Consider the following 72,089-nt stretch of genomic DNA (forward strand, 5'->3'; position numbering starts at 1 on the left):
CATATTAGAAATACAGTGTGTTTGGGTAGCCTCATGGCAAAAGAAAAAAGTGGGCAGAGAAACATCATGATTCAAAGGTACTTGCTATGTGGTATTGATGTATTTGTGCATGGGGAGTAGGATGGAGCCTATTGAGGCAAAGATAGAAAGAATAAGAGAATTTTTTAGCAGTTTCCATGTATAGGAATACTTGTGACAGAGGGAGAGATATACAAAGGGGGAATTTATGAAGCTGTCCAGGGGATTGGTTGTGAACCCACAGTGATGCCCCTTTAAAGAAACCAGCTGCAAAGAGCCAAATTATTTCTTAAGTTCTCTGCAGTTAAACTGTTATTTATTTCAAGGTGTAACTTGCAGATACTGGGCCCAAAGTGGGGCCTACTGTCTTGGACTTCCATGAATTTTGGAGGCTGGTTCTTTTCAGTTCCTTAACTGCCATTAAATTGTGAATGGCTAAAGAGTAAGAAAAAAAAAATAACCAAGTACAATTAGTGGGCAGTATGAAATAAAAATGACAAAATAAGTCTTATTATCACAGTAACCATACATCAGAAAATAAGTTTTCTAGGGACATCTGGGTGGCTTAGTTGGTTAAGCATCCAACTCTTGATTTTTGACTTAGGTCATGATCTCATGGTTGTCAGATTGAGCCCTGTGTCAACATGAAACCTGCTTAAGATTCTCTCCCTCTGCCTCTACTGCTCCCCTGTTCCTGCTAGTTCATATTGGCTCTCTCTCTCTCTGAAAATAGAGAAAAAAAGAAAAAAAAAATTAAATAAAATATACCCTAATTATGAGTATTTAAATGGCCAACAACTTATATAAGATATAAAATATGGAAAAAGCATTAGAAAAACTGAAAATAAAAGCAGGAAAAAAGAATTACCAAGAATATATGAACCAAAGTGTAAGCCAAAAGAAAGAGTTGAAATTAGAAAATTTCATATTATGCAAAGGCATTTGGAAAGAGCTAGTTTCCTGGTTTTGGTAAAGAAATAAATAAAGCAGCAGGAGGAGAATAAATCTCTACTTACAGCTAAAAGGATTAACATGTTAACAAGTAGCATAAAACAATATGTTGTATATACCCCTTTCTCAAAGTCTGGGTCCACAAGAATATGCTGTGACCATGATTTTTTAAAATCATGTATATATTGAAGATTTATCTCATTGTTATTTCATATTACACTTGGTGAAAACTGGTAAGATTTATTATTTTTCTGGAGGGAGCCAAGATGGCAGAACAGCATGGAAGTTTTTTGTGTGTCTCACGTCCATGAAATATAGCCAGACCAACACTAAACCATCCTGCACACCTAGAAAACTGATCTGAGGATTAACACAACAATCTGCACAACCTGAACCACATAATTCAGCAGGTACGTGACGCGGAGAGGTGAACTTGGGGAGAGAGAAGCTGCGGAGGGTAAGGAGGTGCTTTTGCATGCAGAGAGAGGATGGAGACGGTGGGGAGAATACAGGAAAAGCACCCCTCCCCAAAAGCAGCTGGAGAGAAAGTGGAAAATTGGAAACAGTCACAGGGACTGAACTAAAAAGGGAGAAAGGAGAAAGAAAGGAGAGGGTTTTAAATTCCATTAAGGCTATAAATAGGGGGAGCGCAGAGAGTCTGCAGGTCGATACCTGGTGGTGCTCTGGTGGGAAGGGTGAGTCCCCAGGAGCAGAATGGGGTCAGGGAGGTTCTCAGGTCACACAGGGAGAAGCCGTTCCACTGCTAGAAGGACATTTGGTAGAGGCTGTGAGGCAACCTGGGCCCAGCAGACTCCAGAAAATGGCCATATTCGCTGGTGCTGGAACAAGGTCTTTAAGGGTGAAGCCTGGTGCCAGAAATGTGTTGTGATTTTCCATAATCCCTGAAATGCTGCTGCTACACAATCTCCCGAACTTTTTCTGAGGCGGACTGGCACCTGGCAACCATTTCTGGGCTTCAGCAGCAGCACAGTCCCACAAACTTTCCTGGGTGCGACTGATATTTGACCATTGCTGGTGAGACCCTCTGCCAAGGGGTGGAATGGGTCAAAACCACAGTCCCTCAGAAGTAAGGGGCCAGTGTAAACAGCCACATCTGAGACAAAACTGGGGAGAGAGGTACTACCTGGGGCTTGGTCATGGACAGTGAAAAAGTGGGGAGTGGATGAAAACTAAAGACAAAGGATGGGTGTGTGATTGCTGATCAGGGACAACAGAGTTCCAATACTAGAGACTGGGTAGCTGGGTGACGCCATTTTCACCACTCCCACGCATGCGCATACACACCTACAAGCACTGCAACAATATACCCCAGTAGGCTAGCAGCACCATCTAGTGGAGAACGGAGCTGTTACACTAAGCTCTGCCCAACTGGGCCAACCTTGCTCTTCAAGAAAAGAAGTCTCACCACCTACTTAGTTTATGGACTATAAAGTGCTTCATAGTCTGACTTCTAGGGGAAAATGAAGTAATTTCATTTGTATTTCAGTCTATTAGCAAGTCCATCTATTTAATTTTCTTTCTTTCCTCTTTTTTTCTTTTTTTCTTTTTCATTTCTTTTCTCTTTCTTGAACACAGAAAGATAAAACATTCGATTTTTTTTCAATTTTTATTAAAAATAATTTTCTTTAATTTTTTTACTACGTTTTTTTACTTTTGTCTAATTTTTTCAAATTCTATTTTACTTCCATCATTTTATTTTAGGCTACTTCAGTGTATTCATTTTTTCAAATTTTCAAACGATTTCCTTTTTTTCTTTGTTTTTTTCTTTTTTTCTCTTTTTCGTGTCTTTTTTTCCTTGAATACATAAAGAGGAAAAAATCATCTTTGTTTTAAATTTTTATTAAAAATATATATTTTTTAATTTTTTCTACTATGTTTTTTACATTTGTGTAATTTTTTTTCAAATTCTAGTTTATTTCCATCATTTCATTTTAGTCTACTTCAGTGTATTCATTCTTTCAAATTTTTCAAATGATTTTTGTTTTATTCTTTCCCCTTTTTTCTCTAATCTATCAAGCCACTTTCAACACCCAGACCAAAACACACCTAGGATCTAGCATCATTTATTTGATTTTTTTTTGTGTGTGTGTGTTTTTAATTTTAATATTTTTAAATTTTTAATTATTTTTATTTTAATTTTTTCTTCCTCATTATTTTTCTCCCTTCAAAATGACAAAATGAAGGAATTCACACCAAAAGAAAGAGCAGGAAGAAACAACAGCCAGAACTTAACCAACATAGATACAAGCAAGATGTCTGAACCAGAATTTAGAATCACGATAATAAGAATACTAGCTGGAGTCGAAAATAGATTAGAATTCCTTTCTGTGTAGATAAAAGAAGTAAAAACTAGCCAGGATGAAATAAAAAATGCTATAACTGAGCTACAATCACGAATGGATGCCACAGTGGCAAGGATGGATGAGGCAGAACAGAGAATCAGTGACATAGAGGTCAAACTTATGGAGAATAATGAAGCAGAAAAAAAGAGGGAGATTAAAGCAAAAGAGCACGATTTAAGAATTAGAGAAATCAGTGACTCATTAAAAAGGAATGTCAGAATCATAGGGGTCCCAGAGGAGGAAGAGAGAGAAATAGGGGTAGAAGGGTTAAATCATACTGGAAAGCTTCTAACAGCGGGAAGAGCAAATCATACTGGAAAACTTCTAACCGCGGGAAAAACACAGACATCAAAATACAGGAAGCACAGAGGACCCCCATTAGATTCAACAAAAACCAACCATCAAGACATATCATAATCAAATTCACAAAATACTCAGACAAGGGGAGAGTCATGAAAGCAGCAAGGGAAAAAAAAGTCCCTAACCTACAAGAGAAGACAGATCAGGTTTGCAGCAGACCTATCCACAGAAACTTGGCAGGCCAGAAAGGAGTGGCAGGATATATTCAATGTGCTGAATCAGAAAAATATGCAGCCAAGAATTCTTTATCCACAAAGGCTGTCATTCAAAATAGAAAGAGAGATAAAAGTTTCCCAGGCAAACAAAAATTAAAATAGTTTGTGACACCTAACCAGCCCTGCAAGAAATTTTAAGGGGGACTCTCTGAGGGGAGAAAAGATGAATAAATAAATAAATAAGATGAAAACATAAATACATACATTCATACATACAAAAAGCAACAAAGATTAAAAAGGACCAGAGAACACCACCAGAAACTCCAACTCTACAAGCAACATGATGGCAATAAATTCATATCTTTCAGTACTCACTCTAAATGTCTGGACTGAAGGCTCCAATCAAAAGACATAGGGTAACACAATGGATAAGAAAACAAGATCCCTCTATATGCTGCTTACAAGAGACCCACTTGAGACCTAAAGACACCTTCAGATTGAAAGTAAGAGGATGGAGAACCATGTATCATGCTAATGGTCAACAAAAGAAAGCCAGAATAGCCATACTTATATCAATCTAGACTTTAAAATAAAGACTGTATCAAGAGATGCAGAAGGGCATTATATCATAATTAAGGAGTCTATCCACCAAGAAGACCTAACAATTCTAAACATTTATGTGCCAAATGTGGTAGCACCCAAATATATAAATCAATTAATCACAAACATAAAGAAATTCAGTGATAATAATACCATAATAGTAGGAGACTTCAACACCCCACCCACAGAAATGGACAGATCATCTAATAAAAAAATCAACAGGTAACAGTGGCTTTGAATGACACACTGGACTGGATGGACTTAACAGATATATTCAGAACATTTCATACTAAAGCAGTGTAATATACATTATTCTCCAGTGCACATGAAACTTTCTCCAGAATAGACCACATACTGGGACACAAATTAGCCCTCAGCAAGTACAAAATGATTGAGATCATACCGTGCATATTTTCAGACCACAATGCTATGAAACTCGAAATCAACCACAAGAAAAAATTTTGAAAGGTAACAAATACTTGGAGACTGAAGAACATCCTAGTAAAGAATGAATGGGCTAACCAAGAAGTTAAAGAGGAAATTAAAAAGTATGTTGAAGCCAATGAAAATGATAACTCCACAACCCCAAACCTCTGGGATGCAGCAAAGGCAGTCATAAAAGGAAAGTATATAGCAATCCAGGCCTTCCTAAAGAAGGAAGAAAGATCTCAGATATACAACCTAACCTTACACCTTAAGGAGCTGGAAAAAGAACAGCAAATAAAACCCAAAACCAGGAAACAATAAAGACAGGAAATAATAAGATTAGAGCAGAAATTAATGCTATCAAAACAAAACAACAACAACAACAAAAAACAGTAGAACAGATCAATGAAACCAGAAGCTGGTTCTTTGAAAGAATTAACAAAATTTGTAAACCACTAGCCAGTTTGATCAAAAAGAAAGGAGAAGGACCCAGATAAATAAAATCAAGAATGAAAGAGGAGAGATCACAACCAACACAGGAGAAATAAAAACAATAAATAAAAACATATAATAAGAGAATATTATGAACAATTATATGCCAATAAAAAGGGCAATCTGGAAGAAACGGACAAATTCCTAGAAACATGTGTACTACCAAAACTGAAACAAAGAAATAGAAAATTTGAACAGACCCTTAACCAGTAAGGAAATCAAATTAGTAATCAAAAATCTCCCCCAAAACAAGAGTCCAGGGTCAGATGGCTTTCCAGGGCAATTCTACCAAACATTTAAGGAAGAGTTAACACCTATTCTCTTGAAGCTTTTCCAAAAAATAGAAATGGAAGGAAGACTTCCAAACTCTTTCTATGAAGCCAGTATTACCTTGATTCCAAAACCAGAGACCCCACTAAAAAGGATAACTATAGACCAATTTCCCTGATGAACATGGGTCCAAAAATCCTCAACAAGATATTAGTCAACCAGCTCCAACAATACATTAAAAAAATTATTCACCACGACCAAGTGATATTTAATACCTGGGATGCAGGGCTGGTTCAATATCCACAAAACAATTAACGTGATTTATCACATCAATAAAAGAAAAGACAAGAACCATATGATCCTCTCAATTGATGTAGAGAAAGCATTTGACAAAATAGAGCATCCTTTCTTGATAAAAACCCTCAAGAAAGTAGGGATAGAAGGAGCATACCTTGAGATCATAAAAGCCATATATGAACGACCCAACACTAATATCATCCTCAATGGGGAAGAACTGAGAACTTTCCCCCTAAGGTCAGGAACAAGACAGGGATGTCCACTCTCACCACTGTTATTCAACATAGTATTGGTAGTCTTAGCCTCTGCATTCAGACAACACAAAGAAATAAAAGGCATCCAAATTGGCCAGGAGGAGGTCAAACTTTCACTCTTCACAGATGACATGATACTCTATATGGAAAACCCAAAGGATTCCACCAAAAAACTGCTAGAAAATGAATTCAGCAAAGTTGCAGGATATAAAATTAACACACAGAAATTGGTTGCATTCTTAGACACCAACAATGAAGCAACAGAAAGAGATCCCATTTAAAATTGCACCAAAACCATAAAATAACTAGGAATAAATCTAACCAAAGAGGTGAAAAATCTATACCCTGAAAAGTATAGGAAGCTTATGAAAGAATTTGAAGAAGAAAAAAGAATGGAAAAAAGATTCCATGTTCCTGGATAGGAAGAACAAATATTGTTAAAATGTCGATACTGCCCCAAGCAATCTACATATTCAATGCAATCCCTATCAAAATAACACCAGCATCCTTCGCAGAGCTAGAACAAATAATTCTAAAATTTATATGGAACCATAAAAGACCCTGAATAGCTAAAGCAATCTTGAAAAAGAAAACAAAAGCAGGAGGCATCACAATCCTGGACTTCAAACTATACTACAGAGCTATAATCAGCAAGACAGTATGGTACTAGCACAGGAACAGACACTCAGATGAATGGAACAGAATAGAGAACCCAGAAATGGACCCACAAACGTATTGCCAGCTAATCTTTGACAAAGCAGGAAAGAATATACAATGGAATAAAGACAGTCTCTTCAGCAAATGGTGCTGGGGAAACTGGACAGCGACATGCAGAAAAATGAACCTGGACCACTTTCTTACACCATACACAAAAATAAACTCAAAATGGATGAAAGACCTAAATGTAAGACAGGAAGCCATCAAAATCCTCGAGGAAAAAGCAGGCAAAAATCTCTTTGATCTTGTCTGCAGCAACTTCTTACTCAACATGCCTCCAGGGGCAAGGGAAACAAAAGCAAAAATGAACTACTGGGACCTCATCAAAATAAAAAGCTTCTGCACAGCGAAGGAAACAATCAGCAAAACTAAAATGCAACCAACAGAATGGGAGAATCTATTTGCAAACGACATATCAGATGAAGGGTTAGTATCCAAAATCTATAAAGAACTTATCAAACTCAGCACCCAAAAAATGAATAATCCAGTGAAGAAATGGGCCAAAGACATGAATAAACACTTCTCAGGAAGACATCCAGATGGCCAACTGACACATGAAAAAATGCTCCACATCACTCATCATCAGGGAAATACAAATAAAAGCCATAATGAGATACCACCTTACACCTGTCAGAATGGCTAACATTAACAACTCAGGCAATGACAGATGTTGGTGAGGATGTGGAGAAAGAAGATCTCTTTTGCACCATTGGTGGGAATGCAAGCTGGTGCAGCCACTCCAGAAAACAATATGGAGGTTCCTCAAAAAACTAAAAATAGAACTACCCTACAACCCAGCAATTGCACTAGTAGGTATTTACCCAAGAGATACAGGTGTGCTGTTTCGAAGGGACACATGCACCCCCATGTTTATAGCAGCACTATCAACAATAGCCAAAGTATGGAAAGAGCCCAAATGTCCATCGAGGGATGAGTGGATAAAGAAAATGTGGTGTATATATGTACAATGGAGTATTACTTGGCAATCAAAAAGAATGAAATCTTGCCATTTGCAACTACATGGATGGAACTGGAGGGTATTATGCTAAGTGAAATTGCTCAGTAAGAGAAAGACAAATATCATATGAATTCACTCATATGAGGACTTTAAGAGACAAAACAGATGAACATAGGGAAGGGAAACAATACTATAAAAACGGGGGGGGACAAAGCATAAGGGACTCTTAAATATGGAGAACAAACAGAGGGTTACTGGAGGGGTTGTGGAAGAGGGGAGGGGCTAAATGGGTAAGGGGCATTAAGGAATCTACTCCTGAAATCATTGTTGCATTATATGCTAATGAATTTGGATGTAAATAAAAAAAGAAAGAAAATTTTAAAAAAGAAAAAAAATAATTATTACAAATCTTGCTTAGTGTACAAAACACATGGACTTCTCAAAGCAGTCTGATATCCAAAATGGAGTTGTAATGATTATGAAAATAATAATAAAATTAGTAACAATAGCTAGTAAAAAATTTATTTTTTCAATCATACGTAAGAGTGGTGAAATGAAAAGACATAAATTTACATTAACTATTGAGGCTCATGCATGAAGCAACAGGGTCAATTTGAAAATTGAAATCAAAAGGAAGAGATAAATCGGAAGATGTAGAGGAAGAAATATTCTTCTATCTTTCAAGGTTTTCCAGCTGGACTAAGAATTAAATTTACATAAAACAGATTAACAGGAGGAAAATAAAATAGAATTTTATTATATGCCTATGGTGGTTCAATAATGAAATTAAGACCCCCAAAAATGAGTAAGGCAAGTAGTTTTTATGATACATTTTAAACAGAGACAATAAATTTGTAAGAAATTGACAGGATAATGAAAACAGGTGATTGGGAGATTTTTAACTATTAGGGAATTATAAGCAGAATTTAGGCTGAGGTAGTAAATTAGAAAAAAGTAAGAAGGTTTTTTTCTGTAACTTTTTTGGCTTTGAACTTCCTGTCCCTGGTGATAAGGATGTCTTATTTACTTCATACAGGTTGGATATTGTTTATATGGGAGATCTGTTTCTTGCTTTCACTGAGACAGAAGAGGGTCTGGTAATCCTTGCACTGGCTGTTTCTTAAGTAAATGTCATTTAAAATATGTCAAAGTGGCCATCAATATCCCCTTGGCCCCTATAGGGAGAATCCAGACCTGGGAGTTGAATCAAGAGGTAATAGTGATAGTCCTGACATATGGTGAAAAATGCTTGGATTAGATATGGATTATACTTGGAATATAAAAATTTAAATGTATTTTATCTTTTAAGTAGGCTCCAGTAAATCCAAGTGTTAACAATAACCTTTAATAGAAGGACTGCCCAGGCAATGGTTAGACATTCTCCACAGGTCCAGGCTTTGAGTACTTACTGGTAAGGAAAGATGGTGGTAACTAAATTATTCCATCTTTTTTTTCCATCAGATCCAATATAGATAAATTAATTCTGTTTTATTTAACCTATCTGGGAGATAGAGAAATTAAGGTGATAATAAGAAGCATAATGATAGTAACTGAAAGAAGAAGTGCATTTTCCACAACTGTATTTTTTTAACCTTCTTGCTAAAGTCTAGAGATTTATCTATGGGGAAGGTGACTAATAACAGAACATTGGGATATGGTATTCAACTTATCTAAATAGTGGTTTCTTCAAGGTGATTCCACATTATTTGTATTTAGGAGAATCATTGAAAATGAGTCAAAGCCTGGTTTTGGGATTTATTATTTTCTTAGAGGATGACATTCTGAAAAGAGTGTAATTGTTTTTGAAGTTTAAACTGTTCTGAATAACTATTTTTTTTGCGTCTTAAAAAATCACCTTACAACTTTCCTTTATCTAAAAAGGTTTTATTTTTATATAAAGATTGGTTTCTATTAAAGTCATTCAAACACAAAACAGAGACCTTGATGCTTCTCAATTACATTGATTTTAAAATAGACTTCTGAGAATTCTGTTGAACTCAACAAGGATGATCTGAAGTCTATGAAAAGAGTTTGCTTTTCATCGATGGCTCTGGGAGGGGTGGGGGTCTCATTATGACTGCTTGGTATTTATAAAAATACCAGTGAGTGGAATTCAGAACAAGAAATATCCTTGGCTTGCTCACAAGAGTCAATAAAATAAACAATTCACAGTGAGGCAGTCAAAGAAAAGATAATAGAGAGATGATAGACAAACTGTAGCCTTTTGTCCTTTCAGAGTCTTTTTATTCTGAACTGTAGATTTTCACACAACAGAGCTTAGTAAGTGTTCAAAAGAGATGTGTGTGAGTGTGTATGTGTAGATGAGAGAAACAAAGTGAATGGTTTAAAGCAGTAGGGCTGTCTTTAAAAAAAAAAAGTTGTAATGTGTGAAGTTAAGAAACTACTTTCAGTTTTTAATATTTATCAGTTTTTCCCCTCAGTATCTTCCTAAGTTGAGTGTCTTCACTTGTAGAAAGAGGGTAATAGAAGACCCTAACTAATGTTCTTTTAATGTTTAATGTTCTTTAAGGACTTGCTAAACTTGTCATATACTTAGAACAAAACAAAGCATTAATTAACATTAAGATTTTTAACATTTTACTTGGCAACTGTTTCAACCTTACAGGAAAGGTTCAAGAATAAGTAAAGTACAGAGAACACCTTCATCCCCTTTATATACACTCACCTACTGCTAACATTTTACCCTATTTAAATAAATTGAGTAACATATGACCTTTACTACCAGATTTTTTGGCACATTTCCTAAAAAAATAAGAATATTATTATAACCACAGAACAGTCACTAACTGTAATAACAGTGACCTGATAGTTCTATCTAATCTATGGTCTGTAATGTAATTTTTTCACTTAAACAAATAATAACTTCCTTGATAGAATTTTTGTACCACTGTAGGATATAGGTATTAAGTTGTCTTGTCTTTTTAGTCTTCTTAAAATTTTGGAGCATTACCATAGCCTTTGTGTTTTATGACCTTCACAGTTTAAAAGAATATAGTTGTATCCTACTTCTATTTAAAAAAACTTAGTCTGTGTGTGTGTGTGTGTGTGTGTGTGTGTGTGTGTGTTTTATGTTTCATCATCATTAGATACCCATTATACATTTCTGGCTAGAATAATATGTAAGTGATATTGTGTCCCTCTCAGAAAATTGTGAATACCCAGACAAAGAGATATCTGATTTCTTCACTACATAATTTGCTTTTTCTCTTGCAACTTGTGGGAAACAACTTTAAAGGCATGAAAATACATGTGCTCATTGAAATTTCCTCCAAAGTCTTAACATCCATTGATGATTCTTTAATAAAACTTCTACACGGTTGCAAAATGATAATTTCCAATTCTAGTACCTGCTCCACATTCACTATTAGCTGCCACTTGACATTCTATTGTAAGCAACAGTTCCCCTCCCATTTATAAATGTATATTTGTGTTTGTATGTGCATGCATTTTTAATCAATAACTGATATAGACCAATCAGTTTCTATTTTTTCAATTATTTTTTTAAATTTAATTTAATTTTATATTAGAGAGAGAGTGAGTGAGAGAGGGGCAGAGGGAGAGAGAATCTTAAGCAGGCTTCATTCTCAGCATGGAGCCAGATATGGGGCTCAATCCCAGGACTCTGGGATCATAACCTGAGCCAAAATTGAGAATTAGATGCTCAGGCGACTGATTCAACCAGGTGGCCTCTATTTTTTTCAATTCTTTCTAATTTTTTTTAATCTTTATTTTTGAGAGAGAGAGGAAGAGGCAGAGCATGAACGGGGTTGGGTGGGGGGGAGACAGAGAGAGAGGGACACACAGAATCTGAAGCAGGCTCCAGACTCTGAGCTGTCAACACAGAGCTGGATGCAGGGCTCGAACTCATGGACCACAAGATCATGACCTGAACTGAAGTCAGACGCTTAACTGACTGAGCCACATAGGCACCCTGATTTTTTCTTTTCTTTCTAATTCATTATTCTATCTAATTATCTTAGTGTTCAGACAGTTCCCTCCCCTTGTCAATTCATGCTACCCAAGGCTGAGGATATATAGACATATAATGTTTATAAGCTAGTTAGATGAGTTATTTCCTTTTCAGTTTGTTTATGATATTTCTTTGAAAATAGATTCATTATCATTCTCTCCCTTTTAGATCCCCCTCCTTTACCATTATTGTAGACCGCTTTTGTAGTGTACAATATTTTAATGCTTTCAAAAAGCTGCAAATATGCAAAACTTCAGAGAAATGTCTCTACTTCCTATATCCATTCCACTTGGTTCCCCCCCTACTCCTTAAAGTAATCAATCTCATTGGATTTGATGTGTCTTTCATATATTTTTTTTGAAAGAGAAGTACAGTGTGTATGCTTTATTATCCTCCCCCTACATTTATTAAAAACAAAACATGACCTAATAAATGTTTTACTTTTTTTTTATAATACCACCTAGAAATCCTTCTATAACTGTTCATAGGCCTCATTCTATTTTTAATTTTATAATTTTAAAAGTCATGTATGTAACATAGTTTATTCAGTGAATCTTCTATGTTTGAATAGTTTCCATATTTTCAAATGATAAATTATGCTGCAGGGATTAACTTCATGCATACATTTCTATTTTTGGAGACTCATCTTCAGGGTATGTTCTTAGAAGTGGGATTGCTGAGTTGAAGGGAGAATGCATATGTAGTTTGATTAAATATTGCCAAACTCCTCACCATAAGTGTCCTATCAATTTCTAGTCCCACTGGCTCTGTGTTAGACTGTTTCCCCTTGTTTTCACCAGCAGTGTACCGTTAAGCTTTTTGATGATTGCCTATTTGGTGAGTTAGGATACTATATTTACAGAAAACTTGTGAAGTAAGCATTATTACATTTATAATATGGATAAATAATGAGAGCTGAAAAGAGCTTATATAACTTCCTAAAATTCAGTGGTAATTGGTAGAACCTAGATTCAGACCCATATAATTCTCTTAAGCCCATATTTTATTGAAGAGAAACTGAAGATTCATCTTTTTCAAAATTTTTTCAGGAAACTAGGTGACATGAAATTGCTTGGTAGTAGTTCATGTTGCCATCTATAAAAAAAGACCCTAGTTTCTAATGAAATAATGGGAAGTCAGTCTCCATATGTCAAAGATCATAAAAAATTTTAATTTAAGAGGGATAAATCAGAAGCCTAGAAAGGATAACACAATCTTAAAAGTAGATTGGCCATATAATTATCTGTCCATGATCCTTTGGAGAATAAGACTAATATCAAAAATGATCTTCATAGTTCTAAGATTTTTAAATGTGTTGACAATGAATGTTTTATCAATGGATGTACATATAAATCTCTATTCAATTGTTTTCATGAATAAAATTATTACTGAAATATAAATCCATACACTTCATAATAAGTGAAAAGAACTTTTTATTAACTGAAAATTAAAAATAACATAAGCAATAAAATTTTTGGCTAAAAGTCACAAAAAGTATATTCACATACTTAATAAGTATCTTAATTTATAAAATGTCCCCAATATTATCTTAGTTATTTTTCTAAAGAATGTACTTTATTTTATTTTATTTTTTCAACGTTTTTTTAATTTATTTTTGGGACAGAGAGAGACAGAGCATGAACGGGGGAGGGGCAGAGAGAGAGGGAGACACAGAATCGGAAACAGGCTCCAGGCTCCGAGCCATCAGCCCAGAGCCTGACGCGGGGCTCGAACTCACGGACCGCTAGATCGTGACCTGAGCGAAGTCGGACGCTTAACCGACTGCGCCACCCAGGCGCCCCAAGAATGTATTTTAAATATATATTAATTCTATATTTTATGAAACCACAAACATTATTGTAAAAATGATAAATTTGAAATTGCTCATACTTTCAAATGACCACTCTCTATTCACATTTCTAATATAGAAAACAGTCTATACAGTAAGATCTGAACAAATCCTGTAACAAACACAAAATTATTCTTTATGATTCTTTGCATTGAAATATATGAATTTTTTGGTACACGTTTTTTCACAGATAGTTTCCTTTCATTCAAGGTAGCTTTCCTAATCTAATTTTGTAAGACCGAACTCAACAAGTGTTTTGTCTGTTTATGATTCTCTTAAATTTTTTACAAATCATAGATGCCCCAAAGTAATAGATTTCAGTTTCATTTTCTTGTACAGGGTATAAAGGAATCTTCCCACAGGTTGAAGTATTTCACAGCTTGCTTGAGAAATTAAGCTCTCATTGTTTAATTGGTGGTATTTATCTCTTACTTTTAACATTTTTTAAAAACATTAACTCATTTTTGAGAGACAGAGACAAAGTATGAGTGGGGAAGGGGCAGAGAGAGAGGGAGACACAGAATCTGAAGCAGGCTCCAGGCTCTGAGGTGCCAGCACAGAGCCTGACACGGGGCTTGAACCCATGAACTTTGAGATCATGATCTGAGCCAAAGTGGGATGCTTTAACCGACTGAGCCACCTAGGCCTTTCCTAGGGTGCCCCTCCCTTTCTTTTAAATGAACAAATTTTATTGCCTTTCTGTTTGTAAAACACTTTGTATAGTAATTCAAAGTGGCTAAAAGCTTTAAATACTGAAGTCTGTGACATTCTATTTGTTGAATATTTTAAAGATTTCTCATTGATTTTTAATGAAATTCATCTAATATATTGAAGAATTCATTAACTCCCCAAATGCAATAATAATGTAGGACACCTACACTGATTTACAAAGTGGTTATTTTTTTCCTTTCAAATTTTTATTTAATTCTAATTAGTTAACAAATAGTATAATATTGTTTTCACAAATAGAATTTTACAATTTATCAGTTACATATGACATCCATGCTCATCCCAACAAGTGCCCTTCATAATGGCCATCACCCATTTAGCCCATTCCCCCATCCAACACCCCCCCTAGCAACCTTCAGTTTGCTCTTTACAGTTAAGAGTCTCTTATGGTTTATTTTCTACTTTTTTCCACCCTCCAATATGTTTACCTGTTTTGTTTCTCAAATTCTACATATGAGTGAAACCCTATCATATTCGTCTTTTTCTAAATTATTTATTCACTTAGCATAATACACTCTAGCTCCATCCATATTGCTATTCTATATATATATTGAATATATATATAATCTCTATATATATATTCTATATATATATATTATATATATATATATTCTATATATATATATATAATATATATATATATATATGTGACAGGTGTGAGGTGGTATCTCACTGTGGTTTTGATTCATTTTTTCTCTGATGAGTGATGTTGAGCATCTTTTCATGTGTCTATTAGCCATCTGGATACCATCTTGGAAAAATGTCTGTTCATGTCTTTTGCCCATTTCTTCACTGGATTATTTGTTTTTTGGGCATTGAGTTTGATAAGTTTTGTTTTTATAGATTTTGGGTGCTAACCCTTTATCACATATGTCATTTACAAATATCTATTTCCATTCCATCAGTTGCCTTTTAGTTTTGCTGATTGTTTTCTTTCTTTTCTATCTTGATGAGGTCCCAATAGTTCATTTTTTCCTTTGTTTCCCATGTCCAGAGACATGTTTCGTAAGAAGTTGCTGCATCCAAGGTCAAAAAGGTTGCTGCCTGTGTCTTCCTCTAGGATTCTGATAGTTTCCTGTCTCACATTTAGATCTTCACCCATTCTGATATTGTTTTTATGTATGGTACAATAAAGTGGTCCAGTTTCTTTTTTTTTTTTTTTCTTTATTTTATTTTATTTTATTTTATTTTTGGGACAGAGAGAGACAGAGCATGAACGGGGGGAGGGTCAGAGAGAGGGAGACACAGAATCGGAAACAGGCTCCAGGCTCTGAGCCATCAGCCCAGAGCCTGATGCGGGGCTCGAACTCACGGACCGCGAGATCGTGACCTGGCTGAAGTCGGACGCTTAACCGACTGCGCCACCCAGGCGCCCCATAAAGTGGTCCAGTTTCATTCATCTGTATGTCACTGTCCAATTTTCCCAGCAGCATTTGCTCAAGAGACTGATCTTTTTCCATTGGATATTCTTTCCTGCTTTGTTAAAGATTAGTTGGCCTATATGACCATTGTGGGTCCATTTCTGGGTTCTCTATTCTGTTCCACCGATCTACATGTCTGTTTTTTGTGCCAGTACAATACTGTCTTGATGATCACAGCTTTGTAATACAGTTTGAAGTCTGGACTTGTGACTCCTCCAGCTTTGTTTGTTTGTTTGTTTTCCAACACCACTTTGGCTATTTGGTTAGTTAACAAATACAAATTTTAGAATTATTTGTTCTATCTCTGAATAGTGCCGGTGTTATTTTGATAGGGATTGCATTACATGTGTAGATTGCTTTGTGTAGTATAGACATCTTAACAATATTTGTTCTTCCAATCTATGAATATGGAATGTTTTTCCATTTGTTTGTGTCTTCTTCAGTTTAATTCATAAACTTTGTATAGTTTTCAGAGTGCAGAACCTTTATCACTTTGCTTAGGTTTATTCCTACATATTTTATGGTTTTTGGTGCAAATGTAAATGGGATCGATTCCTTGATTTTTCTTTCTGCTGCTTCATTATTGTATTGGTGTATAGAAATGAGACTGCTTTCTGTACATTGATTTTACATCCTATGACCTTGCTGAGTTCATGGATCAGTTCTAGCAGGTGGGGTTTTTTTGTTTGTTTGTTTGTTTGTTTGTTTTTTTTGTTTGTTTTTTGTTTTGTTTCTTAAGTATATTTTGGATATTAACCCAATAACCAATATATGGCTTGCAAAAATTTCCTCCCATTTTCTAAATTGTTTATTTTGGTCTGTTTCTTTTCTGTGCAGAAGCTTTTAAGTTCAAGATAGTCCCATTTGTTGATTTTGCTTTTGTTTGTGCTTTGGAATCCTATCCAAAAAATCATTTCCAGGACAAATATTGAGAAGTTTCATTCCTACCTTTTCTTCTACATCTTATGGTTTCTGATCTTATATTTAAGACTTTGCTCCATTTAACATTAATTTTTATTAGTGGTACAAAGTAGGGGCCCAGTTTCATTGTTCTGCATGTGTTTATCTAGTTTCCCAGCACCATTTACTGAAGACTATCCTTTCTTCATTGACTGGTCTTGGCTTCTCTGTGCATGTTAGTTGATCTTATCTGTGTTGGCTTAATTCTGGGCTCTCTATTCTGTTTTATTGGTCTATGTGTCTTTCTCGTGTGCCAGAACCATACTTTTTTATTACTATAGCTTTGTAGTATGGTTTGAAATTTGGAAATATGATACCTTTGGCTTTTTTCTTTCTCAGGTCTGCTTTTGCTATTTGGGATCTTTTATAGTTCCACACATATTTAGGGTTTTGTTCTTCCTTTTTTTAATGTTTATTTAGTTTTGAGACAAAAACAGAGTGTAAGCAGGGAAGGGGGGGAGAGAGAGAGAGAGAGAGAGAGAGAGAATCCGAGGCAGGCTCCAGACTCTGAGCTGTCAACATAGAGCCTTATGTGGGGCTTGAATTTATAAACTGTGAGATCATGACCTGAGCTGAAGTCAGATGTTCAACTAACTGAGCCACCCAGGTGCCCTAGGATTGTTTTTTCTATTTCTGTGAATAATGTTAGTTGGAATTTTGATAGAACTGCATTGAATCTATAAGTGGCTTGGAGTAGTATGCACATTGTAACAATATTTTCCAATTCACAAACATGCAATGTCTTTCCACTTTTTTGTTAAAGGAAATCAAAGAAGACACACAAAGTCTTGTAGTTGTGGTTGTACAGATACTTCACTTCTTAGTTAAGTTTGTTCCATGATATTGTTTTTGATGCTATTGTGAATGGGCTAGTTTTCTCTTCAGATGTCTCATTATTAGTGTATGAAATGCAATTGATTTCTGTATGTTGATTTTATATCTTGCAACTTCACTAAATTCATTGATTAGTTCCAACAGTTTTCCTTCTTTCTTTCTTTCTTTCTTTCTTTCTTTCTTTCTTTCTTTCTTTCTTTTCTTTGTTTCTTCTTCTTCTTCTTCTTCTTCTTCTTCTTCTTCTTCTTCTTCTTTCTTCTTCCTCCTCCTCCTCCTCCTCCTCTTTTTATTGTTGTTGTTGTTGTTGATTCTTTGGGATTATCTACATACAAAATCATATTATCTGCAAATAATGGCAATTGTACTTCTTCCTTTCTGACTTGAGTGACTTTTATTTCTTTGTCTTGTATAATATCTCTAGCTAAGACTTCCAGTACTATATTGAATGAGAGTGAGAGTTGGGTGGTACCTGGATGGCTCACTCAGTTAAGTGTGCAACTACAGCTCAAGTCATGATTTCATAGTTCATGAGTTTCAGCTCAGCATAAGGCTCTCTGCTGTCAGCGTGGAGCCCACTTGGGATCCACTGTCTCCCATTCTCTTGCATGCATGGACTCCCTTTCTCTGCTCCCTCTCAAAATTCAACATTAAAAAAAATAATGTTTATTTTATCTTTGAGAGAGAAAGCGTATGAGTGGGGGAGGAGCAGAGAAAGAGAGAGAGTGAGAGAGAGAGGGAGACACAGAATCCAAAGGAGGCTCCAGGCTTGAGTTGTCAACACAGAGCCTGATGCAGAGCTCAAACCTACAAACCATGAGATCATGACCTGAGCTGAAGTCTGACACTTAACTGACTAAGCCATCCAGGTTCCCCCATAAATGTTTGTTTGTTTGTTTTTTTAAGTGAGTGGGCACCTTGTCTTCTTCTTTATCTTAGAGAAAAAGTTTTCAATTGTTCACTGTTGAGTATAATGTTAGCTGTGATTTATTGTGTATAGTCTTTATTATGTTTAGGTGTGGGGCGCCTTGGTAACTCAGTTCGTTGAGCATCTGATTTCAATTCAGATCATGATCTCACAGTTCATGAGTTCTGGCCCCGCATCAGGCATTGTGCTGACAGCTTAGAGCCTGAAACCTGCTTTGGATTCTGTGTCTCCCCCTCTCTCTGCCCCTCCTCTGCTCATGCTCTGTCTCTCTCTCAAAAATAAATAAGCATTAAATAGAAAAAAAAAAGAAAATTTTTATTATGTTTAGGTATGTTCCTTGTATACCCAGTCCACTGAGGGCTTTTATCATGAAAGGTTGTATTTTGTCAACTTCTTTTTCTGCATTTATTGTGGTGATCATGCAATTTTATTTTTCATTCTATAATTGATATATCACATTTATTGATTATGTATGTTGAAGTATCCTTGCATGCCAGGAATAAATCCTACTTTGTCACAGTGTATAATCTTTACAATGTGTTCTTGAATTCAGTTTGCTAATATTTTGTTGAGAATTTCTGCATCTGTATTCATCAGAGATATTAGTGTATATATCTCTTATAATATCCTTATCTGTCTTCAGTATCAGAGTAATGCTGGTCTTGTAGAATGAGTTTGGCAGTGTTCCCTTTCGTTCAGTTTTTTGAGAGGTTTAATTAGGATGGGCATTGTTTCTTCAACTGTTTCTTCAAATTCAGTGGTGAAGCCTTTGGCCCTGGGGTTTTCTGTGTTAAGTTGTTTTCTTTTTTGTTTGTTTGTTTTAAATATAATTTAATTTTTTAAACTACTGATTCAATCTCTTTAGTTATTGGTCTGTTCAGATTTTCTATTTCTTCCTGATTTGGTCTTGCTAAGTTGTGTGTTTCCAGATAACCTAGAAGAAATTGATAAATTTCTAATTTTTTTCCATATACCTGTTCATAGTAGTTTCTTATAATCCTTTGTATTGTGGTATCAGTTGTGATGTCCCCTCTTCTGCTTTTTTTTTGTTTTTTTTTTTTTTTTGTAGTCTAACTGAAGGCTTTTCAATTTTATCATCTTGAAAACAAAGAGTGCTTGGTTTCATCCTTTCTGTTCTTGTCTGGCCCTGCTTTGTCTCCCCTTGTGTGGAATATCTTCCCTCCCTTCACTTTGAACATTGTGTCCTTACAAATGAAATGTGTCTCCTGTAGGCAGCATACAGATGGGTATTCTCTCTCTCTCTCTTTTTTAATCCAAGCACTCTATGCCTTTTGATTGGTGAGTTTAATCCATTTACATTTGCGTGAAATCTTGTTTGTCTTCTGGTTGTTTTGTATCTCCGTTGTTTCTTTTCCCCTCTGTTTCTGCCTACCTTTGAAAACTGGTGGTTTTCCATGCTGGTATCCTCTGTCTGTACATTTTTGTTTTGTAAATTTACTCAATTTATATGATTACCATGAGGCTTACATAAAACATCTCTTAGATAAAACATTTCATTTTATGCTGGTAGCAACTTTATCTTTGTTCACCTATGAAGGTTCACCCTTTTACTCTTACCCTTTTATATTTTTGATTCCACAATTTATCTTTTTTTGTGTGTCTGATAAAAAGAATTATAGTAGCTATAGTTATTACTCCTCTCTTTAACCTTTATATTAGTTTTGGTAACACACCATCTTAATATACAGTTAGTTTTCTAATTCTGACTATTTTTCACTTTTACCAGAGTGCTATTTACTTTATTATGTTTTCATGTCACTGGTTAGTGACAGCTTCAATTCCTTTCAGAATTTTTTTTTTTTTGCAAGACAGGTGTAGTGGTGTTGAAATCCCTTAGATTCTATTTGTGTGGGAAAGCTTGATTTATCCTAATTTCTCCTTAATTTCCCCTTAATTTCTCTAAAGGACAACTTGCTACATATAAGTACTCTTGACTGACAAGTTTTATCTTTCAACATACTGGGTATGTCATTCCATTTTTTTCTTGGCTTGTACAGTTTCTGTTGAGAAATCCACTGATAGCCTAGTGGGGGTCTCTTTGTATGTTACTTTATTATTTTTTTTCCTGGTTGCCTTTAAACTTCTATACCATTGATTATCTTTTTTTTGATAGTTCCATCATAATATGTCGTAGAGAAGGTCTTTTTGCATTGAGATAACAGAGTGTTGTGCTAACTTCTTGGACTTTTATGTCCCAAGGACTTCCCTAGGTTTGGTAAATTCTCAGCTATTATATCTCTAAATATATTCTCTGTTCCCTTCTCTCTCTCTTACTTGTGAAACACCAATTATTTTAATATTTGCCTTTTTATTGGGTCCAATAACTCTCACAGGCTTTCTTTTAAAAAAATCTTAATTCTCTCTCCTAACTGAATTATTTCTGTATTCCTATCCCCAAGTGACTTGTTCTTTTTTCTATCTGGTTTGCCTGTTACTGATACTCTCTATTGCATTCTTCATCTCATTCATCTAATTCTGCAGCTCTAGACTTCATTTTCATTCTTTTTTATACTTCAATCTCTTTGGTAAAGAACTCCTTCTATTCATTAATATTATTCCTAAATTCATTAATTTGTCTTTCTGAATTTTCATGTAAGCTCAGTTTTGAATTCTTTATCAGTTAGGTTGCAATTTTCTGTGTCTCTGTTTGGTGGCTAGAGCTTATAATTTTCTTTTTGTGATACCATTTTCCTGTTTTTATCTTTGTTTCCATGATGTTCATAAGCAGGTATTTCTGCTTTCACATTTAAAGGCTTTTTGTCTTCTTTTACTCTTAGAATTCAGTCTGGCTACTAGAAACCTTTCTTTGGATTTCTAGAGAGTGGTGTTATACCTCTCACTTGCCCATTAACAATGGCCTATTTTCTGACACCCCCTGTAGATCTCAAGGCTGTCCTTGGGACAATACACAAGAAACTGTCAGCAGATTAGGAGAAGCAAGGGATCAGCACTTGGGACTTTGGGGTTACCCACTGGCCTAATGAGGGAATACTCAAGTGGTTTCCTCCCAGAGGTTTGTGGATCCACTTCCTGTCAAAGTCCTGAAGCAGACAACAAGAAACATAGTCCTTTAATGTCCTTTAATAGTCTTATCTGTTTCTTCCCCTCTTTCCTCCCTCCCTGTCATGGAGGCTCATTGTCAAAAAGCTGGGTAGTGCTGGGAAATAATGAGTATCTTCAACTGCAATCTCCATAGCTGGGCAGTCACTCAGGACTTAGGCATTCCACCTCTCTGTGGGAGAGATCACCACTGTCCACCTCTACCAGAGTGTTGTCACAGAAACTGCTGCTGCTAAAAACCCTGTCCCTTGCAGTGTCACCATGGGGAGGAAGGCGACCCTGGTGAGTTCTCCCCTCTCTTTTTAATCCAAATTCATCTCTATCCTTCTCTGATGTTGTACTGGAATCTCCCCTCAGGAATTCCACAAATTCTCTGTGTATATGCCCATTTTGTACTCTCTGGGTTCTTTTTTACCTTGATGGTGGAAAATATGGGTGGGGCCATTTTATAGTACCCCTTTTGATCCACAACCCTTACCAGGTCCTGTTTGTTTACTTTCAGATGCACAGACAGGCTAGAACCCCTTCCTCCATCCCTTGGTGTAATGTGCAGAGATATTTTGGTGAGTTATAAATGTCTAATTACTCGTTTTAGAAAAAGGGGAGAAAAAGGACTTGCTCTGTCATGATAATGTCATTCCTCTTAAAATACTAACTTTTGAAGTTGATACTGATACTTCTTAGCCCAAGTTTTTAATGATCATGTGATCAGTGATTTTTAATACCATCTCCATAGTGGATAATAAATTGGAACAAATATTTTTAAAACTACCTCTTTATTGTCAACTTTCTAAAAAAGTGAAAATCTAGTACCTTTTTTTTAAAAAAAATGATATTTAGTTCATTTCTACCATAAGATTTTTTTGCGAAATAATAAATTGTTAAAATACTAAAACATACTTAAATACTTAAGTTATAATACAATATATGGCAAGCACAGTTGTAGCAAGAATATTCACACTACTTTTTCTACTCTAAGGTAGAGCTCTTCAAATACTGTTTTTTGATCCTATTTCACTTAAAACTAAATGATGATTTACTATCATTTTCACTGAGAGAGCCTTCTGGAGGCTTTGCAATATCATACAGGATATGGCGTGACTGCTTAACACATGAAGTGACTAGCAGGTACGTTACTTTTTCCTCTAACGTCAAAGACTAGATATATAGGCCGCTGTTCTAACTGTTCCTGCTAGAGGATACTTTGCTTTACTCCCTAGTAGTCTCCATTTGTCCTTGAATAGGAGTATTAATTATGTTGTATCTGGTTTCAGTTCTCAAAGATATCCTTCATGTTTTAAATGTGTTTAAGACAGAAGTTTCTTAACTACGCATTTTTCTCATGAATTCCTAGGCAATACCATAGCAGAGGCTGAAAGTAAAGTGTGGAGGTCTATTAAATATATCCCATTTAGCATAAGTGTTACTATTTAAACCAATAGTTCATTTAAAGAAACTCCAGGACAATTATTAGATGGCATGGGAAATTCAGACAATAGGCATTGACTGGAACTATTCTTGGAAAATTGGGATATAGAGTCACCCAAAACATGAACATCCATATTCCTCAAGAATTTTCAGAGGCTATAGAGAAGGCATAAAGAATTCTACAAGTACATTTTATTTAGATAACTATAACTATAATTTAGATAAACTATAATCTCTCCTTGCTTATTCAAAATGGATGATCACTGTAAACCATTTTTATGGATATTAATTAGACCTTGTCCTTGTGATGATTTTAAAATATATCCACAAATTATTCACTACTCTTTTCGAAAGTTAGAACTCAGTCCTCCACTTGAGTTTGGGCTAACTTAATAAGTAATTTCTAACAAAGAAAATGTAGCAGAAGTGATGGTGTGTAACTTTTGAGACTTGGTCATAAGAGGCACTATGACTTCTTGTTTTGTCTTTCTTGGATCATTCATTCTGAAAGGTGCTTGCAAAGTGTAAGGACACTCGAGTTCAACAAATAACTGAAGAGGAATGGCCACCTCTTGCCAATAGCCATGTGAGTGAACCAACTTGAAAGCAGATTTTCCACCCCAGTCAAGTCTTCAAATTACTGCAGCTCTTATAAAAGACTGAGTCAAACCATGCAGCTAAGTTGCTTCTTAACTCCTGAACAGTATAGGTTTATTTTTTTTTATTTTTTTTATTTTTTTTTTCAAAGTTTATTTTATTTTTGGGACAGAGAGAGACAGAGCATGAACGGGGGAGGGACAGAGAGAGAGGGAGACACAGAATCGGAAACAGGCTCCAGGCTCCGAGCCATCAGCCCAGAGCCCGACGCGGGGCTCGAACTCACGGACCGTGAGATCGTGACCTGGCTGAAGTCGGACGCTTAACCGACTGCGCCACCCAGGTGCCCCTTAAGCCATTATATTTTAAGCTAACTCGTTTCACAGCAATGAATAAATCCTGAGTCTTCATCAGAGAAGAATGTAAAAAAAAAAAAAAAACTGGTAAGAGCAATCAGATACAAATATAAATGACAAAAATATAAGACAAAATATAAAAAGACTACATCTTTCGGGGGAAAGAAATGTGTTCTCAGTGGAAGATCATGAAACGGTTTATGGAAGAATTATGAGTTGAATGTTGAAGTTCAAGATGTTGAAGAGGATTACTATTGGTGATTTGAGGACAAGCATGGTCAGGGGCAGGAAAGCATGAGACTATATGTAGGCATCATAACTATTTTACTTTGATTGCAATTTAGAATATATGTAGTAAGAGAACATTATTGACATACATAGGTTTGAGTCAGATTTTATAGAACTTCAGCTGTAAAAATATTTGAATATCATTTAATATGAACTGAATGTATATTGAATAATAATCATTATAAAAGTATTTATAAAAAATGGATTCTTAATAAAGTTACTGTATTTCAGATCTTAAGCTTCTAAGTGTTTCCCTGATACATCTTCATTCGATTAGCACAGTTTAGCAGGCTGTGGCATCATTAGAGGTTATTAATCTCCTGGGGTTCCTTTAGATGTGAATTTAAACCGTAAGCCATCTGAATAGCATATATTTAAAGTCATACTTCACGGAAAAGAATCAGTGTTACTTGGTTGCTAATTATAAATATAAATTCAGACATCTAAGAAAAAAGTGTCCAAAAGCAAAGAAAGCACACATGACCAGGGATGGCAGCAAAGAGATAATAAACATATGGAAAAGTGTACCAGATACTGTGCCAGACAGTGTACTAAGTACTGGTACTAAGAGAGAAAAATTATTTCAACATTTTTGGGAATAAGATATATAATAAAAATGAATGAGATATATAGTATGCTGAAAATTATAGACATTAAGAATAATCAACTATGACCTAAATTAAAGCAAAAACAAAGAATCTTTTAGAAAGTCTTTATAAGTTTGAGTGGACCCGTCAACAGCTATTATTTTTTTTTTGGTGACAATACTGTTTTATGGGAGAATAATACATTAAGACCTGATATTTATACCTCATAGATCACCATATATTTCATCTATATTATAGGTGCTATTGAATTTCAATCAGCTGTTTGGTAATTTTCTTCTAATTATAGATTTCAGTTGTTGCAGAGTAAGTAGTTTCTATATTCTAGCTTAAATTTTTTACTATCTCTGAAATATTTTTGTGCAAGCTTGTGTTAATTAGGTTGGGCAGAAATATTCTGGGATAAAGTTGAAGGAGCAACACTAATTTCATCTTTTAAACTTGTATGTAAAAATAATCTAGAAAAAGAAAAGGCTCTAGTGATAGGATGAGGTGGTTTCTAGATAGGATGAAGTAGTTTTTGACCTCTCAGTATTCCTGCTCAGAATTATTGGAAGACCATGACATTTTTAAAAAAAATCATATAATGGAAGGCATCATATCTGGAGAAACTTTCAAAAGCAGAGGGACTAAGATTGCCAAAACAACAGGGTTTCGGATTAGTGAGCTGATAATCTACAATGACTTTTCACTTGGGAGCATTTTAATATATGGATTAAGACTAAGAAATTTAAAATATAGGTTTATTCTGGTGGAAGCCCACCACTGGGAGAATAATTCAGCCAAGCTCTTGACAATTCTACACACCGGAGTGACAGAACTGGAGACTGAACCCTCTTCATATGCATCGTTTATATTTCCCTCCAGCCATTCACTGAAATCAAAAACTGTATGTGTGAGGGAAGCCAGAAAGCCAAATGAAGAACATATGATGAACATATGATGAAAAAGAACATTTGAAAAGCCAAATGAGAAACATGGGGAGGTTCTTCCATCTCCCCATGCTGAGAAAATAAATATGTTATGGGAAGAGGCTCTGGTAAAGAAACCAAGCTCTCAGTTAAAAATCCTGTAGGCCTAATTAACCTCCGTTTCACTCATATTCTTAGTCTTTTTTAAAAAGCTTCCATGTGAGCCTTACTTCAAAGTTTCTTATTGGATTAGGGTGAATAAGTCCCAACTCTATAAACATAAAGGGAAATCTTCTACGTGTACCTCTAACGAAAGGTACATACATTCGAACATGCCTGTAACTGGAGTTCCTGAAAGAAGGAACAAAATATTTGACAAAATAATGGCTGAGATCTAAACCAAAAGACCTTAAATTCACATTTACGATACTCTAATGAATCCCAAACAGGATGCAAAGTAATTAAATTATATGTAGACACACCATATTTAAATTGCTAAAAAGCAAACATTGAAATCTTAAAAAAAAAAAAGCCAATGGAATAAGAGGCAAAAATGACAAAAAACATCCAAAGGAACATTAGAAATCCGAAAACAACAGAATACCAACTTTAGAAAGCTAGAAACAAAAACAAAACAAAAACAAAATACAGAAAAGAAAATAATTTGTCATTTTAGAACTCTGTACAAATACTCAATTGGAAAGAGGAAAATGACATTTTCAGATAAAAACTGAGAAGAACTCTCAGTTGACAACAGATCATTTTTATAAGAAACATAAAGGAATTCCTCAAGTATAAGGAATTATCCCAGTCAAAAATATAAAAAACATAGAAGTTCAGGAAAGAACAAAGAACACTGAAAAAGATAAATGTTTGCATACATATAATGATGCTGACTGTGTAAAGCAAAGAAAATATCTTAGAAGCTTGAAATTATGAATAGAATTAAGATACACAACTAATGCAGAGAATGGAAGGAGTAAATAGTTAAAATGTTCTAAAGATTCTAATGAGGAGGTTCTAAGATAGAAGTATTAGTTTGTATCAGATGGTGATAAGTCAAGATAATATATGGAAATCTCTAGAACAACCCCAAGAACAAGAATTCAAGAATTTGTTACAAACAGGATCTAGTGGAAAAAATAGACATATTCGATGAACGGAAAGCAAATCAAACAAAATTTAAAATAAGCTGGTCAAACAGTAATATGTGGTAAGATGAAAAACATAAGCCCCACATATATGAGTAGTAGCCCTAAGTATATATGGACAAAATTAGACCTATACAAGACTGAGGTTTTTAGCCAGTTAGATATTTTACACAAGACACATTTCTTAAATATACGGACATAGGAAGTTTGAAAGAAAAGAGATGAAAACATGAAAACACTAAAAGTAGTTATTTATATTGGCGTCATCAATTTACATGCTATAAAATGTACTTACAGTGGTTATTAAATTTATATGTATATAAAATAAAATTTAATTTCCTCAGTTGAGGTAGGCATATTTCAGATCCTCTATAGCCACACGTGAAGAGTGGCTACTGTGTTTGAATGCTCAGACACAAAATGTTTTCATTTGCATTTTCATTATATGAAAATAACTCATATACTCAATTTGAGTGACACTAAGCCTAATAACAAATTCAATTGTTTTAAACTATGAAGCATTTACCAAAATTGACCATATACTAAATCATAAAACAGTCCTTAATGAAATGGTTTCTTCTTCAACCACAATGGAAGTAAGATAGAAATCATGAAGACAGATAAATAGAAAATCTCTAACTTCTCTGAAATTGAACAATATCCTTTGAATTAACTCCAGGTGGCAAATGAGATCAAAATGAAAATGAGAAAACAGTTTTAACTGATGGCTAATGATGATTTGATACATCAAAAACCAGGGAAATGTAGCAACAGCAGTACTTAGAGAAAATATGGTGTTTTGAATGTGCAAAATATAAAGAGACTGAAAATTAATGATGTAAAATTCCATCTCCCAAAAATAGAAAACAACAGCAAATTCAAACCAAATTGCTATAATGGAAAACAAAAAACAGAAAAAGGAAAAAAAAGAAAAATTAGGAACAGAGAGCAAAGAAACTACAATATAAGACAGAATCTTAAACATCAAATTGGTTCTTTAAAATATCAGTAGAACTAACATTTGGCAACACTGAAGGTGGGCAGAAAGGGATAGGACAATAGAAGAATAACTAATTAGAAATCAAAACAACTTTAAACAGAAAGTGTAAACAGTAAGTAGATAATAAGAGTGTTGTGAATAACTTTAAGCTAACGGTTTTGACATTTTTGTAGAAATAGAAAAATTTATTGAAATACTACTACTAACACAAGATGAAAAGAAAATTTGAATATTCATTAAATACCTAGAATTTATTTTAAAAACCTTTCTAAATAGAAAACTCAGATCCCATGTAGCTTAAATAATAAACTTTCCAAGGACTTAAGGAACATAAAAATTCCCAAGGTGAGGAAACCAAAAGACACTTTCACCTTGTTTTATGAGGCTATTATAACCTTCATACCAAATCTTGTCAAGGTTATTACTAGAAAACAAAATTTTACACCAGTATTTCTCATTAACATTTGTGCTTAATTGTTAAACAAAACATTATATTAAATCCTATACTATAAAAATAGCGCAGAATTTTATCACTTTAATCCAGGATTGCAATCATCATTTAACATAAGAAAATCTGTAGCATAACACATCACATTAACATAATAATTATATATGATCCTCCAGAAATAAACTGAACACACATTTGATAAGATTCAACAGTCACTCATGCAAAAGCAAAAACAAACAGAATTCCTCAGTCTGATATATATATAAATATATATATTTATTTATATATATTTTATATATATAAATATATATATAATATATATTATATATATTATATATATAAATAAATTATATATAATATATATATAATATATATTTATATATATATGATGTGTGTGTGTGTGTGTGTGTGTAAAAATCCAAGACAAACATCATATTTAATGGTGAATTATGGAAAGTTTTTGCCCTGATGAGAAAATGATGCTTGCTATAATACCTTCTCTTCAACATTGTACTGGAGTTCCTAACAGGTGTAGTAAGTGGTTACAAGGCCTTCACTCTTGCCTGCCCACACAGAATTCATCAACTACTCTAGTGGGACTCTTTTTTACCAGTGTTTGGTTTTGCTTGCCCCAGGTAAACATGTCCTGCAGTCACCTGTCTTTCTCCAGATTTGGGGTTAGATATCCCAATACCTCACTTTTTTGATGCGCTCAAGAAAAGTTGGGAGCTTACATTTTGTTTAGCCATTATCTTGCTGTATGTTTGGGAGTGATGGTCTCTTGAGCTCTCTAGATCCCCATACAGAAACGTGACTTAAAAAGCATTTATTGGAACATGCTATTCGGTTTGTCAGTAAGTATATAAAAAGATGCTCTACATCAATGCCTTTCAAGCTTTAACATGCACACAAACCATCTGGGGATCCTTTGAAAATGCACATTTAGATTTAGTAGATCTGGGTGAGATCTGAGAATGTACATGTTTGACAAGCTCCCAAATGACTTAGATGCTGTTGTTTATTGGGCCACATTTTGATTAGTTAGGTTCTATGTTGCTAGTCATCAAAGAACTGTGCACTAAAACCACAAAATGACCCTATTCCAAACTCACTAGAACGTTTAAAAATATAAAGGACTGACCGTGCCACTTATTGATGAGTAGTTAGTGGAACAGTAAAAATTTCATATGCCTTTGTAGGAGAAAATAATCATTTTGGAGCCTGTTGTGTCAATACACACGAAAGCTAAATATATGCACATCCAATAATCCAATAATTCTAGTCTCAGGTATATATTGAAAAAGAAAAAAAAGGGGGGGACTTAGGTTTACCAAATTATATATACAAGGACGTTAATAACACTATTGAATTAGTCCTAAACTAGAACAGGACAAATGTCCTTCAATAGAAGAAAGCAACATAAATTCTGGTTTACTCACACAATAGGTTTCTGTACAGCAATGTGATGCAACCAACTACAACTACCCAGAACAGTAGATGAAGCCAAATAGAAGTTTGTAGACGTAGGATTCCATGTCTATACAGTTCAAAAAAATGGCAAAGCCAGTCTGTGGTGTTAGAAATCAGGCTAACAGTCATCCTGAAAGGCGGAGATTGTGCCTTCCCTTCCAGGGTACAATTTGGACTTTTGGGCTCTAGTATTCTGATCTGGGAGTTTGCTACCTTCCTTTGGTTTGTTTGCTTGTTTGCTTTTTTACTTTTTGACAAATTATCCAGCTGAACACTTAAAAGTTGTATTCTTCTCTGTAATTACTTTAAGTATACTTACTTTAAAATTACTCAGTTAATGATAGCTATTGAAACTAGTATAAATCACTCTAAAGAAAAGGGATGAAACCTTGAAAGAGTAACATCCCCCTTTTCAATAGTACTTTAAGAGTACCTAAAACAGGTTTAGATAACTAACTTTCAGTCTTTGTCTCCTCTGAAAATGCAGTTTTTCAAGATCAGTAACTTCTTTGATTTATTGTTACATTCTCTCTTGAATTCATAAATTCTCATCTTCATGGAAGATCTTAATAGGATTATGTTCAACGACTATAGCATTTCATGCATTTTGAAGCATGTTCTTGTATATAATTTTATTTATATATTTAAGCTTTGCAACCGATCTGTAGAAAAAGGGGCATTTACATCTGTTTTACTGGTTTGAAAGTGTCCTTCCCTTTGCAGACTGAGGTTGTTTTCCCATGGGGGAAATAGAGAAGTATCAGGGCAGACTTACATGTCCTTCCTCTAGCAGCTGCTGTTCTTTTCCCACAGGCCTGCACTGTGAGGGAGACTTTCTCAAGATGCTCCCTTGTTTCCCATCTGATAGTGAATCTTAGGGTCATATTCTAATTACTCTCTAAATGTTAGGTCTTAGAGTCTCTGAGAATAGCTCAAAAAAGACTGAAAGACTGGCAAGTAATCACTGTAATGAGTTTAGAATAATATTGAATATTTATGAACTTCATACCTAAAAGCTTATGAAATGTTAAGGCCCTGTATTCCCAGTGACAGTCTATATCTGTTTTGGAAAGATAAATATTCTCTCTGTCTGAACACACTCAGAGACTTTCAAATACCAGGCAACGCTATTTTCAGGCCACAGTAATCCTTACACAAATGGTTTCTTCTATCTGGCACATCTCTGCTACTCTCTTCTTCTAGCTAAGTCTCCTCCATTCTTCAGGTTGCTGCTTAAATACTATTCCAGCCTGTCCTGTATGTAAACTCTGAGCAGGGGACTTTATCTACTCTCACACAGTATTTCTGGATTCAACGGTATGACTGATGCATAGTAAATGTCCAACTAGCTGCTTTGAATGAATGAAATTTCCAAATTTCTAGAATATTCTTTAATTGCAATTTGAATGGACAGAAGATAAAACATCGGTAAAAAGTGGAGTTTGCCAAAGTGCCTAGTTTCCTCAGTTGGCTAAGCGTCAGACTTTGGCTCAGGTCATGATCTCATAGTTCATGAGTTCGAGCTTCCTGTGGGAGGCTGCACTGACAGCACAGAGCCTGCTTGGGATTCTCTCTCTCTCTGCCCATCTCCCACTTGATCACACATCCTCTCTCTCTCTCTCTCTCTCTCCCTCTCCCTCTCCCTCCCTCCCTCTCAAAATAAACTTAAAAAAAAAGCGAAACTTGCCAAAAAGTTCAAAGATATATTGAACTATTAGCTACTAAATACATTTTTAGGATGAAAGAAAAAAGTGAAAAGTTTGTTCAGTGAGGCACGATAAAACTTTTAACTTGATATCTGCTATATGGACCTTGGGGAAAAAAAAGCATGTCTATACTGAGCAATTACAAAAAATTCACAATATAAAAATCAAGAACTCAGAACAAAGATTCATTCAGCTTATTTGTCTGCAAATTTAGAAGTCAGAAATACGGTGAAGAGAATTATGTAAGTTTAGCTTTGTAGGTGTTATGTGGTACCTGGCAACTTCGTAAGGGATTTTCTGTCAGGGAAGAAAACTACTGAAATAAAAGTGGGGAGCTGCCCAGTGGGGAGACAATTACTAGCTTCAGCTAACAAGTAATATAATTAGCATGCTTACATGACTTGTTTATTTGGGAATATAATTTTATTAATCAAATATAAGCCATAATGGTGACTACCTGGTGATTTGTAAATGTATACACCTTGCTGAATAGTAATTTGAAGTCCATTAACTTTTAAAACTGTCAGGAAGAAGTTGCATGATGAGTTTGCAGGAATGTACTCAAAATGGAAGCATCAGCTCATTAATGAAAGAGTTTGAGAGGAGTTGGCTTCAACTCTGTTTGAAGGTCACAGAGAAAGGGGGGAAAACCCAGCAGTGTCATCCCCAAACCACTTCAGCTAACTATTGAGAGGAAGTGATCAGCATCAATTAATCTTGCACAGCCAGGAGAAAACGGTCACATGCAGCTATCAAAAGAAATGATCTTACATCCAAGACTGCATCTTTCTGCACAGGTTTCAAGTGGGAAGTGTCACGGCCTTTAGGATAAGGATAACTTGGTAGATTCTTTTGATTACCAGCAAGATTTTATTTTAAAAGATGCTGACGTTACTTTTGGAATGTGAATATATGAATATTAAATTTCTCAAGTTTTAAAAAATATTTTCAGGGGCACCCAGCTGGCTCAGTCAGCTAAGCATCTGACTTCTGCTCAGGTCATGATCTCATGGTTCATGAGTTTGAGCCCCACATCAGGTTCTGTGCTAACAGCTCAGAGCCTAGAGCCTGATTTGAATTATTTGTCTCCCTGTATCTCTGCCCCTCCCCTGCTCATACTCTGTCTCTCTTTCTCTCACAAAAATAAATAAACATTTAAAAAAATTTTTAAAAATATATTTTTAGAATTCGTAAGGGGCCATCATTTTATCTACTCTATTTAGTACCATTCCCACTGCTGAGATTTCCAAGTGATACACACTAGTGTATGTTAGGGAGAAAGGTCTTTAAGACCGTAAAACAGATAAGTCTCTGGTGATAATAGTAGCTATTGTGTATTGAGCACTTAACCTGTATCAGAGATTTTTAAAAGCCCTTTATATATATTATTTAATCCTCTAGACAACTAAAAATTTTTCATTTTCCAGCTATCTGTAACAGTAGGTGTGGCCTTGTGACAAAAGGGAATGTTAGAGTAAGGGACATGTTGTACTTCTAGTCAAAGTCTTGAAGATTCTGGTGTACATTCTTGATCATTTTTTCTTTTGCCAACTGCTACATAAAGGATAATGCCCTCCAGGGTGGCCTTATGAGCTACATGTTGGAAGGCACAAGCTCTCCCAATTATCACAAGAACTGTGGTTTACAATCCAATCTCCATCCCTGCCCTGGACATCTATGTGGGTGAAAAATGAACTTTTATCATGTCAGAGCTCTTACATATGTAGGTTGACTTCATATGGCATTTTAGACTAATACTAGGGAAGACTATCGTTATCCCCATTTTATAGTGGAGGAAATTGAGGCACAGGGTTTTTAAATCCTTCAATTACTAATTAGCCAAATGAGTTTTTGAATCCACACTATCTGACACCAGAGATAGTTTTTTAACTACTTTGCTGTGCCTGCCATCCCAATTCTGAGTGGTGTCTGCCTAAATGATTTGCAGAGGATAGCACAACCCTTGGTGACCTAGAGGGAATAGCTAGAAGCAGTCACAGTTAGTTCATTGTGTAGAAACTGGTGGACTGACCATTTTCAGCTGCCTTTTGAAGCTACCCTTGTTGTCTTGGGGAGGCAGTTGATGGATAAGAAGTAGATGTCTATGGGCAATACAACTGCTCACCGAGGGAAGGACTTCAATTTAAACCAGAGAAGTAAAACTCTTCTTCTCACCCCTTCTTATTGTGCAGTGCATTAGAGAAGTTAGCCACTAGAAGGGAGAAAATTGTAGAGTTTATAAAAAGGAGACTTCCAATCCCCCCTCAATTTCAGAGACACACACAGCTCTACCAAGTTTGGGGGAAGAGAAAAGAACTTTGAATTTAACTTTGAGATGAAACATTGTTTACCTTTTTATGATGATAAACAGAGAATTTAGATATTGAACTCAGTCCATTCCATTAACCAAATGTGAGAGCAGAGCTATGAAATATGAAATACCATTAAAGAGAATTTAATATAGTTCAGATTAATATATGATTAGAGAAAACTGCATCCATGACAACCAAACAGATTTTTTTCATATTCAAATTAGAATGACCAGCCATTTTAATTTCCCTGGGACTGTCTCAATTTTAACATCGATGTCCTGTGTCCTGGAGACCCCTAAGCACTGAGTAAACTAGGGCAGCTCTTCACTTTGATTTTTGTGAGTTGACATTCCTTAATAAACTATTATATCTGTTTTTTAATCCTCTAATTCAACATCACTTTTTTCCACTTTGCCCCCTTCTCTTCCTATTTACTCCTTCATGTTTTCTTGTTCCTATCACTAGCCCTACAGAAATATCACAAATTCACTAAATATGCTGTTGTTCCATGACTTTATGCCATTGTATATTCATTTTGATGCTTCCTTTACCCACAGTGCTTCCAATCAATCATGCTGTTGGTCTGTCAGTACTGTCTCATCTCTCAAAACTTAGCTTAAAAATCAATTTCTCTATTAAACCTTTACTATCTCCCCAGCACCAGGCAGAATGAACAGCTCTTTTCTTTGTACTTTATACGGCCTTTCATTTCAGTGGATGTGACCTGTTATTGCCTTTTATTTTTACATGTCTATATCCCCTTCATCTAACGTCTCTCAAATTGGGATCTGTGGTCTAATTCCTGAAAGCTACAAATATATCTTTAAAATAGTATGTTTTCTTTCCAAAAAATAATGTAAGTAAGTATTTTCACCTATTTAAGAATAAATCTTTCTTTTGATGAGATAATTTGTAATTGAGAGATATTTTGCAGAATAAAAATGTAATTTCTATGTTGGGGGTTTCAGAAATACCCAGTGTGTCTTATAACCCATTTCACTAGTCCCTGGAATTTCTTTTTTGCTTTAGAAATACTCTGTAAGTCATTAACATACACTTGAATTCCAAATGTGATGATCATGGCAATTTTTACTCACTTTCCACTTCCTTATGGCTTTTCATGAAGTTGACATTTCCTGAATTCTCTCCAGAATTTGCCTGTTAATACTGGAGTGTTATTTTCCCCTCAGTCATTGACATTCTATAGTGGAGATATCCCTGAAATAGTTTATTTGTGAGTTGGACAAGTCATTTAAGCTCCAGAGATTCAGCTTCATTACCTTTCACTGAAGATGCCAGGACAGAAAGGCTTTAAAGTTCAATCAAGCTCTAAATAGTTTTCTACAAACAGTGAACCCATAAGCCTACTTGCTTGATGGATATCAATGCGCTGGCCTACAATTGTGAGGTCACCAGAATGAAGATCCCACATATGTTTAATCTCAAGAAAAAGGTTTCGTAGACAAGATTATGGTGAGAATTTAAAATTATATGGGAGATTGTTTATCATTAGACTAGAGAGAAGAGAATAAAGAACCTAATTCCAAATAAGCTAGATATATAATAACTTAAGAAGATTGTAATAATTGCTTACAAATATTTGAATAGTATCAGTATTGGAGGGAATTAGCACTCTATTGGGAATATACATAACAGAAATAGACTAAATTCAGGGAACATAGTTTCTTTTTATATTCAGAATCCTCTTTATAGGAAAGACGTTGATAATGTGGTAGGAGATAGGCAAGGTTTGCTCCTTTATATTAATATAGAAATATATTGAATATATTGAGGGAATTGCATGTGTATTAGAACACATTTGTTCTTGAATTTTAAATTTGACCATCTGTTGAAGGTCTTCCTACCTGTTTTGCTTTTTTAAAGAAATTGCAGAGCCTCTGTAATAACTTGTGTTGCGGATGTAAAGAATGAGGAGTGAACTTTTTCTAATATACACACACTACGTGAACCATTCCGAACAATCACTACTTTCTGGTAATTTAATATATTTGGCAGCAAGACCATATGCCCAGAAGTTATTATAAAATGAATACTTTTCCTAGTCCTGTGATTTGTTCTTCGTAAGTTTTTAAATAGCCATAATTTCTTTTATCCTTAGAAGTGTACCCTTCCTCATGAACATTCTAATTTTTGCTTTGTATGGCAAGAGTGAAGAACTGGGAGGGGTCTAGGATTTCACTCAATTTCTAGTTTATAAGTTAGCTTCCCACAGTTCTATGGGTGCTGGGCAAGACAGGAGAAATCTTGGACTGAATTACTCATGATACAGGATTAGCATGGGATTCATATTCAGTTCAGATCCTCTTGTCTCCCAAGTACCAAAGTTGAGAGGTCCAGGTAGATGCTCAACATAGCTGGAAGAATGTCAGACTTAGGAAACCTAAACCTTTTATGATATTGGACTACAAGCAAATCTATTAAACTTGTCCTTGAGGGGGACATTATCTTTATTGTACTAGAGAGTGTATGTAAAACAAAAACAAAAAACAAACTAGAAACAAAAAAAATACTTGTACTCTCTGCTCTGAGGAAAGATGCTGTCTCTGTCTTCCAGTGCTGTTAATTATACCAACACCCTTGGATACATAGCCCGGATTAAAGGCAATTAGTTCAAATGGTCTTCTCATAAGTGTTCAAAAATGTGAGAAACCACAGTGAATTGTCTCACCATAGCAACAGAAAAGTAGTAGTACTAAAGAAGTTATGATTGTTTATTCAGATAAAACAAAAAGCTCTTTAGAGCCACATCAATTTCCATTTTACTGCTTTCCAAGTTCTAGTGAGGATTACCAAGGTATTATCTCTTCAAGAGAAAGACGCTTCCAGAAAATATTTTTTTTTGTCTAAGAAATAATGAACGCTGAAACCAAGGGTATTAAACTTGCTTTGACAAAATTTCTAGTCCATAAAGTAGGAAATAATCTCGTATAATGAAGGTATTTCTATAGTATGTTAAAAGTCTAAAGTCAATTATTAAAGCTGATGAGTGTACATTATGACCTATGTAACAATGGGTCTTATACATTATGATCATGTTACATAATAGGGTACCTAAAAGATAAGTTTCCAAATGGCATTTAATGACACAGAAAAATCATAAAATATTGTCATGTCAATAAAATAGAATATAAAGCCCAATGTATTATATATTCTGATTTTGTAATCTAAATTTATGTCTATGTGTCCATACAGAAACAAAAATACACATTTGTGCACACACAAGGTTAGAAGGATGCACACCAACAACTTCAAAGTAGGCAATTCTCAGTGATATTATGAATATTTCTTTCCTAGGTACTTCCAAATGTACATTAAAATATAAATTACTTTTATAAACATTAAACAATAAAATTATTTTATTTGAGAGAGCATGCAAGCAGGGGAGAGGGGCAGAGGAGGAGAGGGAGGGGGCAGAGAGAGAGAGAAAGAGAGAGAGAATCTTAAGCAGGTTCCATGCTCAGCATGGAGCCCAATGTGGGGCTCAATCGTACAACCCTGGGATCATGATTAGAGCTGAAATCAAGAGTCAGACACTCAAACATCTAAGCCACCTGGCCACCCCAAACAATAAAATTATTTAAAAATCAGGTTGTAATGGACCACTGATTCTATGCAATCCATTTCTCTTATTTTATAGTTGAGGGAAGTCATGATTAGTGGCTTAGCCAAGTTTGTACAGGACCTTCAGACCACAGATAGACTGATTCTAATTCTCTTGGTTCTTAACCCAGGGATTTTTTGATTAGTACACTCTCACATACTTTTATTGTACTCTGTTATATGTGTAATCTAGGGACTTGACATCTTTATTTTGGGAGTTAGCTTTATGACTGGAAAGCTCTTTGAAATTTGAACAATTATTTATTTATTAAAAAAAAAACTTTTTAATGTTTATTTCTTTTTGACAGAGAGAGAGAGACAGAGAATGAGCAGGGGAGGGGCAGAGAGAGAGGGAGACACAGAATCCAAAGCAGGCTCCAGTCTCTGAGCTGTCAGCACAGAGCCCAACACGGGGCTTGAACTCACAGACCACAAGATCATGACCTGAGCTCAACCGACTGAGCCATTCAGGCTCCCCTGAAATTTGAACTTTTAAGACTGGTAGTAAATCCATGGAAGTATGCCTGGTACTGGATTCTGCAGAGAATAGCCCAGACATCTCTGCCAGGCAGAGATGAGTACCTGGAAAGTCTGTGAATGGAGCTTCCAAGGCACCTGAGGAGGCCAGGCTAAAGAGGACAAAAAGACAGATTTAAAAACTGGCTTCACAATAGACAGCAGATGGGAATCTTAAAGTGTGCTGATTCAAGTTGGAAAATTGATAGACTAGAAATAATGGATTTAATTTGGAGTAACATAAAAATCAGTTTAAATAGCAGCAGGGGGGAAACATTTTAAGAAGAGCTGGTTTTAAGAACCATCAGGGAACAGAATAACCCAAAAGGCTATAGAAACAAATAAACAAAAATTCTTCAGCTCTGGATCAAATCAGAGATTAACAAATGTTTTAAAAGTGATTTAGCAGCATATGAATCATTGAAAACCCTGTTGAAAATTAAAACAAATACAGATAAATTGAATCACAAGGTAAGTCATATTTTATGTATTCATGAATTTCATAGATGTCAAATTATTTCCATAAAAATATTTTTGTTCTTTTCAAATATTAGCATACTGTTTTTAGAACATGAAGAAAATATGAAAGAACAGGAAAATGAACATGTGTATATCCACCAACAAGATTTTAAAAATTAAATATTTAAACTCATGAATTTTAGTTTTAGAATTCTATATTTAAAAATAAGTATTTTGACATTTTACTTATTTTTATTCCTAATCTTTTGCAGCAAGTTTTAGAGATCTTCATGCCTCACTTCTAAGGATTTTATAATACACCTCCCAAGAATAAGAACATCTAGAAAATTTAAAAATATCACTAACTGAAGTTATCCTTTACTATTTTACTAGTTTTCCTTTATTGTTTTAGTCAGTCTGCAATTAATACAACCACTGGGTTATACCTACGTGATAGGAAAACATGTTGGTTTCTCCACTCTGCAATATTTCCTCTAGTACTCTGCAGATTATAAATTCTGTAAATTATGTGCAGGGACATCAAAGGATCTTTAGGTCTGAAAAGCACATAAGTCCATAATGATGAGGTGATCTGTCATGGCTATTGAAAACAACTTTTCTATAAGCTTTGTAGAAATTGAAGCATGATTCTTGTCCTCTTCATCTTGTGTATGTAAAAACAGATCTCTGCCATTATTCTGGAAGATGATGCAGCTTTGCAGGCTTTGAATATAAAGAAATGTTCCATCACATTATCATTTTTTCCCTGCAGCTTCTGTGAGCAATGTATATACATCTTCACTTTTCACATTTTGCCAATCTCTAAACTGGGTTTATGGTTGTTAAACTTCTTAACCATCCTCCCTAGTTCTACAGCCTCCTGTTGGCTCCTCACACAGATGCTGCAGCCAACTACCACTGAATAGATTGAAATTTGCCAGGGCAAGTGTTCAACTGATCTGGCAGGTCTTGGAGGCTGCAGTGGTGGACATACAGGGTACATTGTCCCCTCCCTCCCCTTCACTCTTCCTTTTCCTTTTCTTTTTATTAAAAAACTCAAAACTATAAGAAATCTGAAAAAAAAATTCTAGTAAATGACCACATTGCCTTCAACAAGATTGAATTTGCCACATTTGCTTTTCTTTGATACAAATGTACACATTTACATTTGTATACTTATCTTGGAAAGTTTGGCTCAGACATTCTTTTTTTTTTTTAAAGCTTGGTTCAAACATTCTGAAGCTTCACAAACTGGGTATTTAATAACTTATCATGAATCCATTATGATTTTATACTCTGTATGATATATTTCAAAGAATAATTGTACAGAAGTAATTTTAATATAAATTCTATTGAATTTGTTGAAAGGCAACTTGAATGTCTTGAAAAGCAAATTTTTGAATACATTTTACTAAATCTATAGTAAAAAAAAGTTAATGTAAAAATCATCCATATAACATATCTCAGAGTAGAAATATAGCATACACAAAAGCATAATACAGTTGATAAAATTTTTAGCATTATTCCAAATATAATTTAATGATAATATACAACCTGGCCTTTCACTGAACCCAAATCTTGGGCCAGCTTATCATTACCAGGTTAGCTGATTACCTGGCTCTGGGTTATGGACCCCTAATGGCTTCAGAATATTCACTGATCTTCTGACTCTATGTTCATTGATTTTTTTTATGGAGTTCTGGGTCTCTGGGAGTTAGACCTGTACGTCAGTTTTCCGTTAGCCTTTTTTTTTTCCTGAGGATTCCATGTGAAAATTTAGTTACTCTCTAAGGCTGCTGTTTTTAAAGGGACTAAAACTGAAAATTATGTTTCTAGAAAATATAAAGAGTTAATTTCACTCTTACCCTAATAAACAAAGGCATGCCTAGGGAAAGAGGAAATGAGGGATGGATGGACTGGAAAACAAACGAGAGTGGATCTTGATATTCCACTTAGGAAAGAAGAAATACTACAGACTCAAGTTAAAATAAGACAATTGAGAGCCTAAGGAAAAAGAGGTAGGAAGGAGATGACAATAGATATTCTCCAGAGATCAGGAACTGAAGGGTTGAGTATCCATGAACATTGGTCAGTGACTCATTGGAAGGAAGAGAAGTAAGACAGTTTGATTTACATTTGGCATCAAGAGTATTGTTCTAAAATGGACATTGCTTATATGTAGCTTTACTTCTATCAGGACTTGATGTAAACAGATAATAATTGATAAAAAGTGTTCATCAATTTTAGACGTGTCTTTACCTGTGATGTAGAAGTAAAGTCAAAGTGAGAATCTATTTTGTGGAAACCTCATTAGCTTTACCAAACATTTTATACCTTTTGTTGCCTCTTGGTTCCTACCACATACCTACTGATATTGATTTCCAGTTGAGAGCTGGAAATCATGGGAGTCAAACTGGATTTATTTTCCTTTGTCTGTGATTTGAAATTTATTTGTAAACTAACTTGCATTGTGCCTAACTTTTCATTCCAATAAGTTTTGCTTTTCCCAGTGGGCCTTAAGCTTGTTGAGAATAGTAATGAAACTCGCATGGCCTTTTCTATCTTTGTACATATCCACAGTATTTCTTCAATTAATTATTTCTGAAAGAATAAGTTATGATAGGAAATTAAGGGGGCAAGTATTTTCTAGCTTTATATACCTGAGAAACTCCAGAACATGAAAATTTAGTGAATCTCTTATTGTCTACAGGACACATTTTAAACTTATTGGTGTGGTCTCCTCAGCCTCACATCCTCACATCATGTTTTAGGATTCTCTATCCCCTGCTCCTGCCTTTTCCCCCATATTCTCAAACACTGGACTATTTGCCATCCCACAATATGCCATGGACATTACTTCTACTTGGGATTTTTTAGCACCACAATTTTTCTGGCACCCCCAATTTTTAGCACACAATTTATCTTTCAATCTTCCTCAAATGGCCACTCCTTTTGAGGCCTTCCTTGACAGTACACTAGCAAAATTAATTTCTTCCTCATGTGTGACCGTATGCCTATAACTATTACTGAATTTATAGTGTAAATAGTTAAATACGTTTCACATGGTGGGTGAAGGATATGAGGTCTGTTTTATTCCTAATTTCATCTCATGTGTATATTTTCATGTCAGGCACATGATAGAAATAACGGGGCCATCAAGTCTACTTCTGTCTCCCTTTCCTCCACTCTATCCATTTTGAGCATTTACTTCAGAAAACAGAACAGAAGAAGGCTGCTTGAGAAGGGGAACAGGTGAATGCCTCCTTCATATTATTCCCTTGATGGCTGTGATCTTGCGGGGGCAATGCAATATGGCTCTAAAGTCACCATTTGTTATCCTCAAAGAGAAGACTATACGCTTATTGAATGTCCTGTATGACATACAGCCTGAAGAGAGTCAATCCATTAAGTTTCAAGATCATTTTAGGTGATACCAAACTTCATGGAATGGCACAAGGGAACTTGACCTCCTGTATCAGTAAGAAATGTGACAAGCTTTAACTGACCTTGAAAGCATTATTTAGTTTCAAAGATATGGGTCGTCATATTTTAACTGTAGTATTACTTTAGTTATTATGGATATTTGTCTTTTGACTATGTTAGCTCCTATTTGTATATGTTCATATAAAATGCAAATTAATATAATTTATATTGAGAAATATTGATGACAAGCATTGAATATTTATGATGCCCTTTAAACACATACTTTTACCACTTGTACTGCCCTTGTGGAAAAACAAATTAAGATCAGAAAGTTTGTTTGTAATCTAATTTAAATCAGGAAGACTTGAGATGATTTCATTAACACTTTGATACCCCAGTGAATATTTTCCTAAAGACATTTTGTAATATTTTATTGGATTTCTTAACCTCTTATTGCCCAAGATTTGGACTTACTTGTGGAAACACTGATGAAAAACAAATTAATCATAACGATGTGACTTTAGACATGTTGGTGCCAAAAGGCTAATCAAGCAGTTTATAGGACTGTACCCGTTGCACTGACAAGATGGATTGATGATTTACTTCCTGGCCTGTAGGACCTTGATTTGAATTCCATGACCCAAACATAGACTTTATTTGTATGTTAAAGATGCAAAGCTTTGCCATTTGTTGTTTTTAGCAGAAAGATGTATGAATACTTACTAACATTAGTCTAGGGAAATAGAGACTAAGAAAGAAGACAGTTTATCCGTGGAAGAAATTAACATATTACCAATACTTTGATTTCCTTATTTATTTATTTTTGTGTCATGTATATAGATTAAAAAAAAAAGAAGAAAGAAAGAAAGAAAGAAAGAAAGAAAGAAAGAAAAAAGACACACAAAAACCTGAACTGAACACCATATCAGAAAAGTTTCCTTCTGTCACCACTGGATTTTATACACTTCACTTCTCAGAACTATATTTTCTCATTTGTTTGTCTCACAGTGTTCTAGGTTCTACAGAATAAAACAAAGATTTTAATATTCTGTTTCCAGAACACAGAAGAGCTTTTGAGTTAGATTTTCTGTTGTGTATTGTCACAACCAGTGGGAACTCTACTAGATTATAAATAGGACAGGGTGATTAGACAGTTTCTCATAGAACCTTATTTTACCATTCATCGAGATGTGCAGATTTAAAATCCATAAAAGCTACTGAGAAGGACTGAGCCTGGAAGGGTAATCCTCTGTAATGAAAGTCACTAGTTTAAATCAATTTATATCACATTCATCTTCCCTCTTATCATCTAAGACATAATTCTGCAATCACCACTTTAGACTAGGAGGATAGTTACTTAATATTTACTCCTTTGTTTCATTTTACTAATAAAGATTAAGGCTCAAAGAAATAAATTGACTTTTTTTTTCAAAAATCAAACACTATGAGAGATATAGGAATAGATTTCAGTTCTATTACCCTGATAAATGTTTTTCAAATATTACTCTACACTCTCCTTGGAGGGTCTAGATACCATCTCAGATCAGTTTCTTCTCTTCTCCTGTTAAATATCTAGGGAGAGAAAGGCATTATACATGGGGTTTAAAAACACAGACTTCATCCATGGACATGGTTTGAAAATTAGCTCTTAGAAAACTACTTACATTGATCAGATCTGCTTCCTTTATGTATAATAGAGATGTATATTAGGGTTCTCCAAAGAAACAACTTGGTATCTGTGTTTGTCTGTTGTCTAGGTCTCTCTGTCTCTGTTTTTATTGTCTACCTATAATCTATCTAAATCTAGATACAATTTATTATAAAGAATTGGCTCACGTGGTTATGAAGGCTGAGAAGTCCCATGAACTGCTGTCTGTAAGCTGCAAGCCAGTGGTGTACTTTGAAGGCTTGAGAGCTGGAGAACCACTGATGTAGATATTACCACTGATGTAGATAGTCTGAGTTGGAAGACCTAAGAACTAGGAGCATCAAGGGAAGGAGATGACCAATGTGGCAGCTCAACAGTCTGGCAGAGAGTAAATTCAACCTTCTGGCACCTTTTTGGTCTATTCAGGACTTCAATGTTCACCTACCTTGAGGACCAGGTGCTTTATTCAGTTCACCAATTTAAATGCTAATCTTTTCCAGAAACACCTTCACAAACACACTCAGAAATGATATCTAAGTAATTATCAGTGGCCCAACCAAACTGACACATAAAGGTAACCATCAGAAAAACACTAAGAATTTTAACTACTTCCATAGTATTTTCACTAAGATTAAATGAATTAATATACGTAAAACATTTAAAATTGGGCATGGCACTGATAACAAAATAAACACAATGTAGGTATTATCTATCAATATTAGGAGTACATAGATTTATTTGAACATCTACTTAGGCTGTCTCAGAGGATATTTTACTTAGGGTGCACTGGTTCTCCATCTAGTTCACCTAGACCAGTGTCTGCTTAATGTACTCAATATATTTGAATCCTTCTTTCAGAAATCTTCTCTTTTTAGTTTTTCCCCTCATTTACAAACTTTCCAAGATAATCTTCTTTATGCAGAAAACAGGCTATGCTATCAAATTTTGAGGGACTGGTTTAGGTAGAAATGTCCTCTGGACCTAATTGTTTTGGGATTGTAAACAGTGGGTGTTTGTTGATGGTTTCAACATTTCCACACATTTCTAAGAATTTAGAAATGTAATCTAAAAGCAAAGTCATGAAAAGCATTTCTCTTTTCTTTCATGTTGTTACAATTAGGACAACTGCAACTTCCTTTATTACTGGTAGATGGCGGCCCTGTGCTGCTGGTGAGAAAAAATGAGGCCTGTGTTACAGCCAACAGTTTCTTTGATTTTGGATTTGATCAGTGAGCAGATTACTATAACAAAACCCCCAAGTATGTTTTGTTTTGTTTTGTTTTGTTTTTAGATAGCTTGACAATATTTCATTGTTGGAATAGATAATAATGAAGAGATAGCTTACACTGGTGTCCAATTTTCACACAAAAAAATATTCCAAAATGGAAAGGATTTAGAATGAGAAGCTTCTGTCCTGTGTCTTCCATCTAGTAGCTGCAAGTCTGTGAAAGGAGTCACTGTGAGCTTAAAATTTATGTAACCTGTAAAGTGGAAATAAGTATAAGAACTTTCCTCACAAGCTTGTTTATAGGATCAACTTAGTGGTTGCTGGAAAGTATTGCTTTTAAGCTTTTTTTCATCAAGAGTGCTTATTTTAAACAGAATTAATTCTTACCTCTCAGGGTAGAAATGTAGCCCCAAACAGAGTTCAGAAGTAAAATGTCAATACGGTCTTCCTGTGTGGTTTTGAAAATGATCTCTTCTACTCCACAGTGTGCTATTTGTGTAAATGTAAAAGTAAAGGTTCAAGTGGCTTACCATTATGCAAATCTCTAAGCTTGTTTACTAACATATAAAATCTTGAGTTCTGCCTCTTGTTTGAATACACATTCAAAACCTGTAAGTATGTATTAATATGCGAGGGCCATTAAGGCTGGTAGTGTTTCATTTTCACAAAACCCCTTTGAAATTCTGTCAGATCTCAAATTCACATTTGAGAAAAACGGTCTTAGCAATGATAAAGAATTTGCCTAAAGCCACATACTTGTTTAATGGAAGAGCCAGAATTGGAAATCACGTCTTACCTTCTGTGGCACAAATGAATTGTGATTTAAGGAAAATCACTTAACGTCTATGAACTTGCAGTGATTCATGTATCACTTTAATAGACTACTTTTTCTGGTCAACATTGTGCTGCATCTCAACATTAAAATAAGTGAGTGTCTCTACAGTTATATTGCTACTAATGAAGGATGTTGAATAGGAGTTTTCTATTGGCTGATGACCCAAACTATAAAACAGAAGGCAGTGAGTACTCTCTAAACAGAGTTGCCTGATGCTCCCTTACTAGGAGATGACCACAATGTTGTTTTGAGCTTTCCCACCATTATTTTAGTTTCTATAAGCTGAAAGTACAAATGGGAAGTCCTGGAAGAGAGTGGCTCAAAAGTCTAGAGAGGATGTTCTTTGACTGTTGTGCTTCTCTCTCAAGCAAATAGAACAGCTTGTAGAGATCAAGGTTGCTTGTCTGAAAGAGAGATTGATAACATATTCTCTTGGTGGATACTTGCTAAGGTCTAGAAACTCAGTGGAATTCGGTGAAAGTCCTTTGAAGAATTTCACATATGCTGGAAGCACACAGGTATATGCAATGTAGATATACCTAAACACAGACTGATGTCTGTTTACTGCTTGAGCAATTTTGAAGCTAGAAGCTAGCTGGAGTAGTTTGAACAAGTCATACAGGGCATTATATTCAATAGTAAATATTTTTATTGAATTCAAGGATGATGGGAAGCTATAGAATTTATTAAGAGAGAGATGGCAGGATTTAGTTTCTGATCACACTAGCCACTATACTACATGGAGATGCATTGATCACAAGGAATAAAAACAGGGACATCTTCAGAAGATTATTGCAGTGAATGGTGTGGTTTGATCTAGGGTGGCAGCAACTCAAATTTACATTTGTCTTTCTTCCCGTTTTTTAACATTACCTTAGGAATTAGATGAAGATAATATTTTTAAAATATTTTTTAATGTTTATTAATTTTTAAGAGAGAGACAGAGTGTGAGCAGGGGAGAGGCAGAGAGAGAGGGAGACACAGAATCCAAAGCAGGCTCCAGGCTCTGAGCTGTCAACACAGAGCCCGACGCAGGGCTCGAACTCACGAGCTATGAGATCATGACCTGAGCCAAAGTCAGATGCTTAACCGAATGAGCCACCCAGTCGTCCCTATGAAGATAATAATTTTGAGTACAAGTAGTTCTTACTAGCATATGAATAATCAACAGATTGGACATAGTATGAGAAAAAGGGTTATGTGGTCTTATGCTTACTGGGTGAGGTAATTTTGATTTGAGGGAAACTTGACAGTGTAAGTAACTTCCTTCCTCCCTCTGCCAACAGAAGTTAGGAATTTGTCATATCCTTGGCACTCCATGCTTGCCAGAAGAGATAGGAAGAGACCTACTCTTGTCCTAAAGATAAAGATGCTTTGGGTGATAAAATTCTGCTTCCTCTCCATAATGAGGGAAAACTAAAGCCCTATCATTTTAGAAAAACATTTTTCTTAAAAGAGAGTTGTGGTGCCTAAATGGGGTGTCTCTCCTGATGAGGTCCCCAAATGTGGGGTGACTGAGGGGGTGGAATCTGGTGGCATCGGGAGGACAAGCATTCACCTGAGGCAGAACAAAGGAAATAGAAGTTTATTGAATACACTGCAAGGAAGCGAAGGGAAGGACAGCAGAGGAGAGGCTGTCTGCAACTGGTTAGTGGGTGGGGGCTCTTTTTAAACGGGGAAGATGAGAAGGTATGACACTGTATAGAACCATCCCTTTTTTTTTTTTTTTTGCTAGCTGTGCCTAGTTGTAAGTAGCCCACTGGTCAGTTAGAGCCTATGGATATTTTGAGGTGGGTTGCCTGATGGGCATGTCTATATTCAGCCAGGTGGTTGCTGTGGGCCCTTTTTAAGTTCTATTGTTCACGCTTATTGCCTAAAAGCAGTCTCTGCAAGAGTTTCACTAACTCAAATTGTTTTGCTAGATCACTTACTAGCTTCAGCTCCTATTTCAGATTCTTACTAAAGTCTTCCTTCCTGCTATACACTTTATTTTTACACCTCTTTTTCTTGGCAATTTGATATTACTGGTGATGTTTTCAAGCCCTTTATAGGTCAGTGCTTGTCTTTTAATCTAGCTATTCTAATAGTGTTCTGGCTTTTTGACTATTTGCTTTATATTTTTGTGATTAAGATGAACCTTGCAAAATTTATTTGACTGATTGATAAATATAGGTTATGATTTCCAAGGCTACAATGAGATAATGGCCTTTCAAAGTTTGTCCTTCTGGCATTTGCAAGGGTTATGCAAAAATTAGAGAGCTCGCAGTTGTGTTTCATTTGAATATATTTAATCAACAAGGTAGAAGAATTTTCCAAATGGAACCAAGATCTCAACTAAACAGTTCATATGACCCATCATAAAATCAGAAAGTATTACCACTCTTCCTGCATGCAGTAGTGTTGAAAAAAGAAACTATGTTTTTTGGTGTTGAGTGTACTGTATATAGGATACTAGGTACATGATATTCAAATAGACAAACGGGAAACATCTTCAAATCAAAAACCTCCCGTATCAGTACCCTCATTTGAGGCCTATGGATAAGTTAGAAAACATACAGACATTAAGGATGCCAAGGACGGTCTGCAAATTATCTTCTATTACATTAGCAGAAGAAGAGAGCTGAAGAAAATAAACAGATCATTAGTCTCTATATTTGTCTTGAGGTCACCTCTGCAGAAGGTGGGAACTCATACAGGAAGTAGGAAGTCTGGGAAACCTCACATATGGATAAGCTAATGCAAAACTGATAGGAAAAAAAACGTTGTATCATTCACCACTGTCTGGATACTACTGAATTTTATGGTGGAGAAAGCTATAGCCTTCCTTTTACATACCTGGCCTTTAAACAGAAGAGAAAACAACATTGTTCTCTTTCACTCCCTGGATTAAAGGAAGAATTCACATTGTATTTCTAGAAAAAGAAAGAGTAATTACCACCATGAGCTCTGTAGTGATGCTTATGGTGGTATGGGTATGGATACGGTTATGCTCCTAACTTGCTTATGTATTTCATGGAGAAGTTGCTTAACTTTACTCAAACTCATTTTTCTCACCTGCCAAATAAGGATTAGAATATGTAATCACATTATTTTGAGGATAGGTGAGAAAATACTTACAGGTTGGCTCAAGGCAGTGAGTAAATGTTAGCTGTTAACAATCATTAGACTAATTCATCAGCCATAGATGAAAATTCTATTTCTCTCTTTACTAGTAAAGATTATTCAGAATCAGAAAATTCAGGAAGAGAAAATTAATATCTCGGATATAATATTTTTGTTGCAATTTTCCATAATCAGTCTGTCCTTCCAACTCAGCAGTTATCAACCCCTAGTACATACTAAAATCACGTGGTGGGAGAGAGAGTCTTAGAAAACACCAATGCCAGGCCCTTCTGATCAATTAAACCACAATCTTAGGTGAGTCTTTGTACAAAAGTTTTAACTGCCTAAACTCACTAGGACTCATTTCTGCACAGCATCTGAAGACTTTCTGTATTTCACCTGAAGCACTTTTCCTATGAAGAGTTTACTCTCAGCAGGGTTGCAAATGTAGGCTGACCAGTTACATCTATAGGAGTTAAATATTTAAAATAGTCTTGGTTCTGAAGTGCAAAAGAAGGAATTGTTTCTATGGCTTCTGTACTAAGTTCCACTATAACCATAAATCCTGGTCCTCTTCCTCCTTCACCCTTTGTTTTTAGAAATGCTAATGAGAACACCTTATTTACCAGTCTCAAATTTTGGTCAGTGAAATAAAGAAACATGAACGTACAATGTCATAGGTTATGGCAAAGATGTGTTCAGATGCCAACACAAGGAAGAGGTATTTAAATCCAATAGAGAAGGCTTTCAGAAGAGATTATGCTAAAGTTCACTGATTCACCTATTTATTCAAAACAAGTTCTGGTAGGCTCTGACATGGAAACTACCAGCGAGACAAATTTGGTACTTGATATCATGGAACCCATAATTGAGAAATCCTGATAGATGTGTAAAGTTAGTTAAAAAGTAAAACAAGAAAGTAAAAAGTTAAAAAAAAGAGAAAAGAACAGCATAGATATGTAAATGCACAGGGCTTTGGGAAGAAATAGTATAAAATGGAAAAAGCAAGTATGAAATTGAGATTAGCTTTCATTATTAATCTGTGAGTTTCGAACATGATACTAACGGTTTGATCCTATGAGGCATCAATGTTCTTATCAAAGTTCTCAATGTGGAAGTGAGGTAAGTAGATCTTACGAAAGGCTGTATAGTAATTCAGGTGAGATACGATGGACACATACTCTAAGGCCATGACAATAAATTTGGGAGTGATTCAGATTAATTTAAGTGTGTTCATAAGTTGAAATATAATAGATTTGATAAATACCTGAAACTGATGAGCACATGGGAGCATAGAGAACTTTCAGGTTTTTGTTGAGGATTTCAGAGTAAATAGCATTGACTATTAATGACCACAAAGAATCCCAAATTAGGAGGTGAATCAAGAGAAAATAAATTAAATGTGAAATGCCTGAGGAGGAGTAGCAAGGTGGTGTCCCTAGACATTGGGTTTTGTGTTTAGAGAGAGATATGTGCTCAGGTAAGTGATACAGATTTCTTAAAATTATCTCTCTTTGTTAATATGCAAATAGTACTTGGGAGATGTGCAGACTCCACTAAAACAGAAATGTCCTCTATTCTATATGCAGAAACTCTGGCTTAGTTATTCTAAGAAGCTTCATTTAGATAGAAATGTAGTATTTGTGCCAGAAATTAAACATGTCAACTGCATAAGGACATAGAGAATTCCTGAGAAATTTTTTTAATGTTTATTTATTGTTTGAGAGGGAGAGAGGGAGAGACAGAGCACGAGTGGTGTAGGTGCAGAGAGAGAGGGGGACACAAAATCTGAAACAGGCTCTGAGGCTCCAGAGCTCTGAGCTGTCAGCACAGAGCCCAATGCAAGACTCAAACTTGGACCACAAGATCATGACCCAAGCCAAAGTCAGATGCTTAACCAACTGAGCCACCTGGTACCCCAAGAAATCTTAAATTATATGCACTAATATGATAATCGCAAATGGGCAAAGATGATGACCTTTATCCTGCCATCACATGGAAGTCCTGACCATGCCACCTCTCCTTTATTCTTGACTGGACTTTAATCCTCTCCAAGTACCACACTGGCTTTATCTTTATCTAGGTAGTTCTTTGATTCTATTAGGGCTTTCTCTCATTATCTGCACAAATTCAGTGTTATATGTTGTTGAAACCAGAAAAAACCCTCTGAGAATCATTGAGGGCACTACCATTTCTCATTGGCATAGCTAATAATCTGATATTCTTGGTTTTTTTGTTTGTTTGTTTTTTAACTACCTGGGTAGCAGTTTGGAATGAAAAAAAATGTATGACTGTTGAATAAGGCCCAGTAGAATTATGAAAGATGGCTAGCATGACTTATTAGGATGGACTAACTGAATCTGTGCACATTTCACCCTGGCTGTTTTTCCATAAGGGTAATTCCAAGTAGAGTTACTCTTCTTTGCTTTCATAAACACTAACTATTGGCTGTAGTATGTGTATACCTACATGGATCATAATAAGAGTGTGTTTACATACTAACATATTTGAAATAGTGATATTGATTCTATGTTTATTTCACATATCCTATATTATGTTCTAACCAATGAGAGAGATCATTCCTATAATATATCTTTCTATCCATAATTTTTAAATTGAAAAAAAAATCTATATCTATATCTATATCTATATCTATATCTATATCTATATATATCTATCTATATACGTTTATTTATTTTGAGAGAGAGAGAGAGAGCATGAGTGAGGAGGCACAGAGAGAGGGAGAGAATCCCAAGCAGGCTCTGAGCTCAGTATAGACCCTGATGCTGGGCTCCCTCTCAAAACCATGAGATCATGACCTGAGCTGAAAATCAAGAGTCCATTGTTTAACCAACAGAACCACCCAGGCTCCCCGAAAAATGTATTTTTTAATGTAATTGTTGATGAGGAGAAAAGGTTAAGCAACATGGAAAATTCTTGTGGATTAACTAAGTATCCTGATGAGACCATCAGGATTTAAATAAGAATTCAGTCAAAATTCTTTGGAAATAAAAAACTCTTTTGAGAAAAAAAAATTATTCCTATATAATTTCAGAAGTTTCACCAAGATAGGTGATAGCTCAGAATAATATTTCTTGAAATTTTAGTATAGAACATTCTTACTGAAAATAATAGATAGCTTATTCATTCTATAGTCAAGAATAATTCATACATAAGCAGACCAGTGATCATCAATTTGGTGTTTTTATTTTTTATTATTTTTGTTTTTAAAGATTCAGTGTTCATATATGAGGTTCATAGCAAAAGAAAAAGCAGTCTCAGAAAGGCCTAGTACCAGTCGAGAAGGACCCCACAAAGTGATATTTATATTGATAAATTAACCACACTTCATGGTCTGGCATTTAGAAACCTGATTTTGCTGGTGCACTGAGAGTGTGTGACAGTGGGTGCAAGATAGGAAACACTGTCAACTAACTAACAAGGTTTATGGAATTTTCAGCCTCTATAACCTGTCTTCTTAACCTCCGGCCCATAAATGGAATTTAGAGGGATTATAACCTCTCTGAAACAGTGCATATTTCTGAAGTAGTAGTCAAATTCTCAAAGGGGTCTGTGGGGGAAAAAAAAAAAGAAATAGCCAAGCCAAGAAAACTATATTTAATCAAGACTTTTCCTCCCAGGAACATGCCTGAAACTAATTGCTTCTCTCTTAGTTTTTCCCTCCATCTCTATCACTCTCTCACTCTGTTTTCCTTGATCTTTTTTCTTTTTTTTATTTTTAAATAACATTCCTATTGTCTGTAGTAGCCAATTGATTAGATTTTTCTGTCATTAAATTGTCATATTCCAATTATCCAACCCAGATTATCTTGATGTGTATTTAGGGGTTCCTAAACTTCTTAATCTATTTACATATGATTTTACTTTACTAATACAGATGAAATTATATCTAGGACATATCAATTTAATTATTTTAAATCCAAAGATAACCTGGTTTCTGAGTATTCTTTTGCATTTCTGCTAGTTGTCATTTGGGGTAAAATTTAACTTTGCCACACAGATGATTTTTCTTCTTTGTAACATAAAATGAATTATGATATAACAGAATTTATGGCATTTGTACTAACTACAAAGATTAATGTTTTCATACTGAATTACATTTTGGTTTGGCTCTAGATAGGGATGTCATGATTGATTTCTTCATGTTAAACATAAAATCAGGAAAAATGTAAGGAATTACAAAGTACATCATCTATAATCTAATTGGGAACTTTTTTAATTGTTAATTTATAGTTGCTGTTTTGAGAATCAGCCATGTTTGTGCATTTTGGCCTGATGTATCTCTGGTGGGGTAAGTCACAGTGAAAATTTATTAATCTTTGATAATTTTCTGTCCTATTCGGAAGCTATATATCCTATAATTGCAGCATATATCTATGGCTTATAACCCGTATTAATTTAACAAATGTGTAAAAATATTGTTATAAACATTTAAGTGAACTTTGATATATCATAGTTGTGTGGATGAACTAGCAAAATTTCTGGAATCAATATGTCCAAGGTAACTGCAGTTTTAATACTATATTGAACAATCGCAAACTAAAATAGCAATGAGGAAGATCTTTTACCTTATCCTTGCTGAAGGTATTATCGGAACATATTGTTTGTACTTAAAGCATTTATTGTTGGTTGTCATCCTCTGTATTTATGTAATGTCTACTTTCTACTAGATCCTGAACTCCTAGAGGAGTTTTCTGCTAGTGTCTCTATATCTTCACAGCACTGACCAAAATGATATCATATAGTTGCTGCTTTTTATAGAATGTGTACTGAATACAGTAAAATTGTTGCATTCATACAGGACTACCCTTTTAAGCACCATGAGAAATAGATAAGATGAATAATGTACTTTAAGTTAGAATTTCACAATTGTGCAATTCTTGGAGGACAGTATAGAGAAATTATTAAGAAACAGAAAACCTAAGTTTATTATTCTTTTATTTTTTTTATTTGAATATAGTTGACACACAATGTTACACTCGCTTCAAGAGTACAACATAGTGGTTTGACAAGTTTATATATTATACTATATTTACCATGAGTGTAGTGACCATCTGTCCCCATACAATGCTATTACAATATCAGTGCCTTATGCTGTGGCTTTTATTCCCATGACTTACTCATTCCATAACCGGAAGCCTATATCTCCCACTTCCCTTCACCCATTTTTCCCATCCTCCACACTCTTCCCCTCTGGCAACCATCAGTTCTCTGTATTTATAGGTCTGATTATGCTTTTTGTTTGTTTATTCATCTGTTTTACCTTTTAGATTCCACATATGAGTGAAATCACAGGTGTTTTTATTTCTCAGTCTGAGTTATCTCACTTAGCATAATACCCTCTAGCTCCATCCATGTTGTGGCAAATGGCAAGATCTCATCCTTAAGGCTACATAATATTCCACTGTATTTATATTCTTTTTTATCCATTCATTTATTAAAAGACATTCAGGTTGCTTCCAAATCTTGGCTATTGTAAATAATGTTGCAATAAATATAGGGGTGCATATATCTTTTTGAATTAGTGTTCAGAAAACCTATGTTTAAAACACTGGCTCTGACAATCTTCTTATAATGACATTCAAAAATTAGGTAAGCTACCAGAGTTTTGGCATCTTTAAAATAAGGATGGGGGCACCTGGGTGGCTCAGTTGGTTAAATGTCTGACTTTGGTTCATGTCATGATCTCACCATTCGTGAGTTTGAGCCCCGCATCAGGCTCTGTGCTGACCACAAGGAGGCTACTTGGGATTCTATCTCTCTGCTTCCTCCCCATGCATGCTTTCTTTCTAAATAAATAAATAAACTTTAAAAATAAAAAAATAAAATAAGGATGATATTTTAAAATGGGTCACAGCTCATAGGCTTAACTCATTCTTCCTGAGCTGAAGTCTTTATCTCTCAGCCTTTTCACAATGCCCTCAGAGACTCTGTTATACTACCTAGTCCTGTCTACTAAGATCTACTTAGTCACTTGATGTCACTCATAATTTCTCTGTAAATTGAATTGAGACCACTGCTTTTGCTTTAAGTAAATGTCACAGACTTACAGATAATTCACTATTGTGTTTACAAAGTAAAGTGTGTATAGGCATATTAACCACAATAACATCACTAGCCCTCTTTTCTATAGTATCTTGAAAAAATACAACTGCAAGTGTCTGGAGTCTGAATGTGTTGGCAGTTAAGACTTATGAAATTTTGTATATAATCATAAAAGTTCATGCTAGCCTTCAACTTTTCATTGTTCTACTATAGCAGTTAATACCTTATTAGACTGTTTTAAGAAATAAGTGGTATACGCCTAAAGTATTTTACACACTGTCTGGCAGAGAGTAAATGGCAAACAGTGATGATTAATGCAGTTATATTTGACAATGCTTAATAATAATAATAATTAATCTTTCTCAACAACAGCATATTTACTTGGAATAAGCTATTAAAACATTAAGATTAGAGCATTTATTGTATTCTAGTCATAGTACAGAACACTGTATGAGCATTACTACATTTTACAATTGGGCAAATCAAATAGAGGCACAAAAAGGTTGAGTTATACACAATTACACAGATGATCAGTAGCACAGCCAGAATTTAAATCCAGAAAGGCTGACTCCACAGCCTGTACTTTTTTCTGTAATGTGCCAGAGTAAATACTTTAGGTTTGTGGGTCATATGGTCTTTGTTACAGTGACTCAACACTATCTGAAATGTGAAAGCAGCCTTGACCAATATATAAGCAAATGGACATAGCTATCTTCCATTAAAACTTTATTTACAAAAACAGACAGCAAAACTAATTTGGCCCATGAGCTATAGTTTGGCAATAACTACTCTCCAACAACAGTTCTCAAAGTTTTGGAATATCATTAAATATTTTACACAAAATAAGAAGTAGATGATTATTAAACAATTAGGGACTCTCCAGAGTCTTATCTCTTGGCTGCCTGATATAAATCAATTGGTCCATCTTTTATTCATCTCAGGGATGATTAATTGAAAAGATCAAGTGTATCCACTATCAGAAAAACTTATAAAACACTATCTAATTATTAATATATACATCTTTGGAATATATTTAGAATAAATATACATCTAAAATATACATCGTTAGGAAGGTGATTTTGGTTGCTATCCCCTGAAAAGTTTCTTGTCAAAGTTTAATGAATCACTCAATCATATGAACAACAAGAAGATAGGTCTCTCTTACACTTCAGAAATTGTCTTACGACACTTGAAGAGCCAGATCTTAGACCCAAACTCTCACATCAACTGCTCTGTCAAATCTATTTGTAGCCAAGTTTAAACCAGAAATATCTAACTTAGGAGATAAAGAAAAAAAATGGTAAATCTCTACCCTTCAGGAATTATAGCTCTTAGCTTTTTGAAGAGATTCTATAAATAAAAGAGACATACAGTTCAGACTGGTAATTATGGTAATTAAAAGGCTAAAGAGAGAATTCTTGTTGTTACAGACACTATATATTAAAAACTATGTTACACTAGAAAAATCACTGTTCATCTCTAGCCAGCACAAATGGGGAAACCAAAATTAAAAATACTACCTAGGGACTCTGCCCCTACAATTAACCTCTGAGGGACATGACCCATCCTTATTCAATGCTATCTTTCAACTCTTAACTTGTATTTTAGAAAACAGATTTTCTTGTAAATGTAGAGGCTGCCATGCCAACTACAATCCTCACTGCTTTCCCATTCTATCTTCCGCTGAGTCAAAAATATGTTTTCATGGTAGTTATTGCTAACCCCCTCAACATCTACCTGCCTCAACTATCTCATTAAGATCTTTGACATGCTGTGTCTTCAGTAATTCAGTGCATTGCATTCAATGTATTCAGGAAATATTTATTGTGACAATGGAATCCTATAACCAGATGGAGTTCTAATGGCCTCTAAATTTTTTTAGATTTTCTAGAGGAGGGAAACTTACTTTCTCCTTATTGTCATCATAAATCATTGTCAGGATGTTTCATCAGATTCCACATAGAACTTGAGGAAGTCCCAGAAATCCTATGGACTCAAAACTATTAAATATTTGATGTACAATTGAGTGAAGGATCACTCAAAGTTACCATTGACCCTCTAGACTCCTACATAAGCTTCAATACCACATCCACAAGTAGGTCATATATGTTAGAGTTCTATTTCTGTGTTTTAAAAACTGGCACAAAGAAAATAAAATAACACTAATTTATTGTATATTTCTGTAAGTCAAAAGTCCATACCTGGGTCTTCTATTTAGGGTGAACAAAGCTGGAATCAGGGATTGGCCATCCTGGGCTCTTATCTGGTGTTTCTGGGAAAGAATCTGCTTCTAAACTGCTTCAGATTATAGGCTGAATTCAGTTTTCTGTGACCTGAGGACAGAGATCCCTGTTTCCCCACTGGCTGTTAGCAAAAGCTGCTCTCAGAACTTATAAAACTTGGCATTCCTTGTCACAGGCCTTTTCTACCTCAGCAATGAAAAACCTTGCGGTATATCCTTCTCCTGCTTCAAATCTCTTTGACTTTCTCATCGGCTACTAGCTACTTTTAAAGACTGATATGTTTGGACAGGGGCATCCAAATGTTCTCCCTTTTACTATATAGTATAACATAATAGTGATATTTCATCACATTTATTATACTTTCATGAGGTTCTGTCTACATTCAAAAGAGAGGAGTTACACAAGGTCAAAGATAATTCTAAATCAACTTTAGAATTCTGCCTATTATTAGACAAGATGCCTTTCACTATAGAGCAGGTATTGGCAGTCCAAATAAAGCCAAATGCTGGTTAAATAAAGTTTTATTAGAATACAGACATGCCCATTTATTTATATATTGTCTAGGGCTGCTTTCACACTTCAATGGTAGAATAGAGTCATTGCAAAAGAGGCTGGCTATATGCCCTGCAAAACCTAAAATATTTACTATCTCGCCCTTTATAGAAAAAGTTTGCCAACCCATGGCTTAGGCTGTTAAGTTAATTTAGAAAGGTTAATTATCCATGTCTTACATTTTGCTTGCTAAAAAACACCACCACCACATAATAGCCTAGGATATTGCTTTGTTCAGTATCTTCAGGCCATTAACTGAATTGTCATTCCTCACTCCCTCACCGTTTAATATCCACTACTTTTCTCTTTGTCTCTTCATCTAATGATATTTATTTCCTTGTAGTTGATTTAATCTCAGCCTTCTATAGAAACACTGTTCACCCTGATAGCCAGTATGTTAGTATTTATATTGGACAATCAGCAATACACCTGTACAATCATGTCCCAAGGTTTCACTAAGGTTACCACAGATTTCTTACAAATCCCAAACCAATAAATAAAGAATAAATCCTGGATATTTAACCATTACCTACTATGTTGGTGTTTTACTCTTGTATTCAACAGCTGAATGGGATAACTCCCTTTTTATAGTATGAAACTTGGCACAAAAAGCTTTCGAAAGTACTACCAGATTTACAGTTTGGCAAGAAAAATATGTCCCACATATAGATAATATTTTACTCATCTTTGACCAGCTTAAAATTATAGCAGAAACAAAGAATTTTGGATTAATGATATAGATTGGCCAGTCAAAAAGACTATGAGGCTATAGCCTTTTGCCCCTGTGCACCTGTGGCAAATGGTTTTGAAAAGGCCTGATTTGTGGTATAGTTCTCCATGCTATGGTTAAAAGAGAATCGCCCAGAAAGACCATGTTACAGGAACCATAGACCTATATCTCTAGAAGTAGCCATTTACAATAAGTCAAGCTGGAGTACACAAAATCAGTAATAAACAATATTCTAGCTTACAGATATGGCAACTGGACAGTCCTAAGTAATAATCCCTATTTTTATATGCCTAGAGATTTATCCTGGGTCTTTAAAACCATCAAAATGATCTGGGACTCTATTGCAAAAATTAGAAAGCACTGCTGAAAAAAAAAAACTTACCTTAGAAAAGGTGTTGGAAAATCTTCTGGCAAGGAACATAATCACTCCTCTGAGCTAAATCTTAGAATTCTCCATATGGTTAAGAGGACTTGTGTAATGACTACCAATAATTATTTCCTTTGTTCATCTCCCTGTCCCCTCATCAATGCCCAGAGTCTTAAATACTGTTGTTTATTTTCTCAGTTGACAAATCATACAGAAAATAATCATGTAACTTATGGTATACAAATAACACATCATAACCCAGATAAAGATAGCTACTGCAGTTTGACAGGAGGCTGGATAATGTAGACCTGGACATAGCCGAGAGAGACTTCCTTTCGGCAAAAAGGAAGAACTGTGAAAAGTTTTGTTTTGTTTTGTTTTGTTTTGTTTTGTTTTGTTTTCATTTCTGCAATGCCTAAGAGACTTGGGCTTGCTCTCTTCAGTCCTTGCATGTCAAAGAATCACCATCTTGAGTCCAAATCACTCATCTTTCTTTTTAAAACTGAAACAGCAAAATGTGCTTCCCCAGACCTGCTTACTTCTCAGCCATATACTTCTGCAAACTGAGAATGCTTACTTAATTTTAGCAGAACATATGTTTCACATTCCTCATCACTTACTATTTTTATACCCTTTTACTGAAACCAACATGTAAAATCTCTTCCGAGGGCCACAGCAGGGCAACCTCACTTGCTGATCATATTTAGGATTCTAGAAACTTCTTGTGGGCCTTTTCCCTTTCTAACAAAATCTTACAGATTCCTGAAATCACTGTCCGAATATTAGCCCCTCTGTGAAGTGTTTTCTCACACAGTATGAGGCTGTCAGCTCCATCATCACACTTAACTTGCTACAGTTTTAAATGCTGCTTCCATGTTTCTTTTGTAGAGTGTGGGGTTCTCAAGGAAAAGGAGAGTGTCTTAATTTTATTTCCATACCATTTAATGCAGTGGCTGACATAAAGTTGATTTTCAGTACACATAGTATGGCAAAGTGGTTAAAAGAAAAGTTTGTTGAGTCAGCCTGGTTGTATGCCAGTCTGCTTCCGAATACATAAACTCTAAAATCTTCAAGTTCCTTTAACTTAAAAAAAATGTTTATTTATATATTTTGAGAGAGAGAAAGAGAGAGAGAGAGAGTATGAGTATTGGTAAAGGGGGTCAGAGGGAGAGGGAGAGAGAATTTTAAGGAAGCTCCATGCCCAGCGCAAAGCTTGATGAAGGACTTGATCTCATAACCCCGGATTATGACCTGAGCTGAAATCAAGAGTCGGATGCTTAACTGACTGAGCCACCCACGTGCCCTAAATTCCTTAAACTTTTCAAATGTCAGTTTTACTACCTGTAAAAGAGTAAAGATAATTACATCACTCTAAGTAATGTCATTGAAATTAAATAGATGAGTGCATATAAAACAGTACACTTCCTGGCATGTAGCAAATCCTCAATATATGTTAGCTATTATTAATAATATTCATAATATTTTTTTTTAAATCATGAATTACAAAGTCTGGAATATTATCTACAGCTTATTCTAAAATTAATTTATGTTCAAACTGTAATGTGTTTCATGTTGCCTGGCTTAGTCATATGTGAAGGCATAAAAAGTTGCCAGGCCATATGGTTGAATATTTCTTTATGATGCATGGGTGGTAGTACCAGTATTTCTGAATTTTAAAGATGCATAGTAAAACCATGAAACTACAATCCTACAATGTCAACGTTAAACTGTAATGCAATACAATGCACCAGAGTTTCAGGAGATTTAAATATGGTTCTAGCATATATACCTTCTATTTTGGTTCTTTAGAGTCTTATTTTTCATACTCTGCTTTTTTTATTTGGCCTTTCCAAATGGTGGACATATTCTCTCTTTCTCTCTCTCTCTCTCTCTCTCTTCCCCTCCCTCTCTCTCTCTCTCTCTCTCTCATTTTATATCCCAGTGAGAAATTATGCTGTTGGATTTAATTTAGTTTATATATTTGTAAACATAATCATGTTTTTAATAAAAGAACTGATTATGGGTAAATTTTACTTATTTGCTAAAAAGTAGAATAAGATTCACCTCCTAGTGCTTTCTGACTTCTTCCTGCTAAGACCAACTGCATATGTGAGTAGCAGGACTTAAAGGTAACTCAGTGCATTACACATCAATGAAGACAAATGTTAAGGTCTAAAGATCTACTTTCAAAGGCTGCAGATTCTATGGCTTGCCTCTCCTCTGGTGGTTAAAGGTGAAATGTTATCTGGTGTCACTAATATAATATCTGTATTTGATGATTTTTTTGGCCATTTCAATTCAGTTGGAGTATGGAGAACAATTGTTATTGCATTTTTGAGTCCCCCTGGGAATAGATTTTAGTTGCAACCATGCATAGAAATATGTGTTAAGCATATTACAGGCTCATTGATATATATCTTAGATAATATGAAGACAAGGTGAAATATAAAACTCGGCACCGTGGCCCCAAGTCCTTCTTAAGTGCTTATGATATAAGGGCAGAGGATTTATTATAGTTTGGGTAATGATCTGTTATAGATCATTGTTGATCATTATAATTCTAAAGTGAAAAATGTACTGCAATTTAAAAGATTTGTTTCCCTTTGGATCTCATTTGTAACTCTCCTATTTGTTACATAGAATTTCAATATATATTTATGATCTATGCTGCTACAAATATGCTACAGCATTGAAACAGGATTCTTTGGGTAAAGTTTACTTTTTTCCTCTTAATGAGAGTTTTAAAACACTTATGAGGAGTAATACATATAATATACTATTTTAAGGGGGTACCAGCTGTTCTTCTCACCAAGTATCAATAAATATATATTTTTGGCCTGTATTCAAACACTTAATTTTGTCTAGTAAAAATTAAGATAATTTGGGAAGTTCGTTCAGAGAAAAGAGAGATAGATTGGGTCGTGGTATTGAGTTTAATATGCAACATTCAGGGATCCCTAAAATGTATTTTTATGACATTCTCCACTAAATAAGCAAAAGTTATAAATACTAAAGTTATTTGTGGGTTGATGGCTGTGTTTCTTATTCATCCTTTATATATTGTAGAGATTGAAAGTTCGTAGAATGGTTTCACAGACATTGTATAATCCCCATGAGGAGTAGGCAGGGCAGGTATACCTCTAGAATGTGGCTGAACTGGTCCTAGTGTGCCTTCTACTCTCTCTCTCTCTCCACCCAGTCTTTTCACTTCTATTCTAGTGTTACTGGAGTGACAGTCAGATGTAGTTTACTGTGTGCTAGGTACTATCTTAACAACCTGCACATTAACTATATATTTAATTTAAATATACATCACATAGAATTGTAAATAAAAAATAAGTATAATTTAGATGGAGGTTTCCCATAAATATAGAAATAAACAAATATAAATGGAGGTCCCAAAACACAATTTTTGAACCAGAGCAGTAATATAAAACTTGTAAAATAAACACAGGATCTATGTTCAGAAAATTATAAATCACCAAGGAAAGAAATCAAAGATCTAAAAAGAGATATTCCATATTTATAGATTAGAAGACTCAGTATTATAAATATGTCATTTTTTTTCTAATCTGACTTAAAAATTCAATGTAATCCCAACAAAAATTCCAGTGAGCTATATATAGATATAAAATAAGATGTTTCTAAAGTTTATATAAAAATACAATGGACCGAGAATATGCAACACAATACGAAAAAAGTTATAAGATTTGCATTGCCTGATTTCAAGACCTACTATAAATCAATGGTAATCAAAGCAATGGGGTAGTGTTAAGAGATTAAGCAAATATATTAATGGAACAAAATAGAGAACCCAGAAACAGACTTACACAAATATATTCAATTGATATTTGACAAAGGAGGACAGACAATCTAATAAAGAAAATAGTCTCTAAAGAAAAGGTACTGAAACAATTGAATGCCATATGAAAACATAAAAAGTCTAGGCACAGATTTTATATTTTTTCCTCATATGAACTGAAAATGAATCCTAGATCTAAATGTAAAACTCAAAAGTATAAAACATCTGGATGGATAACATAGGAGAAAACCTACAGGTCCTTGGGTTTGTTGATGAGATTTTAGATATAACACCATCATAGAATCCATGAAATAAAAATTTTATGTGTTTGTCTTTATTGAAATTAAAACTTCTTCTCTGAAAGACACTATTAAGGAAATGGAAATACAAGTGACAAACTGTAACAAAATATTTGCAAACACATATATGATAGAAGACTTATCTAAAATACACAAAAATTCTGAAATCTTAACAATAAAAAAAAAAACTCTATTAAATGATAGAAACAAGACCTGGACACCTCACTACTGCATCTGATGTCTCCTTTGGCCATTTCAATTCTCTTAAAATATGGAGAATGATTGTCATTGAATTGTTTTGTCCCCGGCAAGATATAAATGACAAATATATAGATGAAAAGATAATCACCTTAACCTTCATTAGGGAAATGTAAACTAAAACAATGATATTACAATGATATTACATCTACTAGAATGACTAAAATCAAACACTGACAATACCAAGCTGTTGAGAATGCAGAGCAACAGAAACTCTTGTTTATCGCTGGTGAAAATGCAAAATGATACAGATACTTTAGAAGACAGTTTGGCAATTTCTTACAAAGCTAAATATAGTCTTACCACAGGACCCAGCAATTGCCCTCTTAAGTATTTACTCAAATGAATTCAAAACATATGTACACACAAAAACCTGTACATAGACATTTGCTGCAGTTTTATTCATAATGGCTAAAAAAACTGAGAGGGATGTTCTACAATGAGTTAATGGATGTGCTTTAAAAAGTTAACAGATAGACAGGGTGCCTGGGTGGTTCAGTCGGTTGATCGCCCAACTTCAGCTCTTGTCATGATATCACGGTCCATGAGTTCAAGTCTTGAGTCCGGCTCTGTGCTGACAGCTCAGAGCCTGGAGTCTGCTTCAGATTCTGTGTCTCCCTCTCTCTCTGACCCTCCCAGTTCATGCTATGTCTGTCTCTGTCTCAAAAGTGAATAAACATTACAAATTTTTTTAAAATCTTAATGGATTGAAAAAGGTGGAGTTCATCCATACAATGGGACATTTCAGCAAGAAAAAGAAATGAATGATCAAGCCAAGCAAAGACATGAATTAACATTAAGAGCATATTGCTAAATGAAAGACACCAGACTGCAAAAGCCATGTACTTTGATTCCAATTATGACATTTTGGAATGTGTAAAACCACAGAGACAGTAAAACTACCAGTAGCTACCAGGGATTCAACTGTGGTAGGGAAGAATAGGTAAAGCACAGGGGATTATGGGGGTAATAAATATATTATACATGATATTGTAATAATGTATATATAACACTATGCATTTATCAAAACTTCTAGAATTGTATAACACAAAGCATTCACCTAAATGCATACAAGTTTAAAATAACACTTAGGAGTTTGTGGCATCACAAGTCTGAATGCAGAACGTGAGAAAAGAATCTAATTGCTTTGTGCAGGTATGAAACAACCCCACTGAAAGAGAGGGGGAAAGGTGTTTTCCTAATAACTTTGAAATTGAGTGGAGTCTGTAAGACTAAAGGCAAAGGGACTGTGTATAAGCAATGTATACAAATTGGCCAAATCCCCCTATCCTTCACTCAATGGGGCAGAGGTTAAAAATTTTTAAACATTATACGTGAATACTGGATGATAGAACCAGGCTTCTCACTATCGAATTGGGTAGTAGGTTACAGACAATTAAGAGGAAGAGGCCAGAATAATCTATGTGGTAATGGATTAGATTTGGATATATGCATGTGAACTCTTATTTGGCATAATGTAGATACAGATGCTTACATACAGACATATTTATTAGATACATATGTATATAGCTTTAGTGTATGCACTGATGTAGTCTTACTCTAAAAACTGAGAAAGCCTAGAAGCAATGATGATGAAGGAGCATAAGACAAGCTGAGGACAAAGCATAAACTAACAATCTTCCAACCCTAAGGGTGGGATGTATGTGACATTCCTCAGGCACTCTTGGCTGTCCAAGAACAAAGGAAAGGGGAAATGATAGAGATGGTTAAAAGGTTAAATGATAGAGATCACAGTCATGCAGGACATGAGTTTCCATCACTTTACAAATATCTTGGTAAATTACAAGAAAAAGGCCATCTTATCAAAAGCCTAATTTCCAGAAACCTATAGGGCTTATTTTCCTGGAGCCCCACCATCACCCTCCCCTCCACAGTGATGTGGGGAACAAAGATAAAAAAGAAACGGTAAGTAAAGTTAAATTTCTTTATGACCTGCAGCCCATTAACAAATACTTGAGGCAACTAGAGTATAACATTTCTCCAGGAACTCCCTACTGTCTTAATGTTAAGGCCTTACTGGAAGGAAAACAACCTTAGCTCTACAAAGCAAGGCCTCCAGTATCTTATTTTCTTTAGCATATGAAAGTCCTTCTGGAGGCCTCCCTTTTGCCTTAACCCCCCAACTTCATAGTATTCAGTCACTCTTCACAATCCCCCTGTAGCTCTTTCTGCCCTGTGGGATCCTATCCCAGGCTTTAATAAAATCACTTTTTTTGCACCAAAGATGTCTCAATAATTCTTTCTTGGCTGTCAGCTCTGGACCCCACCACCACTCCAAAAACCCCACCAATGCACCTAGTAGCAACATGGACACTAGTGCTCAAATCTTAGTTTCTAATACTATTCTTCAGTAAAAGGAACCAGGGTCATTTGGAGAAAGTTGTGTCTAGGACTGGAGGAAATATACAAGGTGATCCTGAAACACCTGGTAGTTCCAGAAAGTAAAAAAAAAAAAAAAAAAATGCTCAAAAAGAAAAATAAAACAAAATCTCACACCAAAAATGCCTCACATTGATAGAGGTATGTTAAAGGGATAAAAGAGCTAATTGAGAGATTCCCAACTGACAAAACTAGTACAGTTTGGAAACAGTAATAAATAAAGTAGCATTGGATTATAACCCAAGTCATAAAATAAATATTGAAGAGTCTGTATCGGAATACAAATAACTGAATAAATCAATGGAGAAGAATAGACAAACCTTTTATGCAGAATAATTCCAAATAATTTATGTAGATACTCTGCCCTTAATGAAGTTAGCAAAGCTATCCACTCCTTAAGAATGGGTACAGGAGCACATGGGTGGCTCAGTCAGTTAAACATCGACTTCACTGTCATCTCCTGGTTTGTGAGTTCAAGCCCCAAATCAGACTCTGCACTGACAGTGTGGTGTTTGCCTGGATCCTCAGTCTCCCTGGCTCTCTCTGCCCCTCCCCCACTCATGCATGCACACTCGCTCTCTTCCAAAATAAACATTTGGGGGGAAAATGGGTAAAATAGTAACTTCATTACAACACCTATAGTATGAGACAGGGAAAAAATAAATTTTACAGTGGAGAAACCTGAAAAACATTACCTCAGTCAGGTGATCAAAGTTAACATTAACAATGACAAATCACGCTGGCACTACTTATGTTGTCAAAACCAACCTCCATGCCTTGGAACCAAAACACAATGCAAAGACAGAGTTGAGGATGAAGAGAACTATAGCTTTAGTACTTTGGTGTGATATTCCTCAGACAATCCTGGCTGCCCAGGAACAGGGGAAAGGAAAGAAAGTGAATGTTTGACTCATAGAGATCACAGTCATGCAGGATAGAAATCTCCTTCAGTTTATGGATAACTTAGTACACTGCAAGAAAAAGGCAGTCTTATCCATAGCCTAATCTCCATAAATTTATAGACTCCATTTCCTGGAGCCCTAATATCACCCTCAAGATGTAAGGGGGTTTAAGTGCTTGCCATGGTGACGTGGGAAACAAAGAATAATGAAAAATTAAATTCTCTTACTGCCTACAGCCCATTGACAAGTCCTTGAAACAGGCAGAGTGACCTTCCTCTAGGAACTCAGTTACCTTGATGATGACACTTTGCTACAGGCAAAAGAGAATCTTGGCTTAATATTATCCTGACCCCCCTAGGATTCTGTGAGTTTCCTTAAACACATAAAAATTGCTTTGCAAACCTCCTTTATCCTTAACGTATATGTTGGCAATTATATTCCAAGTATATGGCTCCTGATATACATCTGAATGGTCTCATACTGATGTATTACTAAACATTAATAAATGATGTTTTCCTAACAACAGCTAGCTCCTCAAGGTCCTGGATACCTTGCTTCCAAAATTCCTTAGAGACTTATTCTGTCCCTAACCTCCTCTCAGCCTGAAGTTATATAATCAGTCACTCTTCACAACCCCAGGGCAGCTCTTTCTACCCATGGGTCCTATCCCTGTGCTTTAATAAAATCACCTTTTTGTACCAAAAACGTCCTCAAGAATTCTTTCTTAGCTGTCAGCTCTGAAACCCACCATCACCCCAAAACCCATCAGTGTGATGAAAATGTCACTTTACCTCTGTGGTCTTCCTCTCAAAAACCCATGAATCCAACCTAATCATGAGAAAAATATTACACAAATTCCAGTTGAAAGACATTTTATAAAATACTTGATCAATTTGTCAAGACTATCAAAGTTGTCAACAACAAGAAAAGTCTGAGAAATTCTCAGTCAAGAAGAACCTAACGGGACATAATTCACATGCCAAAGAGACACATTTTGAGGTAGCGAGTTTGCTCCCCTACATAGGTAAGGGTGATGGAGTGCTGGTGGTTGCTATTTTGAATAGAATAGTTAGGGCCTTACTGAGAAGATGGCACTTGCATAATCACATGAATGAGGTGAGGAAATTAATCTTCAGGATATCCTGAGGGAGAGCATCCAAGCAAACAAATGTGCAAATGTCTTTAGGCTAGAGAATGGGTGGTGCATTTGAGGAACAGTATGGCTGAAGCAGAGGAAGGAATTGGGATAGAGTGGGAGGTGAGATCAGTGAGACAATAATGGTCACAGTAAGGGGAAGCGTACAGATCAAATAGGACTTACAGGTCTTGCAAAGACTTTCAATTTTATTACGCGTAAGTTTAAAAGGGTTTTGAATAGGCAAGTAGTAGGGAAAGGATTGAAACAAAAGAATAATGAGGAAGCTGTTTTAATAATCTAGGTACAAGATGATGGTGGTTTGGATGAAGATGTGGCAGTGGAGGTGCTGAAAGTGATCAGATATAGTCTATGTTTTGACGGCAAAATTAATATGACTTTCAAATAAATCGAATGTGAAATATGAGAGAGAGAGAATGATTCCCGAATTTGGGAGTTTCATACCTGGCAGAAAAGAGTTTTCATTAGCTAAAGTTGAGAAAATATAAGTAGAACAGACAGAGTTGGGTTGGAGATCAAGCAGACATTTACTTTTGGACATACTAAGTTTGTGATTTCTTTTAAATACACATGTGGAGATGCCTAATGGATAGATATTTGAATCTGCATTCAGGGAGATAACTGGGTTGAAAATAAAGCTTTAGAGATTCAGATGAAATTTAAAGTCATAAGTGTGAATGAGATCCCTTCAAAAGTAAGTATATATAGTATTAGAAAATTCAACTGAGTAAATCTGAAGATCTAAGTGGCTTTATTCAGTGATTCATCAATTAGGCAGCATCCCATCTAGCAAATAGAAGCTCCAAGAAGCTATAGGAAATAGAAGTCTTTCATAGACAGAAGGGGGCAGAAAAAGGAAGTTTCTAACAAAGAGTGGACTGTTTCGGCCAAGGTCATTTTCCTTTTTAAAGGGTGGGGTGGGGTGGGAGTCTATCAGGCAGATTACCTCATTGATGCTGATCAGGTAATTCCAGATTGACTAGTTGAAGGTCACAGTCCTGGGAAAGGCTGAAACTGCAGTTAGGTTAGATGTTAAGTCTTGGTTTGCTGACATTAGGCAAGTAACTCCATTCTGGACCAGTTTTCTCTTTTTTCTTTAATCACTGAGAAGACACAAGATGTAGAACTGACTCTAGCTTTAAGAAGTTAGGGATACAAGGAGATAAAAGCAAGAACAACTGAGAAAAAGTAATTAAGTGGGTAGGGAGAAAATCACACTGAGTGTTTTAAGGAGGAGGTGATGATTAACTGTGTCAGTGCTCTGTACAGATCAAGGAAGAGAAAAATTGAAATTTGATAACATTAACAACAGTAAAACTTATAATAATAGCTTCACTTTGTGTTGTACATTACAGTTTACAAATCGCTTTAAAATAATTTTCCTTATTTTATTTTCACAGTAATCCTGGGTTGTACACATTGTGAACCTTTTTTCTAAGTTAGAGGAAATTGACAGAAAAGTAAAATTACTTTCCAAAAATTATTCTGCTCCCAAATGGCATAGTCTAGGCTTAAACAAGATTACATGGATTTAAATCTAGTGAGATAATATCTTTTCTAATATATTTTATGCCACATATTTGATACTCAATAAATTATTTTTGTAATTTTCCTTTTTTTCTTTTCAGGAATATTATTCTAGCAGTATCTATACCAAATAATGATTAAACACAAAATTATATATGTTAGTAATCAATTTTTATGTGACAGTCAGTAGGCTTGTGCAAGGGAAACAAAGCTAAGAATGATATAATCCAGTCATTTGAAGAGATCCTACAGAGACTTACAAGCATTCATAACACAATGTGCTAAGGACTATGATGGGGATAACTGGAAAGTACTATGAGAACACCAAGAATAAATAATTAGCTTGAGTGGTTGTACTGAAGTGGCACACTGTAGGAGAAAGTCAAGATGATTGAAAACAGAAGGATAAATATAATGTTTTTCTCACTTCCAGCACATTGGGCTGTTCAAGCCTTGAGGTAGTTTTGACTGCTAACATATCCATCAAAGGTTTTACCTTAGCACCAGGCACACCAAGGTCAGGACAACAAGGAAACATCACACATCTGAGCAACCATTAGCACTGATGGATGACTTAATTATCTTGGTCTCCTGATGAATGAAGAGCATAGCCATTTCCAGGAGGTATTTTGCAGTCTCCAAGTTGAAATGACTTAGTTAAGTGGAATATTGCAACTATGATCTGATGAGATAAAAGCATTTCATACACTACAAAGCTTCGATGGTTTGCCCTTAGTAGGCTATACTATGGGCTTGACAATGTACCAGTGACATAACAAGACACCCAGAATATCACTGGTATACATCTGCATATGCTTTCAAAGAAATACATATTTGTCATTTGCTACAGCAGATATTTTGTCAGACAAGTTCAGCAGAGAGGTTTGGCTAATTGAATGCTTAGTTTAAAACATACACACACATTTACATGCATACACAGCTGTAGTTAAGAGACATAGGAAAGTGAAGAAACACTTTTGTTGGGACTGGGGAATCTAAAAAGTATTCAAATAACAAATTCCATTTAACTTTCAATAAAGGAGCAAATATGTTGTCTAGTAATTGAGAAATACTGTGCAATGACTCAGGGAAGAATATCTAGGAGATATTGTTTATGTTTAATGCCAATCATAACTTTTAAAATACATCATTGCAAAAACTAATCCTAGGTCTTTTTTATTTTTGTTGGTGTTTTTATATAGAAGATAGCTGAAGACAGAGCTATGACATTTCCAAATACTACATTTCAAGTACTCGAGACTTAGAAATAATTATTTTTGGTAAGACTATAGATGTTTTTAACAGATATTATAAAATTGTAGAGTCAATGAATTTAGAAAAGCCCACATGTCCAAAATATACTTAGCCCCCAAACAAATCTCTCTCATGTTCATTGAAGGCCTTCGTGAATTTAGAAACCTTCCCTCAGATGGATCCTGGCCACCCGCATCTAGATTGGAGCTCACTAACTGAGTTTCAGCTTCATCCTGGCTCCCTTATTTACATATCAGCGTTTTTTTCCCCCACAAATCCCAATTAAACTCTATTTACTTATTTTGTAATGATCTTAATCTTGTAAACAAATCAGCAAAGTTTAAATCTTATGACACTTATTAGTTATGATTTTCAGTATCATACTTAAGTTTCTGAGCCTGTTTTTTTATTGAAATATATTTGACATGTAACATTCTGTGCAAATTTAAGGTGTACACCATGTTAATTTGATACGTTTATATATTGTAATATGATTGATGTTGTAGCAACCATTAGTACAACCATCACTCCAGAATCTGGAGAGACAAATACAGAGAATCACAACTGAGATGAGTTTACTCAGAGCAAAAGCTGCTGGAGGCATAAGTTGGTAAGAACGCTTAAATGGCAACATGTACCTAAATGGCAAAAGCTGGAGGTGGAATGTGGGCTACCATGAGAGTAAGACTCTCCTGGATGACACAGTCTTAAGTGGCGGCACACTCTCATGGGTTTTACCTATGGAAACATAACAAGTTTCTCAGGGTAAAAAAGCTAAGAAAAGCTCCTCCTGTTTCTAGCGGGGGGGAGAGGAATAACAAACATTTGAAATATGCCCTGAGTATCTACAGTGCTCTTCATAACAAAAGTGTACTCAGCAAGGGAAAAAAACAAACAAACAAACAAAAAAACCACTTTACCTGCATGTTATCTGATTGGGGGAAGACAAATAACTCAATTCTAGCTCATCTGAATCACTGGATCACTAAAGGAAGAGAATAAAGAGAAAATAACATTTGTGAAGGTCACAGCCAGAGTTATACAGGCCCACTAAAAGATTAAGATTTAATCACAAGATTACAAAATGCTTCCCATTACACTTCAATTTACCATGACATCAAAAAACCTCCAGTGAAATAACATTGGATTATACTTAAAAGACCTTCAAGGAATAGACTCTACTTAAGAAAGAGATTAAAAGAAAGACATTTTGAGACCTATAATTACAGCAAGTTAGTCCATCATTACTCCACATATTATAGATCTATTTGCCTGGGTTATTACTACTCAATACATCATGTCTGGAGTTCAACAAAAATAAAAAGGCATACAAAAGAACATTTAAAAACACAGTATGAAGAAACAAAGCAAGCATCAGAGTCAGACACAAATGTGAGACAGATTTTTAAATTATCACAATTAATAGATTAAAGACTTTAATGAAAAAATGATAACAGCATGCAAGAATAAATGGATAATGTAAGCACAGAGATGGGAATTCTAACCAATAATAGAAATACTAGAAATCAAAAACATATAACAGAAATTAAAAAAAAGCATTGATGAAGTCATCAGTAAACTGAACTCAGATGAGGAAAGAGGACATGAGCTTCAAGATATGTCAATGGAAACTTCTGAAACTGATAGCAAGAAAGAATTTAAAATGTTAAAGAATAACCAAAAACAGTGAGAAATTTTCAAAAGGTATAACATACACATAATTGAAATATCAAAAGCGGAAGGAAAGAAAATGGACCACAAAAAAATTTAGGTAGATA

This window comes from Panthera uncia, chromosome D1, assembly GCF_023721935.1.
Source record: "Panthera uncia isolate 11264 chromosome D1, Puncia_PCG_1.0, whole genome shotgun sequence".
Taxonomy (NCBI): Eukaryota; Metazoa; Chordata; class Mammalia; order Carnivora; family Felidae; genus Panthera; species Panthera uncia.